Source organism: Miniopterus schreibersii, assembly GCF_964146895.1.
Source record: "Miniopterus schreibersii genome assembly, chromosome: 4".
NCBI lineage: Eukaryota > Metazoa > Chordata > Mammalia > Chiroptera > Miniopteridae > Miniopterus > Miniopterus schreibersii.
The window spans coordinates 97,479,912-97,550,494 of record NC_138105.1 but is presented as its reverse complement, the minus strand read 5'-3'; the positions used below and the strand labels follow the sequence as shown (position 1 = coordinate 97,550,494).

General features: G+C 51.3%; 2 protein-coding genes across 5 annotated transcripts in view; both read right to left on the bottom strand.

Annotated features, from left to right (window-relative positions):
- Positions 1 to 19,210: 19,210 nt before the first annotated feature.
- On the bottom strand, positions 19,211 to 57,261 carry NSG2 (neuronal vesicle trafficking associated 2). Of its 3 annotated transcripts, XR_013998558.1 has the most exons (6): positions 57,059 to 57,195; positions 56,044 to 56,193; positions 44,656 to 44,739; positions 22,819 to 22,929; positions 20,699 to 20,966; positions 19,224 to 19,403 (listed from the first exon to the last, which is right to left on the bottom strand). XR_013998558.1 is itself a non-coding variant. In XM_081133935.1 (5 exons), exons 2-5 carry the CDS (start codon positions 56,170 to 56,172, stop codon positions 20,775 to 20,777), a joined length of 516 nt encoding a protein of 171 aa, XP_080990061.1. In that variant the 5' UTR covers positions 56,173 to 56,193; positions 57,059 to 57,261; the 3' UTR covers positions 19,211 to 20,774. The 3 variants fall into 3 exon arrangements, 2 of the variants coding, with proteins under 2 accessions (XP_080990061.1, XP_080990062.1); XM_081133935.1 differs by having other exon boundaries at positions 19,211 to 20,966; positions 57,059 to 57,261; XM_081133936.1 differs by lacking the exon at positions 57,059 to 57,195 and adding an exon at positions 56,626 to 56,888 and having other exon boundaries at positions 19,211 to 20,966.
- Positions 57,262 to 62,976: 5,715 nt separating this feature from the next.
- The window catches only part of LOC308556622 (uncharacterized protein C5orf47), a 13,427-nt gene continuing 5,820 nt past the window's right edge, over positions 62,977 to 70,583 (bottom strand). Inside the window, exons 4-5 of one of the 2 annotated variants that reach the window (XM_081136040.1) lie at positions 69,781 to 69,816; positions 62,977 to 63,709 (exon numbers count right to left, since the gene is read on the bottom strand). In XM_081136040.1, the coding sequence (XP_080992166.1) occupies positions 69,797 to 69,816 (20 nt within the window). In that variant the 3' untranslated portion in view covers positions 62,977 to 63,709; positions 69,781 to 69,796. Of the gene's footprint in view, positions 63,710 to 65,913; positions 67,601 to 69,780; positions 69,817 to 70,583 lie in introns of those variants that run through there. The other variant, XM_081136039.1, reaches the window with a different exon arrangement.

The following is a 70,583-nucleotide window of genomic DNA, read 5'->3' as shown; positions in this document are numbered from 1 at the left end:
GCTGGCTCCGCAGGGGGTCAGCCCAGTGTTGGCAGGGTAGGCGCCGTTGGTTGGCAGTGCCAAGAGGCTGGCTCAGCTGTTGAGGAAACTGAGGAGCCCTCATTGCCAGCAGCCCTCACAACATCCATTGACATCTGTGCTGGGCCCCATCTGGCTCACCTGGCTGCCCATCCCCACTTCCCAGGACCCCCATGAGTACCTCTCCCAGGTGAGAGTGGGGCTGCAGAAGACGGAGGGGGGGGGTAGATTCTGAAACCTCCATGCAGGCATCGGAAGCAACAATGGCAGCCAGAAGCCCCCCCACAAACCATCACAGCCCGACTTCCTACAGCAGAGGCCCCTCCAAATCCCATCACAGCCCAGTTTCCTACAGCCAGAGGCCCCTCCACATCCCATCACAGCCCGACTTCCTAACATGTTTGGCTTGGTTGGGGCTTTTGTTTTCTCAATTTGTAGAGATTGATCTGAGACCTGCTTTCCCCAGTTCATAACCTGCCGACAGCTTCTCCTGGTCAGAACCTACAGAGGACCTTGGTCTCTCTCAGCTGCAAGATAACCCCTCCCAGGGAAACGACGGAATCTTAGCCCCTCCGTTCTCTCTCCAACATAACAATGTCCTCCTTCCCCCAGTTCAAAACCATGCTGCAGTGAACACCTGTGAGCGTGTGTGTGATAGTGTGTGTGTGCGTGAGTGTGATAGTGTCTGTGTGGGAGTGGGAGTGGGAGTGCGTGCATCTTTGTGCTTCTGGTGTGCGGAATTTTTTATCAAATTTTGATAGCTTCTGCCCTTTCACCTTATAAAAAGGCACCATTGTTATATTCCCATGTCGTAAATTTTTTGACAGAGGCTTAGAGGAAAAAGGGACTTACTTGGCCAAGGGCCCTCAAGGGCTAGAGTGGAAGAGACAGGATTTGAATCCGGGTCTGCGGCTCCCAGACCTGATAAATAGAGGCACAGCAGCCTGGATTGGAAGAAGTCCCCATTGCCATGGCAATGGGGGGCTTTGATGACTTTGGAGAAGCCAGGCATCCTCTGGGCGCAGCTGGGCTTGTCCCTGTCCCTAGAGGCTCAGCTGGGTCTCCCAGGGCCCACCACCAGCTTCCTGAGGGTACCCGCCCTCCCCCCGACTCCTGTCCCCCCATTCCTAACTCCAGGCAGGAGCTGCCAGACCAACCCACCAGCCTGGAGTCAAGGTTCCCAACAAAACAAACATGCTGACGGGCAGACGGCTGAGCTCCTCTCCCCTTCAAGCCCCATCACAGGGGACCCCACAGCTTCGCTGGGGGGGCGCCGATACCAAAGCCTCAGCTGGGCTGCGACCCAGCCCCGAGGACAGGCCATGGGTGCGGTCTCATGCGTTTACTTGGGGGCCCCGGTTAGCAGGAAGGACCTAGACGGATCTGGGGGCTCTGCTGTGTCCCCCTGAAGTTGGGGGAGGGCTCTTCTTCCTCACAACGTTGCACTTTCGCACAGCATCGCAGGGGCGTCAGCGACCAGGCCGAGCGCAGGCTAATTGGCCGCAGCCGGAGCAGCTCCCTCGCCTCCCCCCAGCGGCCAGGTGCGCCCCATGTCGCCAACGCCTGCTGAGTCCTCCCTCCGCCTGCCGCTGCCCCCGCGGTGTCGGTCCCGAGTGGGAGCGCCTGCCCACTCCTGACACGGCGCCATCCCCTCGCCAGGCCTCGCACGGGCTCAGACACGGGAGGCTTCGATGCGCTCCGGGGGAGTGGAGGCCAGGGGGCCGGAGGCCGGGGGGGCGGAGGCCGGGGGGGCGGAGGCCGGGGGGGCGGAGGCCGGGGGGGCGGAGGCCGGGGTTCACTCAGCACTCACAGATATCCTGCAGCTCCCAGCCGAGCCCTGCTCTCCACTCGCTTTGTCTGGTTCCGTGGCCAATAAATAAGCAAACTAAGGCCTTAGTGGCTCGAGGAACTCTGGAGTCAAAGTCAAAGATGCGGCTCGGTGTGGCCAGCTCGCTTTGGGGCGTCGGCCTCCCCTCTGTGAGAAGGGGCCCCGGGGCCTCCTCGCCCCTGCAGCCAGCTTGAGAAGCGTGGATAACCGTTACCGGCGGGTGTAGCCCTGCGCGGAAACAGATGTGTTGCTTGCTGAGCACAGATGTCGGAAAAGTGAGCAGTCTCGGGGAAGGGACTGTCTGTCTGTGCTGTTCCCAGACGGAAGAACAGATGTGGATGAGTGTCGACGGGGACTTCCGGAGCCATCAGCGGGCAAGCGAGAGGCGAGGCCCAGGCCCAGGCCCAGGCCCAGGCAGGGCGGCCGGGAAAGGGCTCTGGCCCTGGACTCCCATCCGGTGGGTTCCCGGCTGAGGCCGGTCTTGGGAGTTGTGAGCCCCTCCCGGCGTGTCTTAACTCACATGGCTTAACTCACGTGGCTCGTATGAGAACTGAAGGAGTCAGGCTTGAGGCTGGGTCATAGCACAACAGTTAACACCTGCGCCCTGGGTCCCCGTGGCCAGGGCTCGGGTCCAGCCTGAACCTTCCCAGGTGGGACTGCGGGCAAATCACTCACCCCCGGTTCTTCAAGTGGCCGTTACTGACACGGAGTTAGCTGGCACACAGTAAGCGTGAGCTCGAGTTCTTGGGGTTCCTTTGGATAATTGGCCTTCTCGCCATCCAAACCCTCGGGCATCCCTGACTTTCCTCCCTCCCTTACACAGAGTAACTCACCCCCAGTCCCATTCACTGGCCTTCAAGCCCACACCCTTCCCGGGCTCAGCGGAGCGAAAAGCCCCCTGCCTCATAACACTTGCTTTGGTTCCGTGTGTGTGTGAGTGTGTGAGTGTGTAAGGATCACCGAGCAGTAGCCTCCCTGCCGAGTGTGCCTGACTTCAGCCAGCTGCCCACCTCGTGACTGTTGTCCCAGATGGGGAAGGGTCTTCTGTCCCCATTATATTCATGCTCACATCGGGATGGACTTCAGGCTTCAGCCCTTCACAGCTTCTCCTCTGGGAATCACCCCCGACATTTCCTCTGGGCACAGCGGGCAGCTGTCTTCTCACCCTGGGCACTGAAAGGCCACGTGCCAGCGGGAGGGCCTCCGGGGCAGGGGCCCTGCAGGGCGAGGAGCTGGCTCTTGGAGCTGCTGCCACTCCAGCCAGGAAAGGAGAAGGGGCACGTGATCGCCATGGGATCGGGCAGGCCCGCTGCTGCCAGGGCGCAGGTGGAACGGAAAGACTCAGAAAGGGGATCTAGGTCCCCTCACAAAGGGCTTTGAATGCCGTGCCCAAGAGTTCAGCTTCATTCTGCAGGTGGTAAGTTCTCGCCCAGGAACTTTCAACGGCAGAGCTGGCTTTTCGAATCAGCAAACTGCTCAGAACCCTCCTGGGGCCCGTGGTCCTGGTGTCCTCCCTGCTGAATCCTGTCACCTCCTGCGGGCTGCATTGGCTGCCCACATCCCCAGCGCAGCACCCGCTGCATGGCGATGGCATAATTAAGTCGTGCTGGGCATGATTCCAGAGGAGACCCAGCCAAGGCCCAGGAAAACGGTGATTCTGTTAGAGTCTTGGGTTTCTTTCAGACTTGGGGATTCTCCCGTCCCTCGGTGCGGCCACAGAAATGAGCTCGGCCAGCCAGTAGCTGAGCTCTTGGTGCTGTGGGGTGTGGGGTTTTCAGGGGCTACGAGGATCTCTCTGGCAGCGCCTGCCAATGGGTCCTCCTTGTGGGGTGCGACCCAAATCTCAGAAGAGGGGTGCCCTTACCAGCCACCTCCCTCTGGACAAAGGAAGACCCTAGACAGAGGAAGAAGCAGGCAGTGGGACTGGGACCGGCAAGGATGAGAGGTCCGGCTCACCCTCGACGCAAACTGTCTCCTTAACATCCTGGCTGTGCACAGGGGCCCCGGCTGGCCCTGGCTGTGGGGGGAGGTGGGAGGCGGATACCAGCTGTGGGAGCCCCCTGGGCCCGCTGCGGGTGTCAGGGTAACCCCACAGCCTTGAGCATAATGTCTGCACACAGATGCCCGCGCTGTGCCTGGGAGACTGATGGCAAAGCCCCAGGCAGGGCAATAGCGCTTCATCGGAATCCCGGTCTCCCTGCACTGTCCGCCCTGCTCCCCAGCCCCCCCTGTCCCCCCGGCCCTCCCTGCTCCCCCAGCCCTCCCTGCTCCCCCAGGCCCCTGCCTCCCCAGCCCCCCCCCGTCCCCCCAGCCCTCCCTGCTCTCCCAGCCCTCCCTGCTCCCCCTGCCCTCCCTGCTCTCCCAGCCCTCCCTGCTCCCCCTGCCCTCCCTGCTCCTCCAGCCCTCCTTGCCCCCCCAGCCCTCCCTGCTCCCCCTGCCCTCCCTGCTCCCCCAGCCCCCTGCCCTCCCCAGCCCTCCCTGCTCCCCTAGCCCTCCCTGCCTCCCCGTCTTCCCTGCCTCCCCCAGCCCCCCCAGCCCTCTCTGCTCCCCCAGCCCTCCTTGTGCCCCCCAGCCCTCCCTGCCTCCCCCTGCCTTCCCTGCCTCCCCCAGCCCCCCCAGCCCTCTCTGCTCCCCCAGCCCTCCTTGTGCCCCCCAGCCCTCCCTGCCTCCCCCAGCCCCCTGCCCTCCCCAGCCCTCCCTGCTCCCCAGCCCCCTGCCCTCCCCAGCCCTCGCTGCTCCCCCTGCCCCCCCAGCCCTCCCTGCCTCCCCCAGCCCCCTGCCCCCCCAGCCCTCCCTGCCTCCCCCAGCCCCCTGCCTCCCCCAGCCCTCCCTGCCCCCCCAGCCCTCGCTGCTCCCCCTGCCCCCCAGCCCTCACCCACCAGCTCTCACCCACCAGCTCTCAGCATTGCTGCGCCTGCGCTGAGCCTGCCTGCGGCCCACACGCCAGCTGGATCAGTGGGGGCCAGGCAGCCTCTGAGCCTGGAAGGAAAAGACCCACAATAGCTGGGACCTGACACAGCCTGGGCTGGAGGTGAAGCCGCCGCACAGAGAGGGGGCATGCACACCTCACCTGATAAACCAGTGACCCCGTGGTTGGCTCAGCTTGCTGCTCCCTCTGCCCCAAACCTTAACCCCCCCCCCGCCCCCGTCCTGTCTTCTCCTCTTTGGTCTGATACTTGAGGGGATTTGCCTTCTGCTGAACCCCCATCACTGTGGAGGCTCTGCCTTAACCATTTACAGCCCACACCTCTAGCCCACTGTCCCCTGTGGCCCCTGTGTCTACCCTGGAGACTGAGCGATCCTTGGTGACAGACCCCACAGCTACGGTTCACCTCTGGCTCCCAAGTGCGGCCCCTGAGCCTCCACATCTACATCTGTGCAATGGGCACAGGACCTGTGCCTCCCTTTGTGGGGTTGCTGCAAAGCACTGACTAACCACCCACTGAAAAGGGCTTTGCCATCTGTGAGGAAGCCTGGGCAGGAGGGGATAACGGGAGATCCGGGAGATGTTTGCCTCTCAGACAAGCCCCTGCCAAAGTCCCTGCAGAGAGCCAGTTGCTCAGGGCGCTGGGTGTGGTGCAGGCTGCCGGGGGCTGTAGAGAGAATTCCCTCCCTCCCCCCTCCCTGCTCCTACATCTCCTGGTATGTTGGGGTTTGGATGTGGGTCAGGGGAAAGGGAACAGAGACTGCCCTGGGCCCCCAGACAAGAGCTCGGGCATCCCAGCGCCTCCTTTGCCTCCGATGGCCGTGGCAGGACCCTCCACTGCCCCCACCCCCATCTCTACAGCCAGCCCTGCTCCCTGAGCAACGGGAATAAATCTACAGCCTTCAAGGGCTAGAATTCTCAGATTCTCGCTGGCGCCGGTTGCCGTGACAACCCAAAGCTCTCCTGTGCCACCTTCCGGAATGTCATTAAGCTGCCAGGGGGAGGCGGCAAACAAAGGAAGAGTGTCGGGCTGCGCCGCTGAGGGGCAGCACCCCTTTCTGTAGCAGGTTTCCCCCCTTTCCTGTTAAATAAAATACATAAACCACTTCATTTCATCACACTAACTAAGGCTTTTCTTTTCTAAGGGAAAATCAAAGCGAATAAATGTGCCTCAGAGCCCAGCCGGGGAACTGGAAAATCTGTACTGACGTTTTAACAAGAACATAAGGACTTCACGGGGGGCATTGTGAAAATCTCCCAGCTGCCCATTTCGCAGATGAGCAAACTGAATATGAGAGAGGTGAACGGCCCATCTCAGGTCACAGAACCGAGGGGAGGGGGTGCGCCCGTCTCAGAGCCCCCCCTGCGCAGGGGCAGAAGCGCTGCCCACTCGGGCCCCTGGGAACCGGCCCTCAGGCCAGCAGCAGCTGGTCGAGGAGCCAGGTGCCTGGGGGGAACAGTAGAGAGAAGGGCGCCGGGTGCCCTCTTGGCACCCACCCCCAGCTGTGCTGGTGCAGACCTGGAAGCAGCCCAGGCCCAGGTGTCTCTGGAGCCCTTTCCTGCGCTCCCTCCCTCGGCCCCTGGCTTCCATCTCTCCACCCAACCCCACCACAGGATGAGGCCAAGTGCCTTAGGCTCTGCCTCCCGGTCCCCTCCGGGGGTTCACCACTGACCCTCCGGTATTGCCCCCTCCTCAGGAATGAGCTCGTGGCTGCAGCCAGACCGGGCTCTGCAGGGAGAGCCGATGCCCTGCCCCTGCCCCGGTTCCTGCATGTCAGTGGGCTCCTCTGCCCGGGACGCGCCTTCCCCCGGAGCCCCACAAACTCCTGGCTGAACCTCCAACCTCAGCCTGTGCCACCCCCTTGGGAGAGCCTCCCGAATTTCGGGTCCCTTTCACCTCCAGGCACACTAAGTCCATCCTTCCTCTCGGGTCTTAAAATATTTAGACTCAGAGCACTTATTTCATTTACTGAAATTGCCTATTTATATATCCACCCCCCCTTCCCGCACCCCCCCCACCGGACTGAACACTGAACACAGAGACTACGTCTGGTTCACTGCTACAGCCTGGGCAGGCGGTAGATGCTCGGGAATTTAAATGATTGACTGGCACGCACACACATGAACAGAGCATGTTAACGTGTGCAAAAGTTGTTTTAAGCTAAACCGACAAGAAATGGTGCTGGGATGAGCTGATTTCCTACTTAAAAATCTCTTTGGAGTTGTTAGAACCTGATTTGTGGGAAAGAAACAAGTCCGAGCTGACGTTGCACCGGCGACCGGCTCGCAGCACGGGTGCTCAGGCGTGCTCGCGGGCTGGCGGCGTCTTGTCTCGTCCTGCTCAGCACTGGTAACATCTCCAGCCAGTCTGTCACTTAGAGAAAAATCTATGGTCTCAAGTGCATTTATGAGAAAACCACAAAGGTTGGCAAGAAAAGGGCTTAGCATGAATCCAAACAAGGCAGAAGGAACTAAACAACTTACTCTCTAAACTGAAAGAAGCAATTAAATAACATGACAACAGAAATTAATAAAATAGAACTCACGCAAAATAAAATCAGAAAATTTGATCGATGCAACCAAAGATGGTCCTTTGAAAAGACCAATATAATAGATACTTCTCTGGCAACCCTTATCAAGAAAATCAGAGAGAAGATATTAAAAAATAACTTTGGAGATGAAAGAAGGCAAGGAACTATAAATAAGAGTGATAGTAAAAATGTAGAAATGCCAGGTACAACTTAATGTCAACGAAGTAAGCATCTAGATGAAATTAATGACTTTTTAGAAAAATATAAATTATTAAAATTGATGTAAGAAGAGGTAAACAACCTAAATAGATAAGTAAACATAGAAGAAATTGAAAAAGTAAATGAAGACCTGTCCCTTAAAAAGGAAATAAACTCTAGTGGTTTATGGCAAATGCCATCACATTTTCAAAAGATATACATTGTCTATGATCTATAAACTGTTCCAGAACATATAACAAGATGGAAATCATTTCTCCTTAGTCTGTGAGCATAACTCTGACATCAAAACTAAAAAATAAATAGTACACTATATTCACTCAGAAAACATAGCTGTAAACATGCTGAACAAAATGTTAGCAAATCAAATCCAATAGTATGTCAAAATTAGCGCCAAAGATATTTTTCTATTCAATGTCAGAAAAATATATTAATAAACTTCACGAGCCCTAGCCGGTTTGGCTCAGTGGTTAGAGCATCTGCCCAAGGGCTAAGGGCCCCGGGTTTGATTCCTGCCAAGAGCACACACCTCAGTTGCAGGGCTCGATCCCCAGCCCGGGTTGGGGTTTGTTGGGGAGGCGGCTGGTTAATGTGTCTCTCTCACATCGTTTCTCTCTCTCTTTCTCTCCCTTCCATTCTCTGTGAAAAGCAATGAAAAAAATAGCCTCAGATAAGGACCTAAGTAAATAAATAGATAAATAAGTAAGTTTTACTAGTTCAACAAATATGTGATTGTTTCAATAGGGACTTCAAAAGCACATGATAAAATCAAACATCTATTTCTGCTGAAATAAAGTCATACTCTAATAGTTGATGTTTAACACTGGTGAAATATAAAAGCATTTCCTCTTAGGACTTGAACAGGTAAGGATTATCTCTGTATCACCCTGCTACACAATATTTTACTCAATGTCCCTGCTGATGCAATAAGGCAAGAAAAAATAATAAAGGATTAAAATTACAAAGAACTTCGTCATTGTTTTTAGGCAATGCTACTGTATTATTTCCCATGAAAGCCAGCTAACAAAATAACAAAACTAATAGGAGGCATCAGTAAAAGGAAAGTAGGTAGATATCTGCACAACACTTAAAAATTAATAATTTCCTTTACTACGTAATCAACTCTAAAATGTAATTAAAATTCCCATTCATAACAAAAACAAAGACACCTCATGCCATATCTAGGAATAAGTCTACTAAGAACTGTGCAAGACCTCTCTGTAGAAAATTATTAAACTTTGAAACGAATATTAGCAACAAGGAAAAATCCTGAATAATGAAGAATCATGCCCCAATCCCGGATGGGGAGATAAATTGTAAAGATATCAATTGTCTCCCCATAACCTCAATATTCACTGCAATTCTAATCATAATTTTGGACGGCCTTCACCTTGGATTCCATTCTTCTGGTATTACTCGACTTTGTTTCTCCTGCCCACCTGGTCCTGGCTCATCCAGCCCAGGGGGGGATTCAGACCCTCCCGTCTGAGGTGTGTGCAAAGCCGACGGCAGAGCCACTGCATCCACCCACCTGTGCAACAATCTCCACTCCCCCAACACGAAGCCAGAAGCCGTGTGGCACCTCCGAGCCTCCATCTTTCACCATCGCTCCCTAGCTTTTTATGCCATAATTATTTTCATTCACAAACCATCTTTTCCCCGCGAGAATGGGGGTGAGCAGGGACTTGATTTTGTTCCCGGTGTGTCCTGTCTCCAGCACCTGGAGGCACACCTGGCCCCGCAGACACTCAAGAGTCGCTGGATGAGTTCAGGAAGTCACGTGGCCTGTCCGGGTCACCGAGCGAGGACAATTTCACACTTTCCTGGTGACGTGGACCCTGAGCAAGCAGACGAGGGCAGCTTCCTCCGCCCGGCCAGGTCCTGAGCCGCTGCGTCCCAGAGGGCCTGCCGCTCTGTGAAGATCCTCGCTGTGGACGGGTCCCTCTGATTTGTGGCGGCCCAGGGTCGGGCCCAGGTTGCCTTTCTCCTTCTTGGTTGTCAAGTCTCATTTCCTCCCCACATAAGTTTCCAACAATTCTTGAACCACCTGCCTTGTGGGCCTCGGCCATTTACCTCCCCTGGGTCTTAGTTTCTGTTTCGTGAGTGATGTAATCCCCAAATCCCACATCAAGGACAAGTCGGGACCACAGCCGGTGCCGCCGGTGACTTCTGGGACAGCGGTCCTGGAATTTGCATTTTTCCTCGAGTCTGATCTCATCAATTCTCCCCGCACACCTGGGCCGAGGATCCATCAGACTAAAGATTTCCTATATCTCCTTTCCACGCCCAGACTCAAGGAGAATTTCTAATTCTGTCAGGTCCCCGTGCTCAGCAGGTTTCTCTCCTAGGGTTTTGAAATGCCACTAAAAATACTGATTTCTTGAGGAGAGAGCCACAGTTAATGCAGCCTTTCCGAAGGCTTCAATGAGAAGAGCTTCCGCCAGCCTGGGCCACCGTGACCTGCGTCCCCACAGGGATTTAGGGCTTCGTCACAGGACACGGCCAAACTCGGGCCCCAGGCGGGACTCATGAGCGCTTGATTAATGGGCTAACTTGGCACTGAGGCCAGAGCTCTGGGCAAGGCTGCCTGCACTGTGGAAAGCAGAAGAGAAGGAAAGCAGGCCCTGTGCAACCTGTAAGACCGTGGAAGTGAGAGCTAACGCCCCGGGCCTCAGTCTCCTCATCCGTGAAATGGCCATGGGCACGCTCCCCTCTCTTGGAGTTCTGGGATGCCACTTGAGAGCAGCTGCCCACCAACGGCGTCCTTTCCCTGTGCGCTTCCATAACCCGCAACAAATCCCTCCACTCAGACAACGAGCCTGACACATGGGATTTTTGGTAACCCTGTGACACTGTCACTCAGAGGCTAGTTTTGAGCAGGACTTTGCACTGAGCCCAGGGCCAAAGCAGCCTGGGAGGGGACCCCGAAGCCTACATGCCGTCCGCTGCCTTGGGAGCATCAGTCATTTGCACAAGGACCTAAAAACGAACATCTGCGGGAGACGGGCGCCCAGTCGGCGCAGCTTCTCCTACAGGCCTGGGGACAGAGTCCAGCCGGGCTGCTGCCAGCCGTGGCCCGGGGACCACCGCTTAGCCCCGCAGGACTCGCTTCTGCGGCCGAGAGTCCCTTTAACAGCCACTTTCTGCGGCGGCGGCGGGATTCTTTAAAAGCCTAAATAAAGTGATGCGGGTAAAACACTTACCGTGGCGCCGGGCGCGCTTTCACGCCAACCCGGGGATAAGTGCCACGCAGCCGACACCCGGGGGCAGGAACGGGACGGCTGGTCTTTGAATCTTTACTCTCGGCAGCTTTACCGTCACCCTCCATCCCTTCCCAGCGGGAGGCTGGGTGCCCTGGCAGCTGCTGGGTGTGTGCTGGGCACGGCACCCACTTGGATTCCAAGTCTGGTTTCACAAGTCACCTGCTGTGTGGCCAAGGCTGGGTGCCTGAACTCCTACATCTATAGGGCGGCAATAATGACAGTCCCCTCCTCGCAGGGCGCTGTGAGGATGAAACAGTGCAGGGCGCATGGGCTGGTGGAGGGTGAGGGCAGGAGAGGCCCCAGTCCTGCTGTCTTTAGGGCTGAGGTCTCTTGGGGCTGGTGAGGGACAGGAAAGAGAGCCAGGGACCGGCGGAAGGAGAGGGATGGGAGACATGCCACGAGAAGGGGTCCGGGAGGGGCGTCGCGGTCACACCAGGGTGAGGGAGAAGAGAAACGAGGTACCATGAGCCTCAGTCCCAGGCAGGCTGGACGGCTGGGCACCCTCAAGGCAGGACTGAAACAGCAGCCCGGGGAGAAGCTGGGTGCAGCCTGGGGGACAGCGCAGGAGAAACGAGGGAGCCCTGGAGAGCCCCCGGCACAGAGAGCCCCGAGCCTCGCCCAGGGCCGAGCTCAATACAGGGCCTTTGTTTATAGGGACATCTTGTCAACCACCTCCCCGCAGGCTCGGTTGCACAGATGTTGTTTCCCAGATCGGCGAGTTTCCTGCCACAGGACTGTCACCAAGAGGAGAGATGCCCAAAGAGCCATTGGCCCTCTGGCCCAGGAGAAAACAGATGCTCAGAAGAAAGTCAGGCATCGAGAGGAACGAGCGAGCAAGGAAACGGGCATGTGCCAGCCCCAGGCGAGAGGCCCGGGTGGCGGGATCCTCGGGGAAGTCTGCGATAACGTGCCTGCGTTTAACTGCACAGTTTCAAGAGCGTGACTGTAATTTCATAAACCTTGGCAGGCCACGATCATCGTGACGAGAGCTAACATTTCTGAGCACTTTGCAGGCTAGGAACCCCCGGGTGCATCTCTTTGCCGCTCACGGCCGCCCTATCTACTGTGCAGGTGTGAGCTCTGTGCCCATACTACAGATTAGGAACCCGAGGCTCCCGGACCCCAGTTCACTTGCCCAGATCACCTGGAGCAACGAAAGAGCTCAAAAGGCCGACGGGCTAAGCCCCGGGTTCCACTCTACACGTCACAGGAAGATCTATGAGCTGAAGGAGAGGGGGAGCACATGCGGGGGGCAGCACCCAAGACCCGCAGCCCAGCGCAGGGCGGGGCGCTTGCCTCGCGCACCAGCTGCCTTCAGTGCCGTCCGACCTAAAATCAGGCCTTGCCCGAGCCTCTCTGGGTGTTGGTTAGCGAGTCATTTAAAGCGAAAACCTTCTAGATGCAAAGTCATTGGCCATACTCCCCACGCGCTCCAGCCCCCACAGGCATGTTCTCACATTTTGTGCTTTTTCTTTCCGACAATTGGTGAAGGCCTCTCCCTCGATGTAATAAACCTGTTTTTTTTCCTACCTCCGTGAGAACGAGATGTTAATTAACAGCTCTTTCAAGAGAATCAGGCTGCTCGAGCTGTTTGTGGTGTCGGACTTAGCAGGGAAAACTCTGCTCGCACAACATTGTCATCACCTTAACCAATCACCCTTCCTTCAAAGCACTAAGTGGGGACCTTTTTTTTCTGCAAGGGAAACAAAGCAAACCTCTTCTCAACAACAAACAAGTTAACACAAGGAGAAGCAGTGAGCTTAGTGGCCTGAGCCACCGGATGAGAGTTCCAATCCCAGTCCTGCCCTGACCCGCTCTGTGACCTGGGGCAAGTCCCCTAACCCTTCAGAGACTCAGTTTCCTCATCTGTAGAATGGGGGTGAAGCGTGAGGTTAGCAAAATTGTGCCTGTCAAAGCAAGTGCCAGAGTGCCCGGGACAGACACAGCCAAGACTCACTAGCGTTTCTACTTGATATCATGACATCATGCGTCGAATTAAGACGATGGACGGTGCCTGCTCTTAGTAAGTTGTCAGCCCCTCTCCGTATGTTCTCGCTCAGTGTCCGGATGACAAGTTCACCGCTTACGCCTGAGGAAGTCACCCCTTCCCCCCTTCTTCCCTGGGAGAAACCGAGATCAGAAAGCTCAAGGAGACATGAAAAGACCACCAGGCTAAGTTCCCAGGCCTCAGTTTCCCATCTGGCCCTCGCCGCCTCAGTGGTTGCTTGTGAACATTGATGAAAGCGTATGAAATGTCCTCCTCGGTGCCGGCACATAGTCGCTGCTCCGTAAATGAGCCCGCTTTCTTCCTTCCACTGCCCACTCGGTCCTTCTTGGCTCTCTGCACTCCTAAGAGGGAGGCAGAACAAGGCCCTTGTTCTTGCTGCAGCCGAGAGGTAAACTGATCTCTCTGAGGCATTCGGCTGGATAAAGCTGGACTGTCCCCTCCATCCCCGGTTCCACTCCTGCTCTCTTGTCCAGGCTCCACACTGAGCCATCTCACGCATTCAACAAACCTCCTGAGTGCTTCCCACGTGCCGGGCTGTGGGCTGGGCTACTGCACCAGTCCAGGCCCGACTGAACGGGAGCCCGACCAGGGGCAGAGGCAGCTCAGAGGGCTGAGGGGGCGGCCCTGCGCCTCCGCTCTCCGCGCCTCCGCTCTCCGAGCCTCCGCCTGCCTCTTCCCGCTTATTTTTCCTCATTTCCTCTCTCCAGGGCTTCACCACCCACACAGCCAGCCACATCCAGATGAAGTTAATAATCAGGGTGTCAGCTTTAAATACCAGTTAGCTCAAGGGAGAGAACCTGCTTGTCAAAAAAAAAAAAAAAAATCTAGCAAGAGGAAAATTCCAGTTGAGCTAACCCATTACCACAGCCCATATTCACTCGTTCGTTCTCCAAAGACGTATTTATTTACGAGCATCTATCTATTCAGTGTTGGACATTGTTCAAGGCCAGAGGTCGGCAAACTCTTTCCACAAACGGCAGGAGAGCAGATGCTTAAGGCTTTGCGGGCCGTGCGGGCTTCTGTCCCAAGCGCTCGGCAGGGCTGTGGCACCACAGACAGCGTGGAAACACCGGGGGCCTGCGCTCCGGGACAAGCTATGGACAGGCCCGGGGCGCAGGCTGGAGCTTGCCCAGCCCCGCTCTGGGGACCCGGACACAACGGGCCAGGCCAGGAGCCCCCTCAGGGAGGGCAGAGCCCGGGCCTGAAGACGGGCCGTGAGTGTGACAGGAGATGGGGAGAGGGCAGTGATCGTGAGTTAGTGGTAAACTATGGACACGGTGCTGCTCCATGCCACACACGTATCTAAATTATTTCATTTGCTTTTCCAACAACCCTGCGAAGAAAGTATTGTTGTTTGTCATTTATAGAAAATGAGGCTCAGATGGGTGAAGAGGCTTGTATGGACCACATGGTGGTGATGGGTGCAGCCAAGACTGACTGTTTACGTATCATCTATCATCTATCTATCTATCTATCTATCTATCTATCTATCTATCTATCTATCTATCTATCATCTATCTATCTATCTATCTATCTATCTATCTATCTATCATCTATCATCTATTTGAGAATTAGAATTCAGAAGCAGTACAGTTGTCTCAAGATCAAATATATTTGAACTAAGTAATGAAGTCAGATATTTTCTAGCAGTTTGATTTGACTGATGGTTTAAACAAATGTTCTTGCTGTGTAGGCGAGGGGCAGGCAGTCTTCAAAACTGAAAGAGCTTTAAGAATTATATATATAATATATAATATTATACGTAACATACAAGAAATAGTAATTTCCACCTCTTACAACCCTTTAAATGTCTGATTTAAGAGACTCTACCTACCAACCTAAAACTGTGCACGGGAAAACAAAGCTTTCTAGAATGATTGTTTCAGGGGGCTTGGAGTGGGGCTGTTTGAAGGCCCCTGCCGTAGGCTATCGCCCTTTATCACAACTCGGCTCCTGAGGGCATTTCTTCCGAACAAACAGGGCTCTTCTCAGCGGGAAATCTGGCGAATCGAATTCTCCCCATCTCGTTGCATTAAGGGCCAAACATAATAAAGCTGTCCCTTCGCTTTGGGGAAAGGAAATTTATTTGCACAGGATTCGCTCGGCCACAGTAAAGCTGTCTGCTGGGCCTGGATGAAAGAGGGACGGATGGGAGAGGGGCAGATGGCCCGGTGCCCTTTTTGGCCGTATTTTCCAGGCCTCCGTGGAAAGAGGCTCCGTTCCCAGGGCTGCAGGAGGGTCTGCAGGCCAAAGCCCCGGCGCAAAGCTCTGCTCGCTGCTTTTCAGGTCACGGTCACCATCCCTGGGAGGGCAGCGCTCTCTCCGACAAGGAGGCGCCCACCCGCAGCCACCCGTCTGCGTGGCGGGAGAATGGATGGGCTGCGGGGCTGGCCCGAGCCCAGCTCCGCCAGGTTTTCATCTGTGTTACTGAGCAAAGGGCTGAGGAACAGCTCATGAAAAGCGCCACTTCTCATGCTGGAAGAGATGGTAATGACTTGAGAAGATTTTTCTGTTTTCTTTCCAAATGCAATTAGATGCCGACTCCCTTTGCGGACCTGAAGCCCAATGGCTGAAGCTACTTTATCTAACTCACGAAGCCAAAGGCGTCCCAGGGTCAGCGGCAAACCTGCGTGGGAGAGAGTTTGTTTCCCAGCTCATCTGGTCCAAACGAAGCTCCTCTCCTATGTTTCTGCTGCCACCCAGCTCATGGCGGGGCTGTTGCGAGGGTGTCCCTGTTGCCAGGATACTGGCTGTTATTGTCTGTGGGTTGTTCTCCGTGTCACCACTCTGTGAAGCCCTGGCCGCAGAGGCCGTGGGGTACTTCCCTGCAACAGTCCCCTGGGAGCGTCTGCAACCCTGTGCCCTGTCCCCTGGGCAGCCTTAGCTCTGTGAGGAGAGGACCAGGGGTGAGGGCGGGGCCAGGTCCCCCGCCTGTACCCCCAGCAGCTGATGCAGGCGGCGTGGGTGCCGGTGGAATCCGGCCTTATTGCACAGCTTGGCCCTTCCCACGCACACCCAGGCCCAGCAGAGGCAGCCAGCAGCTGTGGATCACTTTGTAGCTACAAACAGGTTGCCAGGGCCAGTCACAGGCAGTGTCACTCCCAAGAGGCCCCAGAACCAACACATCCAGTGGCCGCTTCAGACCACATCAGAGCAGGATCCAAGTAGCTCCATGAGCGACACACCCAAAGGGAGACCTCGGCAGGCGCCAGACGCCTGCACAGCAGCCCGGACACTGTGGTCGGGGTCGATCCTCACAGTCAGCCAGCCAGAGGTCGACCCTACGCATGGACGGCCCAACGGCAATCAAGACTCACCTACAACAGGGGCACACAGGGGCACTCCTGGAGCACCTGGCTCAGGTGGTCAAGGAGACTTTGCCACTGGGTCCCACGCAACACCTACAACATAAGGCCACCCTACTGAGACTGGGAGACAGGCCTGAGGCCAGCTAAGTGCAGGGAAAGGTTATGGGCAGGTCCCAGCCCTGCCTTATTTTAAGCCCCAGTAACCCTATGGGGGCAGGTGGTACTTATAAATAATTCCAATTTACGAAACAAAACAAGCCAAGTAAGAGGCTTATTAAAGATACAGTAGCTACAGCTTGTTGAGCACCGGCTACAGGCAAGTCTTTAAAAACAATCACTGAATTCTTGCAAAAGAGGTAGTCGGTACAATTGCCATCCCCATTTTAAAGATGGTGACACTGAGGCTCAGAGAGAGGCAGGGAGTTGGCTGAGGCCGAAGGCTGGGGAGGAGCTGAGCCTGGAGGCCGGGCTCCTCTGGGGACTCCGTGCTCCCCTCTGCCCTGTGCCCCACCCCACACCAGCACAGTGCTCGCCAGGGACCTCCAGAGAGGCAGAGACAAAGGCAAGGACTGCCGGAGAGAGACTGGAGATGGAGAGACGGAGGGAGCCAGGGAGCCAGGGAGGGGTGGGCATCTTGGGGGGATGTGCTTTGGGCCTGGGTTCTCAGGAACATCATTTCTGAGAAAAGGTCAGAGGCAGAGAAACACCCCGCGGTGCCAGGCTGAGTTGATGTTGCCATGGAAACCAACCCTTTCCTAGCAACTGTTCAGGGGCTCTGTCTCCTGGTGTTTTCTTTAAGAGATGCTGTTGTGTGCTTCTTGGGAAGATTATCAGCGTTTTTTTCTTCCCCTTTTCCACACCCCCAGTTGGATGAGAGCACATTGCAGGCGTGGATGCGGGTAAACTGATCGACAGAAAAATGCCTGTCTCCCTAAATATCTCCTGACCTGATCTCAGCTGGGCTCCCCCCCCACCCGGACTCCCCCCTCCCCCCGGGGCACCATCGCGGCCTCTCCCCAGCTGTCTGGCTGTGCGTGTCCCCCCCCCTCCCGCCCAGCCTGGACTGTGAGCCCCCGGGGAGTGTGGGCAGCTTCCAGTGCCTGTTTGACCTCTGTGCCCAGCTGGGCACAGGGGAGACACCAGGAGCCCCCTCCCCCACTCCCATGATGCTGTCCCCTGTCCCAGTGGCCTGGAGGATGGCTCTGCGCTGTCTTCCCTCCACCCTCCTGAATTCCTCCACCGACCCCCGGCTGATGCCCACCGTGGCAGCCCCACCCCTCCTGAGGGCCTCTACCTCACCGGGTCCCCTGCACACCTTGGGCGAGTTTTCCAGTGTCGGCCAGCGGATTAAAACGTGAGCAAAGGCCACGAACAGCTCGCTCCGTGAGTGCAGGTGGTTTTTAGCCATGGTGTCCTGGCGCCGCGCCCCCTCCGCCAGCCAGCAGCGCTCGGTGAACCCCATCCTCCGAAACCAGAGCGGCTCCCCCCAGCCACCCCCTTGGGTTCCGCTCTCCTAGAACTCACCTCCCAGGCCTCGGTGTTCATGGGAGCAGTCAGGGGCCCCCCTTTCTTCTGATGAGAAAATTCTGACCCCGCCGGGAGTAGCGCCTGGTCCCAGGGCCCGTCCTTCCCACCGCCGCCTCCGATCCCTCCCACTCTCTCCTCTCGGGTCACACACCCACAGCCCTGGGTTATTTTTTCAGGCAGTGGAGTAGCAAATGCATTTGCGACAGAGTGTTTGAACATGTGTCCATGAAGTCTTTAGTTGACTTTGTGTAACTGAAAAATACAGTGGGTGTTTACACGTTGGCCACATGGGTCAACCTGCTCTGCGAGTGGAGAGCCCGCCCGGCCCCTGGCCGGCGTGTCCAGCTCCCCGGGCCCTGAGAGGCGCTGGAGCCGGGGCCGCGCGGTGCGGGGAGGCTGGCCTCACACCCGTGCTCGGCTGGGCAGCCCCAAAGGCAGGAGCCGTGCCCTCTCCTTCTTCCCACCAGCCACGCGTGTTCAGTCACAACCCCGGCGCAGCCACGAGCTGGGCCTCTCGGCCTCCCGGTCAGCCCGGCCAGGCCTGGCCGCTCCCTCGACGGCTGCCGCCCGAGCTGGAGAAGAGGCGTGAACTCAGGCTCTCGGCTCCCAGCCAGTGCTGATGGCACCGTGGCTCACACGCTGGTGCCAGACCGGCGGTCAGAACCACAGGGGGCTGCTCCCTGACCGCTGACTGGGAGTTCAGGAGCCGCCTGCTGCTCTGCCCCCTTCCCTCATCTCCGAATCTGGGTGCTGAGGACAGGACAGCAGTGACGTTGATGAGGCGACACCTACCTCACGGGAGGCACTTGAACCAGGACACAAAGCACCTAACCAATGGCACGGGGCACGGGGCACTGTGCTGCTATCCTGGGCGTGAACCCTGGACACTGAGTCCCGGCTGGGAAGGGGCTCGTTCGCTTTCACGATACTGCCACTTGGCTGAGGAATGTCCGCAACCTCACCGGCATTGCTCAGGGTCTCACAGACACAGTCGAGGGGGCAAAGGAGCCAGACACACCTGGGCTTGAATCCCAGCGCATCTGCTGCAGCCCCTGGCACCTCTTTATCCCTCTGAGCCTCAGTTTCTTCATCTATCAAATGGGGTCAATAACCCCCACCTTCCAAGGTGAAAAGAAGATTTAAATGCGCTACTCGTGAGTGGGACCCCACTCATTGCCCACCCTCTCCCTCTGAACGGCCAATCGTATTAGGCTGGTGGCACCCAGACTTTTCCTGCGCATGCCTGTTTCCACATTTGCCTCCGCCTCCAGGCTGCAGGGCAGGGAAACTCGTCACTCACACTGAACGCCCCGGGCCCTGCACAGCCTGGCCCTCAGCAGGTGCCCAGCAGGTGCTCAGATGGAGGACACGGGGCTGCAGGCAAGTAGCCAGGTGCCTCTCTTGGTCTTTGCTTTTGACCTCAGCATCGGTCAGACCCGTCACCTAAGGATGGAGGCCCCCCCCCCATCCAATTCCAGCCCCAGCCTCATAGGACACTGTCCCCAGAGCTCCCCCTGACCTCAGGGACCCCCGCCCCCAGCCACTTCCCTGCCTGGCCCGCTGAGCAGAAGATAAAGTCACAAAGGAAGGTCACAACTCTCAGACACATCTATCTTTATTTGTTTCCTGTCAGAAAAATTCAAGAATTACACCAAAAAATACTTCAGCCTCTGCTACCTACTGACAAAAATACACCACGAAATTATAAAGCGCTCAGCGGTTTGGCTAGGGACGGTTCATTATTTGGCTTCAGATGACCAATGAATTTACAGGTGACTCTGGGTAATGGGGCCGAGGGGTGGGGAGGGAGGAAGAGTCAGATGATGGCGTCTGGCGGGACAATGGGAGCCGTGCTAGTCTTGGGACCCAGCTGCTGCGTACAGTGATCAGCGACAAAGCAAGCCACAAAAACGCCCTTTAAATGGTTCCTCAGAGCTTTGTGGGGAAACACATCTCAAATTGTCACCTCTCCAGCCAGGCCTGGCCCTGCGGGCCTGGAGCCGACACCCAGCAGAGCGGGTCTCCCCGAAATGTTTGCGGGGAGGGCCGTGGGTGTGAGTGCCCACGTGGCCCAGGGCAGGGTTAGGCCTGACCAGGGCTGGCGCAGCCTCCTTGTCAAGAGCTTCTAGAACCAGCTCCGGGAGTTTGGACGGGTGTCCCGCCAACACCAGGGTCGCATATTGCAGCTGGTTTTAGAAACGAGCTCGCGGTGCTGCGGCCCCACCTTCGAGCCTCCCCGCTCCCCCTGAGCTTCCCGGTTACGACTTCTACTGTTTTCCTCATTGTTATTAGCACTTTGGGAAACAAACAACGCAACAAAAATTTAAAAATCGGTGCCTGTGCTTGTAGCTTATAGCGTGGCCAGAGTCACACACCCGTTCTGTCCTGCGTCCTTTCTGCAGCCTCTCCTCCTGTCCCCTCCGGCCCGGCCGTCTCAGGAGCGTGGGCAGATCCAGGCCTAGATCTAGAAACACCAAGAAGGACAAAGGAATCTGCGCGCTTCTCTGCCTGCTGACACCACCCTCACCCCGGCAGCAGGCTCGCAGCGGGTCTGTGCAGACTCCCGCTAACCCTGCAGGACGCACCCCTCTGGGCACGGTGGCCTTGCGCTGGGTTCCCTGCGCTCACTAACGTCCGAACCAGTCCTTCTGCCTGTCCCTCCCGCGTTCCGCCCAGCAGCCAGCGGCCAAGCCCTGCCTGTCTCTCCCGCTTGCGCCGCCAGGTTCCCCACCTCCCGGAGCCCGCACCCAGCCGCAGCTCATCTCAGGGCCCAGAGGGTCCTCGCTGCCCCGCCACGCCCGCCACATGCAGCCAGATCCATCTTTTTTCTGTTCGACTTCTCTGTTTCTTTCCTTTTCTGTTTTATTTTCGCTAACAAATACTAAGCAGTGGCTTTGAAAATATCTTACATGGGAACAGTCAACACGAAACATGCCTTTGTACATGAGCCTGACTCGGGGACGAAGCGACAATACCAAAGACAAAAAGAAAGAGCGATTCGGACAACCCCAGCGCACGATAGGTCAGGTGAGCCCCCACCCCGCCCGGCCCCCCCCCCACCTCCCAGGAGTACAGTGTTGTCTTGGAACTGGAGCTTGGCTTAGCCATCGGGGTCCCCCCTCCGCCCCCATTCTGGCTGCACTGGGGCTCTAGTGGCCCTGGGTCTTGGGCGGCTTGGGCTCGTGGATGACGGCGGCCGCCGACAGCCAGGGCCCGATGGCCCGGGCAGTGCTCTGCTTGGCCACGCTGTAGTGGCTGATGACCGTGTAGAAGCGGCTTCTGGAGCTGGGGTCCTGTGACGAGTAGTAGGCGTCCAGGGAGGCCGGGATGCAGCGCTTGTGCTGGGGACGAGAGAGACAGTCAGGGGCGGCTCACTACTGCTTCCCACCTGCCCTGAGACACCGCCACCCCGTCTGGGGGCCCCAGCCAGACAGCGGGTGACAGCACCTGGCCGGGCTCCCCAGCGTCGTCACCATCGTCAAAGCTGACACTTTATTGAGCCTGGAGAAATAAACCTGATGTTGATACTAACTCAAGGGCAACCTCCTCTGTTACTGGCTGTGTCACCGTCATGGACACTGTCGGTGGCACCGGGTCCTCTCCACCTGGGGCCACTGCCCACAGCCAAAGTCTATCTTATTTCCTTGAGTTTACACCTGTGTCTCCTCTCTGTCAGCAGCCTTGGCTCCTGACGACATTGACATGCTTACATATTTGCATCACCCTCCGGTAAACATATCAAATGGTCACAGACCACCCCCGGTTATGGCGCCCAGACTGATGATTTCTCTATGTCCTTAGAGTACATCCCTGAGGGAACAGTGTGCTCCACAGTCATTTGAAATATTTCATGTCTTTGTAAGTTAGTGTCCCCAACTTGACCTCACTAGGTTCTTTGTTTAGCTTGCTTTTGATTTTCAGGAACTTTTCTTATTCCCTTAATTTTCAATATGTCAAGGACAAATATTCAGTAAGACTTGCGGAGAATCCGGGCTCCCCCCCCCCCCTCGGTGCCCTGGACGCCGCTCCCTCCCCGCCACCCCGCCAAGGCACTCCCTTCATGTCCCTTTTCCTCCCTCTTGCAGCTCATTCTTACGGCCCTTCCTTCTGCAAATAGAAGCCAGCCTGCCCCCCCACCCGCCCCGCAGCACCTCGTCTTCATTTTCCTCGTGGAGGGGGTTCCACGTCCGTGTCTGGACACCTCCCGCCTTATTTTCACCGCTGCACGGAATCCACCGTGTGGCCACATCTCACTGCCCCCTATGACAGCTATCACCAATCTTCCAGAACCTCAGCTTCATACTAAGAGCCTCAGCTCCGTGTCTTTGGACGTCACATGCGTGTGTTTCCCGGGGGCCGGGCTTCCAAGGGGGACAGTCCGCACCCGACTCCCCCGCTCTGGAATGTTAGGCGATGGCCCGGGAAACGCCGCTCGCCAAACGCTCGTCTCCGTTTCCTCAGATGCAAAATGGGGGCCAGCCCCCTATGTTTCAGAACAGGGGTGGGGGGCGTGCAGCTCCGTTGAGGGAACAGGTATGAAAATGTCTAACAGGCTCTCAGCTAAAAGGGTAATTTATAAAGGTGAACGGCCTGCTTTAGATCCAAATCAGACATTGTCCCTATTGCAGCTGTTTGTTGAGAGCCCATCACCTAGAAGGCCCTCTGCTAACTGATTTTACTCAAGTTCTCTCCAGGCCTCACAAAAGCCTGTGGGTGGCATTATCTGTGCCCAATTTGCAGGTAAGAAAATGGAGGCTCAGAGGGGCGAGGAGATGCCCAGGGGTCATGCAGCTGACTCAGTTCTTCAAGGGAAGGAGTGCAGTTGGACTGGGGAGACACCCTCAGAGGCTCCCTGTCTTCCATCTCCGCGAGGCCCCTTGGGGACAACGGGTCAGCCATCAAACTGGGATGCTCCTTTCCAAGGGGGAGCTTTCCAAGGCCGGAGCGGTGTCTCCAGAAGGAGAGTGGCTCTCCTCCATCGGGAGCTTGACCACCTCTGCAGAGCGAGTGCTGCCTCAGGGAGGGGCTCTGCTGTCTCCTGGAGACCGAGTCCTTCCCGCAAAATCGAAACCCCCTGGCCAGACACACGCTACACCTTCAACAGTCTGCAGGGAGGGGGCCACACCCAGAATCTGGGCGCCGGTGAAAGGAAGACATTGGTAAATCCTCCCGTGGAAGCCGACGGTCCCTTACCTTGTAGACGAAGCCCTCTGGGCAGCTGTGGTCGTAGGTGAAGGCTTTGTAGACCACCAGGAACACGATGCAGGCGAGGAACGCGAGGGCCAGGCTGACGAGGATGGTGACCTGCAGGGGAACAGAACTGGGAGTCACCCAGCCTCGGCTTCCTGCCTCAGTCCACGCCGCAGCCTGCAAGGCCCGGGGCAGGCAGGGCTGAGGGGGGCCCAGAGAACTGGTGCTGTCTCAGCTCATCACTAGCTTGCAGTGTGACCCTCTTTGGGCCTCGGTTTCCCCCTTCTGCAGGATACTTTCTGAAGCTCCTTCTTTATCCAACGTGTGATCTCACCCCACTTACTTTCCCTGTTAACTGTCTGGGAAGGAGGGCAGATGCTCATTCCATCACCACCCCCACCCCCGACGCCAGCACCAAATTCCAACCTCAGGTATCAACTGCTTATTTCACCTCCATGTGGACATCCAGACGCACTCCCAACCCGACACCTGCTGCCCTCCCGCCCAGACCTGCTCCCCCTGCACTTTCTCATCTCAGGAAATGTCACTTCTACCTTTGCAGTCCCTCAGACCAAAATCTTGACATCATTTTTTACTCTATTTTCCTCATGTTCTACGTTCAGACTCCCAGCAGGAGCCGTCATTTCTGCCTTCAGATACATCCGTAATCCGACCACTTCTTGGCACCTTGGTCACCTCCACCCTGGCCCAAGCCATCATCACTCCTCACCTGCAGTATTCAGACAGCATTCCAACTAGCGGTCTCCTCGATCCCCGCGGCGGGTTCACACAACCGCAACCAGAGGCCCTTTCAAAGTCTAAGTCAAGGCACATCCATCCCTTCTCTGCTCAAAAGCATCTCGTGGTCTCCAAATTGCCCAGAGTGAAGGCCCAGCCCTTAATCATGAACTACAAACTGGGGGACCATGAGGACTGGCCAGAGACGAGGAGCTGGCTGATTTCAGAGGCACCTCCGCTGGCACAGCCCCTCCCAGCTCTGTACAAAGTGGCAGGGGAACTAGCCCCCAGGACATAAAACCAGTATTTTTCCTTCGTGTTATTTTTAAAAGCTGGTGGCCCTTTGAGTCAGTAGGCCTAGAATTTCTCTCGTGGAGAGAAAGGGTTTTTTGGTTCAGAAGAAAAATAAAATCGACCTTGGGGTCCCCACCTGTCTTCCCGCCCAGAGAAGGGTGCGCAGGCAGGAGGAAGCGGGCCTTCCCGCCGCTCCCCGCAGGCAGAGCTGTTTGCTGGCCCTGTGGATCCCGAACGGGAGGACTTCGCAAAGGAAACGGCGGGTTTGGGGGCATGTGCGGGAGGCAGCCAATCAATGTGTCTCTCTCACATCCATGTTCCTCTCTGTCTCTCTCTCTCCCCCCTCCCCCCTTCCATTCTCTCTAAAAACATCAAAGGAAAAAACCCTCAGGCGACGATGAACAGAACAATAAAATTAAATTAAAAACTCATTGCCCCATGGTTATAAAGACAGAATTGGAAGCCCAAGAGGAAAGTCACCCATCACCACCCTGCCACCGTCTCCAGCCCGGCTTTGCGCGCCCTGCAGGAACCCTCGCTTCTTCCGCTGCTTCTCTTCTTGCCCGTGTGTGGCCCATCCCGCCTTCTGTGGTCACACAGGACATTCTCACATACCTGCCGGGAGCCCCCTAACCGAGAGAGGCCTCAGCCCCACCATCAGCAACAGGGCTTCCCTGCAGGAGTCTTCGCAAACTGTCACAAGGGACAACCGTGACGATTACCATGCGAATGCGAAAGTGACGGGCTAGTGCTTCATGCTGCCAATGCTGTTACCCCTACAACTGAGCATCATGGAGCTGGATTTGGGTCAGGTGCTTTCTCAGCACAAAGGCCATCAGGTGTCACACTGGGCCTCCATCAGCTGTGCCCTGTCCCCCCTGAACTACTGACAGCTCCCCGGGCAAGGCTGTGCCCTCCATCATTGGGCTTCCGAGGGCCGCGGGTCCTGCTGGTTACAAGATTTGCTGGTGGTTTGTGTTGATGGGGCCGTAAAGCACCTCTGAGGAGGGCTGTCTCCTCCCTGGTCTCTTCTGCCTCCCCTTTTCGATCTGTCATCCCTGCTGGCCACCAGAAGGATCCTCCTCAATCACTCCTCTGAGCAGTTCATGAAGGGGCTAAAAGCCCCATCATCCCACTGTGGGGCTGACTTCACGGCAGGACACAACAGGCCTACGGCTCACTGAGCCTCATAGCCATCTAAGGAGCTAGATCAGACGTAGAGTCCTGGGCCCTGCACCCCAAGATCCTGGCCCCCTGTCTGCACAGCACCCAGGAACCAGCATTTCCACAAAGGTCCAGGAGGGCCATCCATGCGCAGGGCCCCGTCAGGGACATAGCGTCTCACTGCATCCCAGCCCGTGGGTTGCATGCAGCCTGCATCCCGTCTCCATGGAGACGCCAGCCTGCAGCCACATAGCGTGTTCCATTAAGCTACTTTCATTCCTCAATCCCCTTTCTTGGCACAAGAGTTGATAAAAAAAAAAAGAAAATCAGGTCAGCAAAATTGGTTTGGAAAATTAGAAATCATCTTCCAGTTCCAACGTGTGGCACTGCTACGCGTGCCAGTGGGGGCTCTGAGCCAAAGAAGCTGTTCCACGTCGTCCCATAACTCTGGCACGGGTGGGAAATCACGCCTGCCAGCCCCACGACAGTACACGGGGCAGGGTCTTCTGCACACCAGCCAGCTGGGGACGCAGCGTATCAACTCCGCTCTCAGTGTGGCACCTTTGTCCAGGAGGAGGAAGGGTCTCTGCCCAGTCTTCTGCCTTCCCACCCCTCCCACCCTATATGCAGACACACACACACAGGCATACCAACACACACCCATACACAGACACACAACACATACACATTCCCCACCTGGCAGGAGTCCTGGAGGAGTTTTCACAGAAAGAGCTAACGCAGCGGGCCTGAGGCTGCCACCTTGGAAAGGTCTGCCTGCAAGGTTGGCCACTGCTGGCTTCTGGGAGCTGAGCTATCAGGAGGCTCCCACCATTCGCAGAACGGGTGCGAGTGGCTTTCTGTACCCACACAGTGCCAACAACATGGTGTTTGCTGAGCAGGTGCCCTCCTCCTGGGAGGTTGGCACTAGCAGGGGGACCTCTGTGACCAGCCCCCAGTAAAATCCTGGGCCCTGAGTCTGCGCTGAGCTCCCTCAGTTTCTCCATCTATGAACTGGGAGCAATGCTGAAAGGCGGTGTGAGCTCACACAGATCACCGGCCGGCTTTGGTCTGCAGCAGGCAGGTCAGTAAGTGAGCAGATCAGAACAATTTTTGCCATGATGTTCTCCTTGGGTGGCAACGCCGAGCCTAATATGGCAGGACGGGTCTGGAGAGCAGGCATCTGTGCTGTTTACCCCCCTGCTCTGTTTAACTCCTCAGCTGGGCTCGGTGCCTGGACAGGGTGTTGGCTTGGCTTATGGCCCACACTCCCATATCCAAGATGACTTCATTGGAAAAGCTTAAGATGGACATGAAGAATTATTAACCACAGTGAGGTTGTTTTAACTTTCTTATTAATCCCGTTTAAAACCAGCCCTATAAATGTGGGTCTTATCACCTTTCCCATTTTATAAACAAAGACCATAAGACCCAAAGAAGCCATGTGTCTGAGGAAACAAACAGCGGAGCATGGAGCTGCAGGGTTGGGACTCAGGTGCCCGAAGGCTGTGCCCACTCTGCTCTCACTCCCCTTCCCAGGAACGGCCGCCTCCAGGGTGCTGTTAGGATGCAGGTCCCCCCCCCCCCAAACCAAAAGCCAGAGCTACCACACTGTGGGGCCAGCTCCCCGTGGAAGCCCTGCAGACCCATTAAAGAGCCCATTCTCTGGGCCCCGGTGAACCCTGCTCTGTAAATTGCCTTTTGAAAGGGAAAGGAAAAAGGACCATCTGCGGCCTCAGACTTTCTCTGAGCAGGAATTCAAGTCCCTCTCAGAGCCCAGGGGGGCCTCCCTGCACGAAGGAGGTGAAGTGAGAGCCAGGCTGGAGCCAGGAATGCATGAATATTTGTGAAACCCTTAAAAGAGAAAAAGCACACTTTAAATTGGAACATTCCAGAGCAAGAACTCATTTCCCAGTCTAATTTGTGATTGGCATAATCATTCAAAAGAAGAAATGAGGGTCCAGGGGCCCGGCTTATGCGAGAGCTCCATCTCTGGCCTCCTGAAGTGTTTTTCATTTTGAAAGTTCACACCATCGGTAAACTTGAACCAAAGGATATCAAGACCTTTTGGCAGTGAGCCTCCTGCGGGATGGAGCAGCCGAGGCCTCACTTCATGAGGTTGTATCTTTATAAGCCCATAAACCAAGGACCAATGCAAAGCGGAGATCGAACATGTCACCCAGATTCAAACAGCCTGTCAGGCAGGAAGGAGCTGAGCTTTCCTAGGCACCTACTATGTGCAAACACAGAACCACACAAGCCAGTGAGGAAGTCCAGGTGTGAGGAAATGGGGCATCCTGAGCGCCGGAGGGGACTGGAGGGCACGCGTCCCATCTGCCCCAGGTAACTACTGTCAAGGACAGGAAGAGGCCCAGATAATGGCTGATCTGCTTTTTCAAGAAAAGACAGAGACCCTAAACTATAAGCGAAACTTCCCAGCTCTTAACCTGGGGGCAGCAGATGCAACTCTGTGCTTTCATTTTAAACCTTTCAACAACCTTATAAAGTCGATGTTTTTAGCTCTATTTTATAGGAAACAAGGTTTCAAAAGTGGTTGGTTCGGGAGCAGGTGGCAGTAAAGGCCGAGACCGGGAGACTTGCCCCCGACCTGTTCTAGAAGGAGGCGATGAAGTCCCAGGCGAGCCAGGGTGCAGCACCATGAGCACCTGCGGCCAGTTCCCGTCCAGGGCAGGGTGGGGATTAAAGGGGTCAGATCGTGTGTCCACGAAACAGCTCCAAAGCAGCGGAGCGCTGACTCCTGCAGGGAAGGAATTGCTGGTTGGAGAATAGGAACCTAACATTTATTGAGCATCTACTACAAGCCAGGCACCAGATGTCCACGCACAGCGTTATTGAGCCCATGCAATGACTGATGAAGACATGCTTATCCCTGCCTATTGAGGGGACTCCCCAGGGTCACAGCCAGGCCACGTTGAGCCTCTTGTTTCTACCTTTTGCTCAACACACCTGGGCCTTCCTCCTGCCCAGGCTGCTGGGCAAGGGGAGGCCTTGGAGCTTCCACTGCAACCTCGTCAATCACCCACATTCTGTAAAAAGTGGTCCAGACAAGAAGGCCCTCACCCATCTTACTGAGGTGATTGTCACAAAGCGACACTCGGTAAACTGAGATGTCACACGGCCTTGCCATCTCCGTGGGGAGCGATTGTGGCTGCAAACCCATCCAGACAGGCAGGCAGAAGGGCTTCAAGCACCCAGGCCACGAAGCTCTTTTTCTGCTCCCTTGATCATGGTTGGACTTTATTACTGAGAAAATGAAGGGCTTCCAGAGATTCAGGGTATGAGCGGTGCAGCAGTTCACTCTGGGCTATTCAGAAACTGGGGCGCGGAGGTTTAAAAAGGAATCATTGGTGGGACAGTGGGAGGAGCCAGGGTCTAGTACCAGACTGGCTGTGTGACCTAAGCAAGTGGTACCACTTCTCTGAGCCACAGTCTTCTTATTTACAAATGTGGGATTAATCAGAGTGCCCATGGACCAGGCCCAAGGACCAGGCCCACGGGATGACTCCCACCGATGCCGGATGTGAAGCTCCCAGCAGTGCTGGGCGTTGTTATTGTCACTATCGAAATACATTCTTTAAGCAGCTGCCTGGAGAGCCAATTACTTGGCTTCCTGTCACTAAAATAGCAGGCTGCCGGCTGGACCTCCTGATTTCATCAGAATGGTCTGTGAGTCACAGCCTTAATTAACTTTCCCCTGGTTTTCCTGGGGCAGGAATCTGGCCCCAGCCCCTCACCCACTCTCCCTGGCTTCTCATAATGGAAGTGCCCTTCCCTTATGAACCATCTGACCCTCAAAGATGAGCGACTCACCCCGCAGGCACGAGAGGCTGCACACAGAACCCACCTGCAGGCCGCAGAGACCTCTGCCTGGAGCACTGGGGTGAGGGCCTAGGACCTGGTGGAATGACCTTCCCTCCTCCCAGTGCCCACAGCGGCCGCGCTCGGGTCTGGGCCTTGGGTCCAGCCCTTCTCTCCAGCGCCACCCAGCAGGCGGGATGCCCTGAGCATCATGACCCAGAGGGAGCGTCAGCGCCCCTTCCTGCAGGAGAAGCTGCTCTTTGCAGAGTTGAAGGGTGAAGGGTGAAGGGTGAGGTTCGGTCAGGGCCTCTTCCTGAACACAGAAAATAAAACAGGGGGTGTAGAAGGTCCTTAGCTCTAGGCTTGGAGGAGGGAAACCACGACAAGCTGGCAGAGGAAGTGCTTTGACACCTGCCTGGGCGAAACCTGAGTTCGGTTTGGACCTGGCTGTTTGCTCCTTGAGGGCCCCGCCTGGCCCTGGTAGGTGCTCAATCAATCGGTGCTAAGCCAGTAAGCACCACCTAACTAGTTTCATTCATCACCCGCTCTCTTGTTTCAGAAATGACCGAGGGCAGCATAAAGGCCCCAGGATTTAGTAACCCTGACACTCCCAGAGAGCTCACAGTGTGCCCAGTGCTGCCTCGAGCGCCTCAGGGTCTCTCCATTGTGTCTTCACAACTATCCTGTGTGGGAGGCATTCTGGTTATGTCCCCACTTTACAGATGAGGAAAACAGTAATAAATAAAGGGAAGGACTGGGGATGGCCATAAACTGGAGGCGGGTCTTATAACAGTGCCCACACTTGCAGCAGGAGGGCAATAAGCTGGCTCCAGGTCTTCTAGAAGCCTGACCAAAGACAGGAACTGGATCCGTTAAAACATCCAGAGTCCAGAAGATAAGAACAAACCGAGCGCTCAGAAGATGCACGAATGGCTCCTCTATAACTCGAGTGGCCTCGGGCGAGTCGCTGTCTCAAGCTCTGACTTGTCCTCTGTGCAGAGAAAGGATGACATAATGTCCCCATCATCGGGCAGCTACGAAGGTCAGAGGAGAGGCTAAATGCCGCCAGCACAGTGCCTGGATGCTGGGGGTGCCCATCAATACCCACCTGCCATCTGACTCTGGCCTGTTTTCCCTCCACTGTGGACGGAAGCACCTCGGCGCGTGGGTGTTTAACTGCAACACCATTGGCGAGGCTGCGCGGCCAGCTCGTGGTTACTCACAAAGAAGGAAGGGGCCATGCAAGGCGGCTGGGGCCCTTCAAGTGTGTGCCCTGAGTTTCACAGGCTGGTGGCTGAATGGTTTGGTGGCTCCCGGCCTGGGCTCGGCTGGAAATCCACGTTAAATGAAAGGTGCCTCTGCTCCCCATTATGTTGCAGAGCCCAGGGAGGCGTGGGGAAATCACGCTCACGGACAGCCGAGAAGCGCAATTGATGTTCCTGGCCTCATTTTCGTGTTTTAAAGAACTATTTTCCCAGGGCTCCTCTGAGAACTGAAACGGAGAAAATCTCATTCATATTTTACCATGAAACCTAAAGGCTAATTGTGTCCCCGACAACAGATATTGGCAGAATACCTTGTCCACGGCAGGCCCAGGGCCAGGCACACGGGGCAGGGCTGACGGATGCGCAGCCTCTGCCCTCAGGAGGGACCTATAGGGGTCAAGGTGAGCAGCACAGCTGCAGGAAGGGCTCTTAGGCCAGGAAGGGGCGGGGGAGAAGGCCACCCGGGCAGAGCTGACAGTCTGTGCAAGGGCCTGGAGGTGTGGCTGGTACACGATGGGGAAAGGGAAAGCTTGATAGGGAAACAGAGGCAAGCTCAAGAAGGAGCATGGATGGCAGACTTACAAATGCACTGGAGTACCAGAGAGCTAACGGGTGTTTTTAATATCTGTGTTAACTGACGTGGCACCATTTGAGGTTGAAAAATGACTTTGGCCATTTGGCTAGAAATGGAATGGGAGGGGGTGAAACTGAGAGATAGGAAGAGCAGCCAAGGGCTCTGAAAGTAACCCATGATCGTCTCCTTCCTAGTCTGGTACCGAGCTAGGTATGCGGGGAGATGCCAAAACAAGGAGATCAACTCAGGCCTACTGGGTGCCAACGGTGTTCCGGTGCTTTCTATCCGATGTCTCATCTAAGTCTCACAGAACAAAATTAGAATCTTCATCTAGATCCTCATAGGTTAAAAACCTAAAGCCCAGGGAGGTAAAGAGAAGAGGGTCACACAGGGCGCTGGTGAGTAAGGCAGGCCTGACGGGCTCCACCGTCCGAAGACCACTGTGGCCTGACTGAAGCCCAGCATCGGAGACGGCAGCAGCTCCAGCGCAGGAGGCGGCGGCTGCAGCGGTGTGTGCGCCCGCCCCGAGATGCTGGCTGTAGGTCCAGTAACGACTCGTGCAAGCCCGAAGGTGACTATAAATACAGGGCCCTGAGCTCCGTTAATTTCCATGATGAACGATGTGGCTTTAAAATCAAATTCACGTGAATGGAGACTTTGGCTACAGCCAGCCTTCCAGGAGCATTAGATGTGGATGTGTCTGGCATTCCATGAATCACCCACACCACCTACCCCAGGGCCTGGGAAACCGGCAGCTGCTCTGTAAATACTTATTGACTGAATGGGACCGCTTCAGAAAAGTCTCTGAAGGGAGTTACAAGTCAGAGAATGACACTGGGTTCATTTCAAAAATGTCATCTTTCAAAGCTTTAGAGGAGTAGCTAGGTACAAATGGAATTTGTTTATTAATTCTTCACATATTTACTGAAAACTACCCACACCCTTTCATATATTATTAAGCCAGATGATTATATGGGTTAATTCTCTTTTGTTTTGTCTTTCAAAAAAACTTGGAGAAACAGATTATTTCTCTACTCTTTCAAATTTCTAGAGCTTGGAGAAAGAAAAAGGTATGTATGTTCTCTTTACAAAGGCAGATAACACTGATACCATACCCGACGAAGAGAGCACAAAAAAGACCTCAATACCACCTCACAATATTAATAAAGCAAAAATTTTAAATAATATATTAATAAGCAGAATTCAGTGCTACACCATGACCAAAGGAGGACATGTAAGAATAGCTTAATATTTAAAAATCTATCCACATTAATTTACCATAATATTAGGTCAAAGAAGCCAAACCATATGACCATCAACTTAAATGCAGAAAAAAATTCCATCAAAATGTACATGGTCAAACACTAGAAACACTAGACCTGAGAGTACTGACCAATGCAATTGGACAAGAAAATGTTAGGAGTATAAAAATTGAAAAGAAGAAATAACGTAAGAAAACTAAATACCAAAAAAGGGAAGCAATATTAACATTATGGACAGATGATACAATTATCTCTGTAGAAAACCCAGAGAATCAAATTTTTAAACAAATTATTAGAAACAATAAGAAAAGTTTGTAACTGCCTGGTGGCAAATGTACAAGATTCAGAGGCATTTTTATTAAGTATAAATAACAAGTTTAAAAATATAAACAGAAAAAAAGGTCCATCCCCTTTATAATATCAACAAAAAACAGGTAAAATTCTTTGAAATAAAGTTAATAAGAACTATAAAGATGATTTTAAAGCTCAGCTGAGAACCCTTAATGAAGACTTCAACAGATGCGAAGTTAAGTCTTGTTTCTCAATAGACTCAAAATTTTAAAGATGTAGCTTCTCCTCAAATTATTCTATAAATTTATGGAACCCCAATTAAAAAGTAGCATGGTTTTTAGAACCTAAATGATATATTAATATTTATATGGAGAATCAAACATGTAAGAATGGGTAAGGAGTTTCTGAAAAGTAAAAGGATTGGAGGAAGACCAGTTTACATAGATCTTAAGATGTAGTATAAAACTATGTAATTTGGTATTGAGAAAATTCGGTATTGTCTCAATTTTCAATACCAAAGAATTGTCTCATTTTCAATACCAAAGAATTATCAGAGCAATGGAAGAAAAGAGAGCACAGAAGTTAACTCAAATACATATGGGAATGCAGTATCTTTAAAAATTGGCACATCAGGTCAGAGAGAGGATTAGCTACTGATCGTAGACCAACTGGCAACTGGCCATTCACAAAGAAATAAAGTTGGATTCCCAGCTTACTCTTCACAAATTCCAGATGGATCCACATTTGAACATAAGAAATAAAATCATAAAAGTACCAGAAGAAAACATGAGTTTAGGGGTCCAACCAAATAGAATGTTTTCCAGGCGAGAAGCTAAGGTCAAGAGTCAATGAGCACACGGACAGAGGCTCAATCTCACCAATAATGAAAGACGGACACATTTAGACAAAGCTGAGGCGCCATTTTCTATCCATCAGGTGGGTGAAACTTTTAAAGGTTGTTGAAACTAACAATGTAGAGAACACATACATAGGCATGAGGGAGGAAGGATCGGCGGGACAGTTTTGGAAGATGTGGAAAAATCTATTAAAATTGAAGACTCACATACTCTCTGCAAGGCTTTTAAGATGAAGATGCTTATACCCTCCAAATATACTTGCAAAATATATGAAAGAGGCGCATGTGTGTGTGACACACACTAGGAAGCTAGGAAGTTCACCACAGCGGAAGACTGACAACTAGAACAATAGGTGACTGATTGAGAAAGATTAGGAACATCTCAGTCACCGACAAGGACAGAAGAGGGTCTCCATGTGCTGATGCAGAAGGAGCTCTGAGATTTATTATTAAAAGGGAAAAGCAAGGTACAGAGGACTGTTTATAAAATGGTTCCATTTGAGAAAATGAACAAGGCTATCAAATGTCTACGTTCGTACATAAATATACACGTGCTGATGTGTAGAGGATGCCTCTGGGTGGGAGCGTAGGAAGGTCTTTCTGAACCTGAAGTGTCCCGTAGATCTGAGCTGCCCAACGTGGCGGCCACTAGGCTCATGTGGCCACTGAGCACCTGAGATGTAGCTTGTGGGACTGAGGAATTAAATTGTGAATTTTGTTTCATTTTCACTAATTTAAGTGTATGTGGCCACATGTGGACAGCACAGACATAGACAATGGATATTTGGGGTGAGAAGGATTATTAAGAGAAATAAAAGGAGACTTATTTCGAGTTCATGCCTTTCTATACTGTTGGAAGCTGGAGATGAGGGTCCAGTTGAAATATACACAAGACTCATCTCTGTCCTCTATAGAAAAATCACAATAAAGCTATTTATGGACCTAAAATTGCATTCTGTGCATTTTACTTTGTTTGCCCATAAATCAGGGCATTTGGTCTTTGAGAGTTATGCAGCACCAAGAGAAAAGAAAATCCAAAGGAACGTATCACCCCGCCTTCCACAGCCATCTCATTTTTTATTAAGCCCCCTAGGCCCTTGAGAAGTCTTCTGTCTTTACCTTTACTAGCTTTTCTAGGGCTTCAAATATCCAGGGGATGGGTAGGAAATAAACTGAACACCCGCCTAATCTGACGCATCTCGGTGGGTTGACAGCGGCATGATTTCTGTTTTTAGACCAATAACCATGGTGGTAAATCTCAGACCAAGATTTCTCAGCCTCGACACTATTGACATTTGGGACAGGATGATTCTTTGTTATGGGGGCCGTCCTGTCCCTTAGGATGCTTAGCAGCATTTCTGGCCTCTACCCATTAAAGCCATTAAATGCCACACACACACGCCGGTTCTGACAACCATTAATGTCTCCAGACACTGCTCAATGTCCTCTGGGGAGCAAAACCATCCCTGGTTGAGAACCACTGTTGTCAAACATCAAAGACAGAAGAGCCCTTGGGGACCAGCCCACCGGACTCCCTCATCTTACAAATAGGAAAACGGAGGCGCAGGGACTGAGACGAGAAACCAGGTTTTCTTACTCTGTTTAGAGATTTTTTTTTTTTTTAGAGATTATAGATCCTTTCCTTAGTGTTGGAGAAATGCGATACAAGAAAAAAAAAATTGGAAGGATTCTAATTCAAGTCAGCTCATCTAACTGAATATTCATTTTCTCTCTCTCTCTCTCCCTCTCTCCCTCCCTCCCTCTCCATGATGTGCGTGATTCATGCTAGAATTTCTATTTACTAATTTGGTTATCTAGCCACAAAGGCTATCCAAATTAATAATAATAATAAAGATTATAAAGGCATCCCACCTAATTCAGTATTCTTTTATTTTTATTTGTTCACAGTGAAGAGGTTAATGGGAGCTGCCTGATATATATACAGGCCCTCTGCAAGGCACATACAAACATAATCAATACCACAACCTCCAAAGGGGGCACTGGTACCCCTTTTTACAAAAGAGGAAATAGGGTCCTGGAGGTGAGGTGACTGGTCTAAGGGTCACACAGCCAGTGAGATCTGGAGCCAGCATTTGCACCCCGGTCTATCAGATTGCACAGTACAACCAAGTCCAGGTTGTGGAGACTTAGAATGAGTTTGTGATCATCTCCCAAGTGAGAGCTGAATCCCTCAGAGAACCAAATTCTCTCCATAGTGCTCAGATCACAGAACTGGGAGCTTGTCAGCATCTCTAGGAGGAGCTGGGTCTATATGGCAGTTGCTATGACAACTAGTTTTCTTATAATTATAGAACATGGTGGTGACACCACAAGCTGCACATGCAGTCACTTTATTAGGACCTGTCTTCCTCTGATAGTTCCAGGAGCTTAAACACCACATTTAAAAAAAAAAAAAAATCACATTTAATATACTTATGCATTGTAGCCGTGGAAATCAGAGAAAGTCAGGAGATCAAACCTCCCACAGCGTGATGGGACCACGAGGCAGGCCACACGACAAGCCATGGGGAAAACGGTATTTCTCCCTTAGGAAATGTTTTGCTTCTGTGTTTTCTTTTGGCTCAATGCGTTTCAGGACTTGGCCAAAAGTATATACAAAGAGAAGAGAGAAAGAAAGAAAGCCAAAGGAAAATTAGCCCAGTGTTTTTCAAATAGCAAGGATAGGCGGCAAGGTTCTAGCATTCTAGCAAACACTTCTCAGTTTAGTTTAATTTTTTTCTTTTTCTTTTATCTATTAAATTTATTGGTGCAGCATTGGTTAATAGGATAGTTCAATTTAGCCAATTCCCCAAATGAGTGGGCTTTCCTGATTTGGGAGATGGTCTAGAAACAAGAACACACCAACATACTCATAGACACACAGCGCTGTGGGTCAGAGAAGCCTGACCGGCCCCTATTGGCTCTGTGATCTTGGGTCCCTTAACTAACCTATCTGATCCTCAGTTTTCTCATCTGTCCATCAAAAGCGATGCCTTCTTCATGAGTTCCAGCAGATATAAAATGGAAAGTGACCAGCTGACTACCTGTCACATAATAGGGGCTCAATAAAATGGAAGCAATTGTTACTAATTACAAATAATAATTTTTAAAATGTTGTTTTCCTTGCCACGGACCTCTTCCTTTCACAACCGCCATGTGGGATTTGAGAAGACTTTACGAAGCCCTGCCTTCAGTGCTGCCTTCAGCAGCCCTGCCAGGGAGCAGGAGAACTCCAGGGAAGCCTGAGTGCCATCGCAGAGCAGTGGCAGGTGCAGGAGCCGAGAGAGACGCTGGGACTGTGGGACTCCAGATGAGGACCTGACTTGGGAAATAGAGGGCAGGTTTCTGGAGGAGCTGAGACCTGGGGTCACGAGGCAGAAAATGTGGGATGGCAACAGAGGCCGAGGACACTGCCTAGGCAAAGACCTGAGGTGTGGAGAGGCGGGATGGTTTGGCGAAACCCTGAGCACCACGGGCAGCACGAGAGCAGGGAGTCAGCAGAGGCACTGGCACCAGCAGTGAGAACCACCTGTGGAACAGCCCGCGATGCCACACGAAGGTCCTCACGCTGCTGCCTGGAGGAGGTAGGGAGCCATCAAAGATCTGGCAAGATCTGGTGATCAGATCTGATTCTGCTCCTAATGGATGGAGGGGGTGGGTCAAAAGCTGGCACAGAGGGCAGGGTGAGTGAGGCGGAACGGCTGGGCCAGGGCGATGTCAGGAGGGCAGAGCCAGGCATGGCTGCCCACAGGAGACCCAACCCAGGTGGAAGCGTTCCATCCAGTCAGATGATCAGCTCAGAAGAAATGAAACTGTCATGTAATGACAAGAGGAAGCTCATACTTGGAAGCTACCATGGAACAGTGCTGACTTACATTATCTCACTTGGCCGTCACATCAGGCCTATAATGTGCACACTGTTACCCCATTTTACAGATGGGGGACACAGATTCAGAGGGGCAAGGTGACTTGCTTTAGTTCACACAAACCCACGGGGTCAAACCCCAACCCATGTTTTCCCTTCTTCCACACTGCCTTTCTCACAGTAGAGTGCTGGGAGACGGGCTCTTGGGGGCAGGGGGAGTGGAGGAGGCATGACTTGTAGGGTTTGCCCATTTCCATGGTGTAAATACTCCCACTATCATTGGTTACAAGCTTCAAACAGTTGAACAAGTGGTGTGCAAACTTATAACAACTGGCCCTGGGGAGCGGGTGTGGACCAGGTCTAGCCCTTCCCTGCAGGAGCCCCCTGGGGAGTGAGGATACTCACTAAACTCCAGGTCTCCTTCTACTCTGCATTTCTTAACATGCGACTCTCTTTATTACGGCATTCATCTGCCCGTGTTTGAATCCAGGAGAAGGGAAGCAGCCGGTCACTGGCTGTGGAGCGGCCACTGAACCATCCAGCCCCTCCTCCAGACCCTGAGCACGTTCCTCCTGACACAGACCATAAATGGTTTTGTTTAAAAAACACAAATTAAGCCACACTTGCTTTTCAATTATCAACAAAAATGTAGATTTTTGAAGGTCACTCTAATTGCACAGTTGCATCGGGCCAGGAGAGAGCACCCGGCCACTGCCACAAACACGGGCAGCACCTTCATTCTGATTTTCAATAAAACCCTGGCCAGAGGGGCGGCCTTTCTCCATGTGCACTCACATGCAAATGTGCCTCCCCCACCCCCGAAAATGGCTCTGCTCCTAACCCAGAGGGCAGTGTTTTTAATAACTTACTTAAAATGCTCCTCAAAGTAAATTTTTTAAAAATAGGAGAGCAATAAAAACCAAGACCACAGATAATAAAGTAACATTGCTTATCTCCATTTGCTGCTGTCAGCAAATATTAGAATCCTACCCACGGAAGGTAGTTCCTGGCGCTTTGATGAAAAATTGGTAGAAGCAAATGGCAAAGCTGAAAGTGGGGTGTCACCTCCCTAGGACGGTGGCATGAGGAGATGACCTGGATGAAAACGGGCCGGACAAGAAGCAAAGCCAGGCCCTGATTTTAAATACAGATACTGAAAGGAGGCAGCCGGGCTGTGCTATCAGCCACGGAGAGAGTCAGCCACGGGGAGATTTCTGTGTGCTCATCCACCTGTTTACTCAGTTATTAAAGATGGTTTTTGGTGCCGAGGGTGGCCAGAGACTGGCGAGGCTCTTGGGGTGCAAAGACGACACCTACAGCCTCAAGTCAGTGGGAGGCACAGCAGGTAACTCAATGGGGCCAACACTGTAACTGGTGCTGGAAGGGAGGGTCCGAGGGCAGGTGTGGGAGCCCCAAGGAGGAAGGACGGACTGGGCATGGCGGGCGAGACCACACAGGCCAGGGGCCTTGACTTGGGTGTTGAGGGATGAATAGGGGTTTGCCCGGTGCTGAAGGTGACAAAGGTATTCTTGGTGGAAGAGTCAGATGGGCAGGACAGGGAGGCCTACAGTGCACGATGTGGTGAGGGCCAGGCCGGCGCTTTGGGCAGCTCAGAGCACCTGGAAGGCAGCAGGTGAGCAACGGCAGCTGCAGAAGGGTGCAGAGGATGGCGATGCCATTGTGGGGCATGGGCTTCCGGAAGCTTCCTCCCTCGGCGGGGAGAGTGGATGTGAGGGGGCTGAGAAAGGAGGCAGAGGGCCCTGGAGGAGCCTGCGGCAGGAGATGAGAGAGAACAGAAAACAGACTTTCAGGAGAGAGAGTGGCCTGGACTCTGCCCGCTGAGCCATGGCACCAACCCTGGGGGGCTGCTTCTGCCTTTTGCTGGGTCGCCTCCCATGCTGGCACTGGGGGGAATGTGTGCAGAGTGCCAAGGCCCATCCCTTGGCCAGATAGATGAGAAAGAGAAGAAGGAAAGAAAGGACTGGCAGGTAGGCTAACTCAGCAGCATCCCTGGGGAGCTATACACAGGCAGCTGGCTTCCCTTCCACTCCTGTGAGCAGCCCCCCTAAAACCTGCTTACAGTCTGGGAGCATATCTGGTTCACAGCCTCCTGGGAGTGTCTGTCTCCCTCACTTGCGAGTGGGGTGACAGTGCCCAGCCTGATCCCCAGGACCTTGCAGAGGGATGACATAAGTGAAGTGCCCATCACATGTGGGAACAGAACAGGAGCCCAGAGCTGACCGGACCAGCGGACGGATGAAACAGTGAAAAATCACCCCTTATCATGTCAGACCTGGTGCTCCAACTGGGCTTTTATTTTATTTCTGTTCTGATTGCTGTTGTCGTTTGCTTTTAATAATAGCCCACAGACAGCAGCTCTTTGGATGGCAAGTTCTAGCCTTCGCATTTCCACTTCTCCCTGCCCATCTGTCCATTTGCCTGGCAGGAATGGGGAGTCCCGGGCCCTTTGCACTAATGCGTCCCTCCCATTCTGCCTGCTCCCCACTGACTGTGCTCTGGGTCTGGCTGCAGGCATCCCCTGATCCTTCCCCCCCTGTCTGGACACCCTCCCATCTGGCTGGCCTAGGCCACAGCTGCCAGTGTGTTACTGCCCCTGACCCAGGGTGTGTACTCAGGGATGGATACTGAAGCTATCCCAAAAGACCAAGGCTCAAGTTCCAACCCACCTGACACCCGCTCTATGCCAGCATCACACTGGAAACTGGGAACAAACAATGGGCCGAATGTGAGCCTGCCCTCCGGGGACCAGAGGCTGGGACACGGGTGGGTGGCTGCAAATGCAGGAGCAGCCATCAGGCCCCGTGTGACCCAGAGCCCTGAGGAGGCATCTAACCAGCTGAGAGGACCAGGGGAGGTGTCCCAGAGAAGGGGACTCTAGAGGGACAGTACAGCCGAGAAGGTGGCCAGAACATTCTCATCTAATCCACACATTTGCGAGCTCAAGAGCAAGGATTTTGTCTTGTGCATCTTTGTTTCTCCCAGCAACAGGCCTGAGCCTGGCCTGGAACAAACATTAATGGAGACAAGGAAGGAAGGGAAGCAAAACCGGAAGGTCGGGAAGAAGGCGGAGGCTACGGCTTGGCACGGACAGGGCAGGGCTGCACGGGGGTGTGGCAGAGAAAGTGGGAAACAGGCACAGAGCTGGGTTGTTTTGTTCTCACAGGTCCTGGCTCAGTGGCTTTGTGGTCACTTTACCTCTCTGAGCATCAGTTTTCTCATCTGTACAGTGGGGTAGTAATGCCAGGACCAACTTCACAGGCTGTTGTTAGGCTGAAAAGCGTATGTAAAAGCATTTTTAGCAGATATTAGGATTATTCATGTTATAGCTGATGTGCTGAGAAATAGCCTACTGAAAACTATTGCCTACTACTCCCCAGTAGGCAAAGAAATGGCTCCAGGGGCCACTGTTGAAAGCCTGGGACCACCCGTGAGCTCTGACACTAAACTGGCGACCCTTTGAACAATTCCTCTAGGTTTTCCAGCCACATTCCCAGGGGAAAGCCAGAGAAGGGAGGCCCAGGTCTGTCTCAGCCAATAGACAAACTCTAGCTAATTAGGCAGAAAGCTAAGAACCCAGGAGGGAAAAAGGGATCTGAACAGGAAGGCAATAAAACGATTACTCCATTAGACCTAGAGTGCCAAGGACTTAGACTGCTTATGTGAAGACAGTGTCCTGGTTTCCTGATGAGGAATCAGGAGCTCAGAGAGATAATGGGACTTTCTCAAGATTATAAAGCTCAGAGGACATAATCTGAGCTGCCCAGGTGAGTCTAGCCGCAAAGCCCAGGAGTTCCCCAGAACATCTCTCATCAGCTTAATACAGGCGGCCTCCAAATGCAACACTCAGCTCCTTGTGACACCTGCCCAGGGACAACCGGGCTGAGAGCATGGCCAGATGCATCAGCACCCTCCATGACACCAGCACCTTCCAAGCTCCACCACCTTCCATAACACTAGCCCCTCCCATAGCACCAGCCCCTCCCACAGCACCAGCCCCTCCTACAGCACTAGCCCCTCCCACAGCACCAGCTCCCCACAGCACCAGCGCCTCCTACAGCACCAGCCCCTCCCACAGCTCCAGCCCCCCCACAGCACCAGCCCCCCACAGCACCAGCCCCTCCTACAGCATCAGCCCCCCACAGCACCAGCCCCCCTACAGCACCACCCCTCCCACAGCACCAGCTCCCCACAGCACCAGCCCCCCTACAGCACCACCCCTCCCACAGCATCAGCCCCCCATAGCACCAGCCCCTTTACAGCACCACCCCTCCCACAGCATCAGCCCTTCCCACAGCATCAGCCCCCCACAGCACCAGCCCCTCTACAGCACCACCCCTCCCACAGCATCAGCCCTTCCCACAGCACCAGCCCCCCACAGCACCAGCCCCCCTACAGCACCACCCCTCCCACAGCACCAGCCCTTCCCACAGCACCAGCATCTTCCATAGCACCTTGCATAGCAAAATCAGCTTTAGAAGGAGGTCTTCTCTCTGCACGCCCACCCTCTTCTCAAGTAAACCCTGGCAATGACTGCAAGAGCCTTCTTGCTTTAGAAAAGACAACAATTCCAGCAATTCTTTCAGCCCACCTTCCTCAGCTGCGTCTGCCACCCTGCTTTCCTCTCTCTCACAGCATAATTGCCACGAGCTGCTCTCTCAGGTCAGTGTTGAGTGTGCAGTCATAAGCCGCTTCCCCTCTGCGAAGGTATTGAAACAGGGGACGGATGCGTCTTTGCTGTCCCCATGGTTACCTCTGCCATGAGCAATATGCTGGAGGGCGGCCCAACCTCATACTCTCTGAGACTAACGGAGTATCTGACTTCCAGCCCTGGATTCCAGCCCCAGTCTCCATCCTGTGCTCCAGACCAGTTACTCCCAAGGGTGGTCAGACCACCAATCCCACTCCCCCCCCCAAGGGCCCCAGCCTCCCACTTCAGTGGATGGCAGCCCCCTGTTCCAGTCAGGCAAGCCAACTCCGAGGAGCCCCCAGGCCCTCCCTCTCCAACCACCTGCACCCCGAGCGGCGCTGCAGCTGCCAGCTCAGACCCCACACTTTTGTAACTGCCGCCCCAGCCTCCTTCCCGATGCCCCGTCTAATCTCCCAGCAGTCCCCTGCGCCCCCAGGCCTGGGGGGCTCTCTTAGGAAGGCAAATGGCCTAATGACTGCGCACAGCCTCTCATAAGCGACGGACTTCGCTCCATTCCTCCCACTTTGTCCCAAGGGGCAGGGCCGCCCCTGACAGCGCAGACAGAGGGCTGCCCCCGACCCAGCGCTTTCCCTCCTGACCCCCAGGCCTAATGTAGCCGAGCCGCATGGGGCTGGTCCCAGCCCCCCTTTCCCCTCAGTTGACAGGCTTCTGTGCCAACCTGCGCTCACCAGCTGCAGGCAGTGGGACCGAGCAGAAGGCCCGCGGCTTCGAGCACCAGCTCTGCCGCTGGCTAGTGGGGTAAGCAAGTCATGCCACCGCTCCGGCCACCGTCCCCCGTAAGGATCGGGCAATCACACCCGTTTCTCAGAGGCCCGTGGGCGCCAGACGCGATAAAATAACCACATCGCCAAAAGCGGCCAAAGAGAAAAGGCGCCGACAAAACCACGGCCCAGCGCGGCCGCCACAGCACAAGGGCAGTTGGACACGTGCCTCGCACTGTCCTTGTGCCCTGCATGCTTGTGTTTTTCATAGTTCCCATCCCAGAGAACATACGATCGTAACCCCGGCTTTTCCCACATGATCTTCTCGAAGCATTTGCCTGAATTATTACTTGCCTTCATAACCATCATTTTATATGACTGCAAAATCAGGAACAATTTCATCAAAAGCTTGTAACACTCTGTTTGGTAAAAAGAGCAAATTTTAAAAATAACTTTACTTTTATTTGTTATTGAAATAGTACATGCTCGTATAAACTGTGGAAAGCACAGGGAAGTAAAAAAAAGAAGTTTCTCAGGAGCCCATAATTCAGCATAAACTACTCTGGAAAAAAAAGCGACTCTAGGAAACTGTTAAAATAGCCCACCCTATGGGTGTGGTCCTGCTTACAGACTCAGGAGAGAGTTGTCGGCAATCTAGCACCCTTTCTAATGCGTTGGTTTTATAAATAACAGTGTAGTAAACAGTCTTCTCCATGAATCTGGGCATATTCTGAAGCCCCCGGCCACCAGGAGACAGGTCACCTTTACTCCCGGGCCCCATGCACATGTACGACACCCCAATACCCCGCCCTCCCCACACAGCTACCTGCTGGCTCTTGTGTGCGCCTGCAGTTAGCTCAGGCCAAGTCCACGTTTCCTGGCCCCAGGCTGTGTGCCAGACACTGAAGCCACAGCCAAAAATAAGAACCACTCCTGCTCTCAAAGAGCGGTCAGCATCCTGGAAGTCCCCGTTCTGGGAAGATGCCACACTCCCTCCGGCTGCTGGAACACAGATTCCGCACGAGGAAGACAGGGACAGAGCCGGACCTGTGTGCTTACCCATGTCCACAGGCCAATTCCCATGTAACCTACCCAGCGCTGCTTTCACTTTCAAAGCCCCCACGTACAGTGGACACAAAACAGTTACTATTAGCTGTGCGCTTACCGTGTACAGAGCCAAGTGCTTTGCATGTATTCTGTATGTCGCCTCACAGCAATCCTCCTTTTATCTCCATTTGATAAATGAGGTTCACTGCCCTGCTTGTGGCCACATGGCTAAAGTCCAGCCAGACTGCTCCAACTTCCACCCACAGGACCACCTGTTCTGCTGCCTCCACGGCTGACTTTGCCTCCTAAACATCTTTTAGGTCTCCCCATGTCTCTATCCACTCACCATCCTTGTCTGAGCCACTGTTGACTCTTACTTGGACCACTGAAGTAGCCTAATAGTCTCCCCACAGTTCCTCTTACCCACTACAGTCCATCAGACACATAAAAGCCAGTGCTTTGGTCAAAACCCAAACTCAATCATGTCTCTCCCCTTTTTATAGCCTTTCAGAGGCTCCTAGCATAAAACCCAAACTCCTCCATACAGTCTACTAGGCCTTGGATTGTCTGCCCTCTGCCCACTTCTCCTGCCTCATCTCTACCTGTTCCCCACACCCCTCCTAGAGCCCAGCCTCAGTGTTGGGACCAGACTCCCTCCAGCCTCAGGGCCTTTGCACAATCCTTGCTCTCCTAAGTGACTTCCCCAGGAAACTTCCCAGAGGCTCCTCCTTCCAAGCCCAGAGAGCACGCTTCATGGCTCCTTCATGCAACTTGTCCCAGTGACACAGGTTCCTCCACCGAGAAACAGAAAGGCAACCACTTGGTTTTTCCGCTGAGAAGTCAGCTTTTCTTTCCCTTTGTCTTTATTGCATTTTGTTGCAACCATCTCCTGAGTAATATCTGAGTTTCTTTATACATCTTTGCCACATTTCCTGGAGACTGAGATGGTCAGGCAGAGAGATGGGGACAGGAAGAGAAAGGAGAAATGAAATGCATTTGTCAATACCAAGTTACCCAAACATTGCAGAGCAGAAGAGAGCGTGAGTCATCCTCAAGAGGCGGAGCTTTTTATTCGATTAGACTCAGGGACCCAGACAGTGTGGCCCCGAGATATGGTCCAGAAATAGCCCATGTGATTTTCCAGTCTCCAGTAGGACCAGCTCCACTAGTGTGGGGTGTCTGAGCCGGCCCAAGCCAGCCTTACCTTTATCTTTCGGTTACACCATCAAGACACTGACCGTAAATTCGGCGATTTTCGGCACCCGGAACTTCCCTTTGTTCTTCTGCTCGGGCTGATACTCTGTTCTTGTCTTCACGATCACCTGGAATGTTCAAGCAGAGTCAGCGCACGTGGAGACTTCAAACACTTCACTAGAATTTATTGCATGTTGTATAAAGAGCAGAAAACAAAGAACCTCCCTCTCAAAGCACACAGAAGAAAACAGAAAATTCAAATTACCCACAACCCTTCCCGTTCTAACAGAGACCACCATGGGCAGCAATTTGGGTCACACCTCTCCAGATGTTTTTATATGCATAGATGCAGATATTATGTATACTTGCTATTTGTGCAAACACATAGATCCTTTTATGATGGCTTTATACTCTATGAATTATAACCCGCTTTTATCACACAACACTATACTAACATTTTTTCCCATGTAGAAAAGTATGTATTTTGCCTTTTGATGTAGCATAATATTCAGTGTGTGCATATACTACAATTAATCTAATTAACCTCTATTGTTGAACACTTAGACTGCTTCCACATTTTGGGTTATGCAAACAGGCCGTGATAAACATCCTGTAGCTACACCTTTGCACATATACTTAATTCGAAATTGATTTAGGGACTTCCACAAAGAGAAACATAAAGGGCTATTGGATCTATGCTATTTTTCTAAAGTCTGAATGTTTTGCAGAAGTGGTTAATATCTTATCAAGATACATTGTCAGCCTGCCAAGACTTGCATGGAACTCTGTCCCACTATGCAGGCAAAGTGGAAGGAGAAAGGAGCCTGACAGATCACCCATGACTATTGCTGAGTTTCACAGCGCTACAGGGACACAGAAGCTGCCTGAGCCTCAGGGCCTCACCTGTGAAATACGGACAATAATCATAACATAACCCTTATTTAACAAGTCACTGTGCCCTGTGATCCAAAGCCTTGGGCTGATGATAGCCTTGGCCATTTGTGGTCAGCAGCATTTTAAGATGGCCCTCCAGGTCCCCACCCCTACCCCCTGCCCCCACCCGGTATGCATGTCCTCCCTCAAAAGTGTGGGTGGGACCTGTGAATGGGATAGTCACTCATATGTGGCATGACGTAGTTATAAAACTCCATCATAGCAGACTGGCCTTGAAGAAGGAAGCTGGTGTGTTGTGAGCAGGCCATGCAGCTAGTACCTAAGGGCAGCTTCTAGAAATTGAAAGTGAGCTCAGCCAACTACGGGTCACTCAAGAAAACAGGACTTCAGTCCTACAGCCACAAGTATCTGAATTCTGCCAACAACCTGAATAGCCTTGGAGAGGACCCCAGGTGCCATGTGAGGAAGCAGCCCAGCGGACACGTTGATTTTAGACCTGTGAGACCCTGAGCAGAGAACCCAGCATCTGTGCCTGGACTCCTGACCAACAAAAACTGTAAGATAATACATTTGTGTTGTTTCTGGCCACTTAATTTTCTGTAACTTGTTACACAGCAGTAGAAAACAAATACAGCTTCCCGCATTGCCAAGTCCATCTCCATGGCCACTTGGCTTGATCCCTTCCTTCCTAGACCCTTCGCCAGCAGACTGGTCTCAAGCGTCTACACATCACACATCAAATGTTACCAAGCATCTGCTTCCTAGTCCTTCCCTCTGCCTCTTTGTTTTTATAAACATCTTTCCCAAAGCTTCTCAAAAAGCTCAAAACCAGCTTCATCATTCCGACTATATTTGAAAGACCCTATTGCGGTGGCCGACATGTTGAAACAGGAGACAGAACTGAAAATACATTATTGTCGGGATGAGACAGTGAGCAATCATTACAGGCAATATCCTTCTAGTTGTCACAATAAACATTCTGTGGCTGCTTCTCTGGCATCCATTTCCACCTTCATTCTAAAGCTCCTCCCACGTTCTTTTTGGGAGCTCACCCCTGCCTCACTCTGTGGCAGCCCACACTTGTGGTTGGGTGGGATTGATCCCCCCCTTGATGACAGGGATGACCCCTAATTAGGTTAAGCCAATCAGAGCATACTAGCCTATTAGCCACAAAACTTGATTGGCTCAGAGGTGGGCCAGGTGCCCAGTTTGGCCCAATGAGATCTGAGGCAGTGCTGACTAGGGGCGTGGGGAAGGAAGCCCCTTGCTCTGCATGGGGGTCCCCAGGCAGCAGCTCTGCCTGGCCTGTTGTGGTGAGGGCCTGAGCTCTGGAGCTGCAGAGGTAAAACCGTTGCCTCTATGGGGAGCCAGATGAAGACCCAGGCAGCACCCAAAGCAGGACGGAGCCAAGAGGAACCCAGAGTAACGGAGGTGGGCCCTATGACACCTGCCCTTTGAGTCACACTTGTCTGAAGCTAGACTCTGGGGTAAATATATATATACAGTTTGGGCCTCCATCCAATTTGTGTCAGGTTTTCTCTCGCTGGAGGTGAGAGCTTTCTATCTGATGCAATGTGCTCCAAGAAAAATGAACTGAAAAGCTCTTAGAATTTAGTACGACAGCCAAATACTAAATAAGCATAACAAAATCAATAGATTTTCTTGGCACCAGGAAATAAAAAAACACCAAACCAAAAAACACCTCAAAATATAATGGGTCCACCAAAAGGTACACGCAGAAATCTCCACACCCGCATGTCTCATAATACCCCCGGGTGAGAACAACCCTGGTGCCCGCTAACAGGGGGATGGATAAACTGGTTTATTCATAAAACAGAAATACGATGGAAAGCCATGCAGCAGCGCTACGCACACCCGGGTGACTCTCACAGGCAGAGATATAGAACCCCAAAAGCGTTTCTATGTGTTGTGTGACTTCATCTAGATCAAGTTATATGTATATACTTTATATATTACTTGTGTGTATAATTTCTATGTTTATAATACGTAATTTGTGATACGTATAATATATAAAACATTTCTTTTTGGGGTATCCCATTTGCCATTTGCAGTAACAGGTGTGGGTGCAGGGTTTAGGCAGAGTTGGGGTCAGAGCCCTCCAAATCCACGTCCTCTTGACCCCGCACCCAGAGATGTCCTGAGCGACTTTCTAGTGAAAACTGTTCTTTTGGCTTCAGAGCCCCCAGTTCCAACACAGGCCAAGGGCCAGGTGAGCACCCGGCTCCCTGTCAGGCCCCAGTCCTCTGCTCCCCTCTCTAGCTAAGCCCCATTTTCTCCAAAGCACCCCAGGTTGGGACATCGTATTTTACCTTCCCCTCCAAGAAAGTGTTCTCTCGTCTCCACGCCAGAGCAGGCCTTGGCCCACTTGCCTGGGACAGACTGATGGGCTGTCCGCCGGCCTCACCTTTGACCTCAGTCTTGCTCGCTGGGCTCATTCGCTCGCTGCTCCTTGAACCGCCCTCCTCCCTGGGCTCCGCGGGGGTCTCTCCTTGGGCTCTCTACCCACTACTGACGGGCCCCCCTTTGGCGTGACTCTCAATGTTAGATTTCTTGGGGCATCTTCCCTCCTCTACCCGCCCCCCCACCCTCCTAACTCTCACCTTTTCATCTGTAGCTGGACCTCACCCAGCACCCAGATCACCCCACTACACACCTGCCCTCGGACTGGCGCACCTCAATGCGTGATGTCCACTGCAGTGCTCTTGGGGTCCCTGGCCCACCTTGCCCCTCAACATTTTCTTCCCCATGTAATCTGAGCTCAGGAAGTAGTAGCATTATCCACACCATCATTTATGTCAAATCATATCCAGGAATCTCCCATGACTCTCCCTCTCCCCTCCTTCCCAAATCCATTCCATCACCAGCTCCTGCTTCCTCCTGGGTCAACCCATTTGTCCAGTGACACTCTGCCCCCCTAGTCCAGAGCATTCTTGTCTGCTCCAGGCAGCTTCCCGGTTTCCATTCCTGCTCCCCAAACCAACACCGAGTGGGCAGCATATTCTAGCAAACACTCGGAGGACACCCGGAGGCCAGCCCCTGGGGAAACCACGCAGGGGTGGTTTTGAGTGGCCAGAGCAGCGGGCAGGTGATGCGAGGGGCAGACAGGGGCTCTGACCCACACGCCAGGCACCCTGGAGGCGAGCTGGAGGGCGGCGAGGAGCTGAGGGAGGGTTACAAGCAGAGGGGGGCTTCCCGGGTGTGCTTCGCAGGGAGAGCAGCCTCTGCCGCCGCGGCCACCCCTGGAGAGGTGACGGCACAAACGCCCAGCCCGCAAAGCTACTGGCATCCACCGGCTCCTGGGCATCACGGAGCTCGCTGTCCTGTCCTCGCAAAGACCAACCAGAGACACCCCCCTTCCGTGGAAGGAGATACAGTAACACTCACTTTTTTTAGTGCTGCGAAGGGGGGAAGCACAGAAATATAAGCCTATCGCTATTAATTGGGCCCTGGGGGATCAGCTTGCATAAGCAAAGAAGGGGGAGAGGAAATAAAAGTGCAGAGAACCGCTGTAAGCTCATCGCTGAAAATAAATGGGGCCAAACAGAGCCCCAGCTCCCGGAACAGGGACAGAAGCGGGGCAAGCGTGGGGAGAGGGCAGGGAAAAACTCCCCCTGCTCTCTGTCATTCAGAGGGTGGTTTAGAGATACTTGGAAAAATGAACCTCCAGATTTTTCAAATGTCGTTGTGGATTTGGGCAGGGAAACAAATGTGTTGTCTTCTCATATTTCTATATCCGTTCCCACTGTCCTGCCGGCGACCGATACGGAGGACATCGTTTAACGTAATTGGGAAGTGAGCACGCCGTGAAAAAGGGATGAATTATTCATCCTGGGGGGACCCCTCGTCTGGGCACATCCCCTCCCTGGCAAGGCCAGATGATACATGGTGGTTCAGATGGCGCAAACTACAGACCATAAAAATTTAAAATACTACTTCCCGGGATTATCAATAATGCAGAGGGTCCCACAAGCGAGGCCCCAGGACTGGCAGGAACAATAAATAAAGGCGCAGAAGTGCTGACAAGGAGCGAGATTGTATTTTTATGAGCTGGACTTGCACAGGCCAAAAATAGATGGGAGCTGCACCCCTCGGCTCATCCCTGCGGCAGAGAAGGGATTCCAGAGCAGGGTAGAGGGTGGCTAGTGGCTGAGCACCTACTATGTGCCGGGCACCGTGCTGGGGGCCCAGTGCCTTCTGACTCACCCCACAACGTTCTCTCCAACCCTCGAGTCTCGCCTTGAAAACCATTGTCCCCCGTTTTCAGGCTAGGAATTTAGCCCCGGAGCCTTCAGTCACTTGCCTGTGATTGGAGGACTGGTGAGTGGCTGAGCTGACATCCAAAGATTGTCCTGTCAGGATTTTAGAAAGGGGGTGCCGCTCTGTTCCTGTCACTGTGCCCCACGCTTTATTCCTATGTCACAGCCAGTCCTCACAGCCACTTGGGGAGGAGTGATTATCTCCATTATACAGATGAGGGGCAGGAATGGAGAGTGGAAAGGACTCCACGACCTCACACGGCCACAAACAGGCAGAGCCAGGCCTTGGACCTGGGCTTCTGGCTCAGAACCAAGTGCCACCCTCTAGAAAAGTCATCATTCAAGGATCCTTATGCTCCAGCTCTGATCCTATGGCAACTGGCACACAGTAGGGGCTCCATAAATGCTGCTGAACAAATGAAGGAATGAGCCCTATCTCTAAAGAGACATGGCCAAGTGGCCCAGATGGGGCCTGAATACTTAGTTGGGACCCCTCTCCCCGGTGCCCCTTTCACTCCTTGTCCCACACTCCATGGCTCTGGGTTTGAGTCTCTCCTTGGACCCTTGAAGCTTGGTATTGGGGGCAGGAGACAGGGTAAAATGTCAGTGCCCCAAGGACATCCGTGGGGGTATTGTCCAATCCCATCAGCTCACAGATGGGAAGATGGGAGCCCAGAGAGGGAAAGGGATTTGCTATAGTCACACAGCGAGGGAGACTTTGTCAGAAGCAGGATTCTAGAATGGACCGACTGGTGGATCCCGAGTCCGGGGCTCTTTCTATCCTGCTCTCTCCTATCAGGTGGGATCAGTCTCTTCTCCTTGCTGGGCCCCTGCTCCCTCAGAGGCAGAGGGGAGGGCTGTCCAGCGTGGCCTCGGTGGACCAGTTAGCCCAATAAGCCTCTGCCTCTCCAACTCTGCGGCAACGTGAGTAAGGGGCAAGGTGCGGGAGTCTCCCTAGGCTCCTCTACCAGGGGCTCCCAGCTCCTGCTCCGAGCAGAGGCCTGCTCCCTGAGCGGAATCCTGTCCCCAGCTCCGCCACTGGGCTGCCCTCTACGGTCCAGAGCTCAGCCCACTTCCTGCTCAGCTCTCCTTGCAGCCCGGGGCCAGCTCTACTCTCCAGGAACAAAGATCCAGGACTGAGTTGATGATAATAACAATAACAACAGCAGCAGAGATTAGGTAGCAAGAACCCTGCATTAAGCATTTGCTCTGTGCCAGAAGCTGTGATAAACACTTGACAAGTACTTTCTCAGAGGAAGATTTCACTGTTCCCATTTTAACAGTGAGAAGTCGGAGGGTCAGAGTGGCTAATACACTTGCCCAGGATCACACAGCAAGCAGGCGGTGGAGTCAGGGCTCAAATTCACACAGCACTGCTTACAGCCTCCCTCTGACCGTGGGGACCCTGCCTCCCTCCACGCGTCTCTCTGTGTGGGAACGTGAGCAAGTCCCTTATGCGCTCCCAGACTATTTACCATCTGTGGAATTGGGCTGATTTTTTTTAAATAAAAAATTTGATACATGCTCATGGTAAAAAGTATTAAAAATATAGAATAAAATCTTCAGACTGCCCCACCCACCCCCATCCCTACACCTTAAACATTTACTGGTTTTCTTGTGTGACTTTCCAAACTGTTTTATAAATTATGAGAGTAAAACACATGCATTCCCACGAATGGGCTCACCCCATGCCATGCTTGTTAAAGCCGCTTTAACTGAGCTCCGTGTCTGCGCGTTAGCCAGGCAAATCTGCCTCATTTTAGAGCTTATTTAACCCATTCCCTCTCGTGGAATATTCCAATTGTTCCCAGTATTTTCAATATATACAGGCCTTTGCATACTTGCAAAACTATACCCATAGGATAACCTTCTACCAGTTGGACGCATACCACTAAAATGGTGTATGCAGTTTAAATTTTATAAACAACGTCAAACACCCTCTGAAAAGCTGTGCACCCAGTTATATAACCAACAAGAGGACACTGGGAAGACCTGCTTACTGCCAGTGCTAGCAACACCAGGCATCATCAATTTTTTTACCATCTGATACATAAGAGTGCTGTATTTTGTTAAAAATTGAGTTTTTAAATTATAAGGGATTTTAAAAATGCTTAGTGGTCATTTTATATCTGATTGTTGGAACTGCCTAGTCAGAGCCTTCCCCCCAATTCGGGGTGATTTATGATTAACCCATCTCTTACGAGTCTTTGAAAAGCAGAGCAGGGGGCTCTGTGAGCTGGAACCTGCAGAGATGGGCATTTCTGCTGCTCCCTAGGGGAGGGCCGATGGTTCTCTAATCCCATGTCTGAGAGAGAAAAAATCCACTCTGGTGAAGCCACAAGAGCCTCAAGGAAGGACACAGGACTCAGGAACAAGAGTGGCATCTCCTTTGCCCCACTTTCCCGGTCCACACGCCCGGCCCCTATACCCCCATCCTTGAAACTCCATCCTTCTCAGCACGTTTCCTTTTTACAATCAGCTTCCAAAAACGTCCACTTTAGGAGATATATTCTTGATTCCATGGAGGAAAGGAAACTGAATCAATGAGCGCCATCTGTGTGCCTTCAAACAATGTTCACACACACACACACACACACACACACACACCCTCCAGTAACCCCATTAGGTAGGTATCATGCTCACTTTACAGGTGGAAAAAACCCATAGCCCAGAGATGCTAAGCGACTCTCTTAAAGCCACATGGCAAGTAAATAGCTCAGCTGGGGTTTGAACCCAGGTCTCTAGGACTACAAAGCCCACGTGGTCTACCATGCAAACTACGAAGCGGGCCAAGCATCAGTAGTCTCCAGCTGTATGCACTCCTTCCCTCCCGCAGCAGGTGGGCCAGGGTGTGTAACGACCAGGTGACCAGTGGAAAGGAAGGAGCGCTGGCTCGGAGCCCGGCAGCTGGCTCGCCAAGCGCACGATTCACTTGGGGCTCGGCCGAGGCGGGGCCCCGCCTGTCTGGGGCTCACTCCCAGCACACCTGTGTGCAGATCATGGCTGCACTCTTTTCTCTCAGTCTGTTTCTGCATCTGTAAAGTGGGGATAACGGTAGTAACCTCAAAGAGGGTTTGTGGGCACATCTTGGTTATTGTGGTCACGTACATAAACCAAAGGCATGTCCTGAAATTTGATGATCCATCTCTCAGGAACTTGCTCCTGCGGCCTGCAGAAAGCCATCAACTGCTTAGATTCCCGTCTATCCCTCACCTGCCCAGTGGAGGAGTAGTTATGCCAGCTTTAGGCTAGGCAAGGGGCAGGGGCCTCACTCAGCCGTCGTTACCCACTGCCCACTGCGTGCCAGGACTGATGCTACAGAGATCAGGAGAGCCAGGGCCCTCCTGCTCGGTGGGCAAATCTCAGTGCCAACCCAGGACCAAGTCTACACAAGTCCACCTGCCTCCCCAACCCCGCTGCTCCTGCCCAGTGCCCACTACCACCCAATATTGTCATCCCACTTTACCCACAAGGAGGCTGGGCAATTTAAGAAGCCTGCTCACGTCCTCAGCCAAGGCAGCTGGTAAAGGGGCGCAGAATCTGACGACCATGAAGCAATTGGGGGGCCCATTTGGCTTCTGGAGTGGAATCCACTTTTGACACGTGTCTTAATGTCAGGGGAAAGCATGTTTGCTCCCGTAAAGATTATAAAACCTAAATACCAGCACAGAAGACTGCTAATTCAGTTTCCCACTCAGGGAAGAGAAGACAGAGGCCTGAATGAGGGGAAGCAACTGCCACAAGTTGCACTGTGGGTCAGCGGCTGAGCTCGAGCTCGAGCCCAAGTCTGTGGATGCCCAGGCCAGCCGGCTCCTTGGTCCTGCCAAGGTGGAAGCTTCTGGAATGACGCTCCCTGGGTTCTGGGTTCCCCAGACATTGCCAGGTGTTTCCCAGCTATGTGCCTTAGGAAGTTACTTTACCGCTCAGTGCCCAAGTTCCACCATCTTTAAAAACTGGATTAAAGTAGCAACTTCCTTCTTGGGTCCTATTAACTATTAAAAAGGTGAAAGTGTGTGTGTGTGTGTGTGTGTGTGTGTGTGTGTGTGTGTGTGGCTTAGAGCAGCACCCAGCATTTAGGAAGCACTTGCAAATGGTCATTCCTACTCTCTTACTGTTTTGTGCTGGGCACTTTATATATGAGGCTACTTCTCATTGTGTCCTGACCACTGTGAGGCAGGTATGATTGTCCCCACTTCACAGAGGAGGACACTGAGGTCCACCTGGGAGAAAGACTTCGTCATGAACATCAGGAGGAGCCTGTGATGTGCCCCCGTAGGGATGTGTCCCTTTAGGGATTGTCTCTTTTGGGACGCACTGGTTTCCCTTTCCGTGCAGGTCCGCAGTGTATTTATCCATCAGGCTTCGGGACAGGTGTTTGGTCCGTCTGGACTAGGTGTTCAGTGGTGAGTGGGCCTGTGTCCTCTCTCAAGAAGAAAAGAAAGCCCTTGGAGGCAGGGGGGTGGGGTGAGGTGGAGGAATTACAGGGACAGAGGCCACAGTATCTCTGGATGGCTTGCAGGTGTGCGTAGGAGTTGGCGGAGAGGTGATAGCACCACAATCCCTTTTCCTTGCACACCTCTCAGGGACATGCAGACCTCTGAGGCTGCAGCTGTTGGCTGCAGGGTAAAGATTTTTCCTGAAGCCTCATAAAGCATCCAGAGAATATCTCCCTTTCTCCCAACTTTCACTATATCTGGGCTCCAATTCCAGCATCACCACGTACCCCTTCTCCGAGCTTGATAACTAATCAAACTTCTCTGACCCTTCACCTTTTCACCTGTATGAGCACATAACCCCAACTCCCAGCTCAGTGGTTCTCAACTTTGGCTGCACACAGGAGTCACCTGGAGAGATTTAATTAACTGACGCCCTGGCCTAACCTCCAGAGATTCTCACTCAATTGTTCTGGGGTGTGGCCTAGATTCTGGGATTTGCAAAAGCTCCCCAGGTGATCCTAATGTGCAGGCAAAGCCTGGAGACCGCTGCCGCCCCTGCACCAGACACCCACTTAGCACTGTCCCTCCGCACCACCGCAGCGTCCACTGCCGGTGCGAATTTCATTTTCAAAGACCTTGTCTGTTTCTCAGGAGGACTCGAGGCTTCTCTATTCCTGCCACCCCCTGCCCATTCCCATATTGACAACCTCTGCACTTTCAAAACAGGTGACTCCACCCACAGCCAATCAGCCAGGCGCTTTATCTAGCTCGGCTCCCCTTCTGTTCACTGGATACAGCCAATTGGTTAAGACACACAATGCCCTCCCGGGACGCCAATGAGGAAATCAAACAGACGGAATGAGCCATTGTCTGCTCTTCAGCCAGGGGACACCACGGTCTGCCTCCAAACCTCCCTCATCCCGTGTGCAAAAGCGCACAGGATAAACCCCAGGTGCTCGGGGATGGCTCCTCAGTGGTGGCGCTTCTCGCACCTGTGTCCACGGGCCAGCCCCCTCCCCCACGCACCTGTGCATAAATGCTCACCTCCCTTCCTCATGGACTATACCCTTGCCAGGAGATGTGCCTCCACCAGGCACTCATTTCCAGCCACGCCTCCCAAAGACACTCTACACTTGCCACGCTATGTCCCCAAGCTCCCCACGCTCTGCACCTGCGTTCCCTTAGTCTTAAATGCCTTTTCCTCCCATGGTCTACCTGGAAGGTTTGTACTCACCTCCAAAAGCCAAATTCAAGTGTCCTCTGCAGCCCACCTCACCTGTCCTCCCAGTCTCCCCACCCACACACACACCGGAATTGCGTTGTTTCCACCCTGTGCTCACAGTCTGCAGTGCTCAGGAAGAGCCTTCACCACGAGGCTCGCATTGTGTTATACTGGGTAGGGATGCTGTAATCTTTCTTTTTATAACCAACTTCCAGCACTGGGACAGGCCCTTAGCAGGTGCTAACTAAATGCTGTTGGCCTGCATCCAAGTCTCTGTCCTCAAGCCTACACCAGTCAATTTCTGAAACACCTCCCCAAAATACTCAAGACCATTTTCTCTGAAGCCATTTAGAAGCTTATTAGGATTCATCTGCTTTGGTAAACCTTGAAAAAGGAAGTGTGAACCAAAAACATGAAGAAACACTTACCACAGATCTGAAATCACACGAGTGACGTCATGTCTCTGGAAGGAATGACTACATTTGACAAGAAAGGGAACGCATTTGGCTGGCGCGGGAATGAAAGGCTCTGGGGGTGGGATGTTTTGCTGCTTTATTTCTGAGAAGGGGGAGGGTGGGCTGACAGGAGGGAGACCTGCGTTACCTTTTCTGGAGCTGGCAGCTGCAAGTGATTCACCTCCAGGGGCGTGATGAGAGGGACGGTCTGGAAGCCATCCTCCACCGAAGGTGGCTTGGTGCCCTTCTCGCTGGGGGTACCGTTCAGCTTCACCATCCTTGCGCCTTTCTTCCTGACCTGGGCAAGCAGTGGGGGTCTAGTTACTGGGGGCAGCCAGGTGGGGAGGAAAAACACCTTCCTCACAGCTCGCTCGGGCGGCTTCTCATGTGAGATGGGGCATCGGTCTTCTGCTAGATTTCCTGACACGGTTCCCATTATCCAGTACAACTTCTTCAACCATCAAAATACGCCATCTGCCCACAGGGCTCAACAGCCCTCAAATTTGGGAACATCCCAGACTCAGGCACACAAAAATATACAAGCTTAACAGAATAAGCAAGGCACGAGAGCTCGTGTGGGGACAGGGTCTCGGGGAGAAGCTTATTCTCAGCACAGCTGAATCCTGTTATTCTGGTCGCCCTGCAGTATGGTAAATCTCACCCACCACCCTGGGTGCTGTTTCATTCTATTGGGTTCTCTTCAGCACCCTCCCCAAAGCACAACAAATACCTTCGCTGTCTCTGTGGGTAGCGTGCCCTTTTACATAATACGCAGCTTGCACAGGAGATACAATTTCCTAAGACAAAAACCAAACAAGCAGGGACCGGCTTGAACGGACCCTGTCATTCCGCGAGGAATGCCTCCATTTCCTCAATAGCGAAGGGCCTTTTTTTTTTTTTTTGCTTCCATGGAAAGTTAGCAAGCCCTGTACTGCAAGATTGCCAACTAAATAAACAAATCGCATTTACTCGTCTCCAGCTCCCTTGGAAGGCGAATGGCGCTCCCACCCCACCCCCAGAAGCCCAGCGCAACTGAACGTCTCTTGCCAGTCCCGCTGATGGCACATCATTAGACAAAATCGGGTTGTTGCGGGGGTGAAAGGAATGGTGGAGGGTTGGGGGATACTGGGGAGTGGTTATGGCGAAAGCAAATGCCTACTTACTGCGCTGCGCTCTCGGGGGTCAGAGCAGATTCCAGGCAACTCCAAGGGGAGGTCGGCCGAGCGCCCTCCGCGGCCGGGCTCGTGGTGCTGAAAGGACAGCGCCCCGCGTGCGTCTGGACCCGGAGTGCGGAGCGCGCGGCGCCGCGAGAGCAGGACGAGCTCCCGGCAGCCGCCCGCCCGCCCCGCGCTCGCTCGCGCCCCCTCCCCCCGGGCCCGGCTCCCGCACCATCTGTCATCTGGCACCACCTGCTGTTTCTCATGCATGGCCACAATCAGCACGGGACAAAATGGTTTCAAGAAAGTGGGAGGGATTCTGGTCACACACACGTAACATACCATATAACGAGCAATCTTTGGGCCTTTAGGAAAACCGGAGACGCACATTTATTGGGAAATAAATGAATAAATCTGAAGATCCCCCAGAACAATCTATGAAACTCAGAGAGGTGCAGGCCCCGGGCCACTCTCCGCCTGTGGAAAGGGAGAGAGGGGACTGATATTTATTATCTCCGTGCAGTGGGTGGGCAGTTTTCCAGGCTCTTCCCTCGTTGGCACAATGGGACTCCTAACAGTACCTGCTGGTGGGGTTGGTGGGAGGTGTGAATGTGACAATGTGGGAACAGCATTTAGCTCAGAGCGAGCGGGGTCCGAAAGTGAACTGCAGTCCTTACAATGCCACTGTGATCACACAGGTCACCTAAGGCCACAGAGCTGCTGGAGCACCAGGGACTGGGACTTGAACCCTGATCCGTGGCCACATGTTGAAGTGGACAGAAGCATTTCTTGGAAGAAAGGGAGTGTTTTCAAAAGGTGGACAGGAGTGTTAGTCCTCCAGATGACAGACACCTATCCGTACCCCGCAGTAGCACTCGGGGCAGTAGAGGGCTTACCAGCTTCACTCTTGACCTGAAAACACCCCCCTTAGGGTAGCGTGTGGCTCTTACCGCATGAAACAAAGAAATACTTGTTCTTTTGAGCATCAGCTGGTAGTTCTAGATGGCTTTCACCATAAATCACTTAGAAAGAGTATTTTCAAATAATGTGTGTGTTTAGCATATAATTTATATGCATTTTTTCACTTAAAAAATTTTAATTGCTACTTATTGTTCCTATGAGTTTGTAACCATTTTCCTTAATAATTTCGAGTGTAGTGTGGGCGTTAAAGACAGTCTTTGGAGCCACAGTGTCTGGGGTCAGTTCCCACTTCAGCCATTTGCTAAATTTATGACCTTGGGTACTTACTTAACCTCTCTGTGCCCCAATTTCCTCATTGTAAACTGAGGATACTATTGGGTTGTTAGAAGGATTAATGAGTTAATACGTGTAAAGGGCTTAAGACAATGTCTACAAGTACAAAACAAATACCTCCTCTTCTTCAGTTATTAGATAAGCGTTTTAAAAATCATCTCTTATATTAATCATTTTTGAAGTTACACTTTAAGAAAATTATTTTCACCCTGGCCAGTTTGGCTCAGTGGTTAGAGTGTCGGCCCGAGGACTGCAGGGCCCAGGTTCGGTTCCAGCCAAGGGCACGTACCTCGGTTGTAGGCTCGATCCCGGCCCCAGCCGGGGCCCGTGAGGGAGAAAAGCCATGGAAAAAAACATCCTCAGGTGATGACTGAAAATACATCTCTTTTCTTCTTCCTCCTTTCCTGAAGTTTCTCTCATTTTTCTCTTTTGAATTTCCTGGGACAAATATCTAGTTTATCCATTCACCTTCTTCCTGTTTGATAATTAAAGAAATTAATGCTATTACTTTAATTAACCTCTGACATAGAGCTGAGTTTTCATTATCACTCCTCAACTATTTTATAACTGAAAATTTGCTCCTCTGGCTCGAGTCATTCAGTAAAGTAAGTTTGTTGGTTTTTTTTTATTTTAATTTGTAAACTCTTGGTTTTCATTGTTGCTAATTTATATCTTTGGAGACTAGTTTCTAGTTTTATTGTATGTAGTCCAAGAGTGTTTTCTGTGTATTTCCTGCTTTTAGGAGTATATTACATTTTCTTTGTGGTCTAAGATATGAATTATTTATAAAAGAAAAAAATTATATTCTATATATAGATTTTTATACATAAGTATTAAATCAAGTTTGGTATGTTATTTAAATCTTCTGTTCTGTCACTGATTTTTTTACCTGCTCGATCTGTCAAGAAATTAGAGGGGGCGCTGTTATTTTGTACTACTGTTTGTGGAGTTTCTCCTTGCATTAAAGCTGTTATTTGGCACATAGTTTCACCATGTGGCATCTTCTTGTGAACTTTGCTTTAATGAATATAAAATAATCTTTGTCCATTTAGTGTTTTGTGATTTGAATTCCTATCTAAAATACAGTTGCAAACCCTTCCTTCCATGGTTTCTATTTGTTCTTCCAAGCCTTTTAAAATTGCACTTTATTTCTTGACTGGGTCATTTTAAGTAATCTTTTTATATGGTATTCAACTCCTTATAGTTAAGTCTGACAATGACATGTATTGTCTTACACTTGTCATAATTTTTATGACTTACGATTTTCCTTCATTGTTTTCTACATAAACATTTTTTCTCCAGTTATTTGGAAGGGACATGTATGTTTTAAAATTATGTCTTTGGTCATTTTTTAATATGCCAGAAACATGTTTGAATTGACTTTCACCTCTGAGCCTCGAGAATAAAATCACCTCCTTTGCTCTCCTCCCGCGGAAATGAGATAATTAGCGCACGTTTGTGTGTGCTTTCCCTGCTTCCCATTTTCCCCGCGCTCATCAGAGGTTACACCTGAGTCTTTATTTTCACTGATGCATATTTGCTGATTTTACTCCCATTTCCTGAGACACTCTTCTCAGAATTGGAAGTGAGAGAAAAATGAATACAATGTGGGCCTTTTTCCAAAGGGCTCAAATGATGCTCCATGTGAAAATAATTATTTGACATGCCTAAGTTTCAATGAATCTGGGATGCTTCTACGATCGGTTTCAGAGCATCTTGGCATTAAGTGTTTTGTTTTGTTTCCATGTACAGATAGATCTCCAGTGAAGGAGATGATAAAAGCACTTTAAATGTCTCATCACAGATCTTGTTTTCAGTTTAAGAATGTTATTCCAAATTTGATGGTGTGATAGAAATATAAGCCTTTCAGAAATCTGTTCTAAGAATCTCCCAGAGGCAAGCATAAAAGGGTGCTGTGCTCAGGCTCTCGCTAGGAGCTCTATATTTAAATTTCAAATAACAGCAGCCAGAAAGCTCTGAGAAGCATGAGGTTCTCCTACCTCTTAAAAAGGAAGTGGGTCATTGCCTACTTTTGACTTAAAGGGGAAAAAAAGACAATGGAGAGGCAGAGGCAAAGGCAGAAAGGCAGCTGAAACTCCCCCCATTGGCTAGAGACAGGAGGGGACTCTCTAAATTAGGGAAGCCAGCCCTGTGGGTGCAAACGGACATCAGCTCAATAGCAGGAGGTGATAAGGAGAACCCTTCCAATGGCAGCTGCGGCAGGCACTCAGAAAGCAGTGACTTGATGAGGATAGGGGGCTTTTTGAGGAAGTTTTTGTATTTTGCCTCGAACTTCACCTTGCAAAGGCTTTCCGAGGGGCTCTTCTGCTAAGTGACCCCCTCACCTGCGTCTCCTAGTGGAAGGCTGTCCGCAATTGGGCGGGAAGGCTGACTGCAGAACAGGCTCCTCCAAAGCCAAGTCCGAGAGCTTTGGATGCAGGACGTTCAGGAGGGAGGGCTCTCAGCATGAGGGAGGGAAGGAAAGGAGCAGACTCGGTCGGACAGACAACCTGGACTGTAATATATTCGTGACAAACCCTTCAGTCAGTCCCACGAGCACCTCTGCGGCTAGGGTGGCCCTTTTAGCTGCGCTTAGTTGAGATGCAGTTGGGTGCCCTCCCCCAGCAGGTTAAGACCTTGGGCAAGGTGGCTGCCTTCGGCTCAGGCCAATTCCTGGACAGGGCGAATAGCTAAGGCTGTCGGCCAACAGCTAGGGACAAGGACTTTCAGGCCTGAAGGGCGATCCACCTAGGCAGCGCAGCAGCTGTCCCCGGCTCTCTCCATGTCACACTTGGCAATCACACCCTGCGCCTTCAGGTGCCGTTCATATGCCTGTAACTCCTAAATTTGATCTCCAGCAGAGATTTCTTCTGGACTCAGGTCCCAAAATACAGCTGCTCCCTTGACATCTTCATCTGAACGGTTCAGAATCTCAACATGCCCAACAAGGCACTCAGCTCTCCCCCGCCCCGCTCCTCCGCGTGGCCCAGTCGGCGGGCTGCAGCCGGGAACGAAGGCCTTCCTGACCTCTGTCTCACTCCCACACCCGGCCACCGGGCCTGACGACTGTCCTCCCAAACCTCTCCCGCATCAGCCCACCCTGTCTACCTCCACGACTCCCCTAGCCCCCCGTGGCTTCCCAGCTCCCACGCCTCCTGACAACCGTGCCTCCTCCCCACCCATCTGCTTTTCACGCCACAGTCCAAGCAGCCTCTGTACAAGGGAATTCTGGTGACGTGCGTTCCTCACCTAGAACTCTTCAGAGGCTTAAAAAAAAAGATAAACACCAAAATCTCAAACTTAGCCTCTAAGGTTCTTTATGATTTGTCCCTGCCTACCCAACAAGCGTCGCCGCCTGCCACCCTCCCCCTTCCTGGCCTCACACACACTCCTCCCCAACCCGGAGACTTACCACATGATGTTTCCTCTGCGGTTTCCACTCCTTTAATTAATTTCTTAGGATTCTTCAGAGCGGTTTCAGTATGACTTCCTCAGAAAGGTCTCCTGAGACCCCAGACTATTTTCGACTCTTCTTGTACATGCTCCCTTCGCACTCTGTTCTTCTGTGTTGAAATATCCACTATTCCTTAAAATTACGTGATTATTTGTGATTATTTGAGTAAGAACCGGGACTGAGTTCTTCCAACCTAAATATTAATGACCAGGGGGTGGATGTGTAAATTTTGGTTCATTCCATATGATGAAATATTATTCAGTCATTAAAAATGTCATAGAATATTGCATTAACATGGGAAATGTTTATAATGTTAAGTAAAAAGAGGAATCAAATTGTTTAAACATCTCAACTAGGTGAAAATATAAAGATTTAAAGATACTAAAATGTTTATAGGGTTTTTTCCCTGGATGATCTTACGGGTGATTTTCATCTTTTCTTAATACTTTTCCCTTATCTCCCCAAAATATGTTATTTTCAATTAATGGAACAAACATGAATGATCTTCTGCTAGAGAAAAAAAAATCTATTGAGTTCTAGAAAACAAACTTTAAAAACCCCGACAGTGGATCTATAAGAGATGAGTAAGCCACGTGGTAAAATCAAAGAGTTGAATGTGGGCATCGTGGGAGACCTTGCGGGAAATTCCTGTATGGCCCTGAGACCCTCTAATCCACCAGAGAGAACAGACTACAAACATGTTATTTTTTCCCCTCCCAGTTTCATTAAAGTATAATCACCAAATAAACACTGTATTTATTTAAGGGGTGAAATGCCATGTTTTGATATAGGTGTACATTGTGAAGTGATCCCACAACCAATCTAATGAACATATCCGTCGCGTCAGTTACCGTGTGTGGGGGACACTTAAGATCAACTCTCTCGGCAAGTTTCAAGCACCAACACATTCCCAGACCAGCGGACGCCTGAAACAGGGGCTAGTGCTGAAGCCTCCCTATACTGTTTGTTCCTACACATCTTATCTTTTCACTTAAAGTACTTTACGGCTTCTCTTCAACATATTCGAACCACTAGGATCACTACTCTTGAGCTTCCGGGCCATTATTAAGTAAAATGAGGGTTACTCGAACCCGAGCACCATTACACTGCAACAGCAGATCTGATAACCAAGTGGGATGATTCATGTCCCAGGCGGGAGGGAGCAGGACAGCAGGAGATTTCATCACACTACTCACAATGGCACACAATTTAAAGCTTGGGAACTGTTTATTTCAGGAATTTTCCATTTAATATTTTTGGACCACGGTTGACTCTGAGTAACTGAAACCACAGAAACCCAAACTGTGCATAAGGGAGACTACCATACACAATAGAGCATTGGTCACTGTAGTGACTGCGGGCACGCTGGCCTCCGGAACCACTCACCCGCACAACTGAAGCTGCACCCTGTCAACACCGCCCCCACTCCCGGCCCCCACCCCCGCAACCACCATCCCACTGCTTTGAGTTCGACTGTTGTTGGGTCTGCATGAGTGAAACTATGCAGGACGTGTCCTCCTGGGCCTGGCTGATTTCACTTAGCATGTCCTCTGGCTTCATCCAAGTTGACACAAATGACAGAATCTCCTTCTTTTTAAAGCCTAAGTAATATTCCGTTTTGTGTATGTCTGCGTGCTTCACATCTTTACACTCTCCATGACGAGCACAGGCTGGCTCCGTATCTCGGCTCCTGGGGTTACTGCTGCAGTGAACTTGGGGCTCAGGCACCCCAAGGAGGCACTGTTTTCATTTCCTCTGGATCTATACCCAGAAGCGGACAGCTGGGTTATATGGTAGTTGTACTTTCAAGTTTTTGAGGCGCCCCCATGCCGTCTCCTGCAGTGGCTGTGCTGACTTACATTCCCACCTAGCGTGCACACGGGTTCCACTGCTCCACAGCCTCGCCAACACGGATCTTTTCCATCTTTTGATAACAGCCATTCTAACAGCTGTGAGGAGAGATTTCATTGTGGTTTTGATTTGCATTTTCCTGGTTATTAGCGATGTTTTCAATATTTTTTAATATTCCTGTGGTTCTTAAACAAAGTGCACCCAGGATGTGAGTGTCCCCTCCCAGGGGATGAACTGTATCTCCACCAAGGAAAGAGAACTTTATTTAGTATTCCCCATGAAAAGTCTCTCTTCGTAGCTAAGTCTTACTTGCTTGGGATTTTTGTTTGTTTTTAATCCTCACTGCAGGGTATTTTTCCCATTGCTTTTCAAAGAGTGGGAGAGACAGAAACACTGATGTGAATGGATGTGAGACACACACACAGATTAGCTGCCTTGAGTGCTGACCAGGGCTGGGGATCGAGCCTGCAACCCAGGTACATGCCCTTGGCCAGAATTGAACCTGGGACCCTTCAGTCTGTGGGCTGATGCTCTAACCACTGAGCAAAACCAGCCAGGGCTCTTGCTTGGTTTTTGATGCTTTATTAGAAGAGAGAGGACCACCCCTGACTGACTCATATCACATAAGAAGGCCCCTGCCTCCTTTCAGTCCATTCGCAGAACAGCTGCAAAAGTAATTCTGTTCAATGGGAGCCGGCTCGTGTCAGTCCTCTGCCCAACACCCTCCCACAGTTTCCCACCTAACTCTGAGACAAGGAAAATCCTCACAGTGTCACATAAGCTGGTACCTGCTACCTTCTTGCCTCCTCTGGATACTCTCTCTCTCAGCCACTCCACTGGGCCTCTTCTTTCCCCTTCTCCTCCAGCCTCAGGATCCTGGCCCCTACTCACAATGTCCCTGTGCTCTTTCCTCCCACGTCTGCACGTCTGGCTGCCTTAGTTCAGGTTTTTATCTGAATGCCACCTGCATGGAGCCTTCCCTCCACCTTCCTGCATCCCCTTTAATTTTCTCCATAGCACATGTTCTTTAAACATACTGAATGTCTTAGTTTTATTATCTGTCTTGCCCTGAAGACAGACATTTAATATGTTTTGTTCACTTCTGTTCCCCCAGTGCCTAGAACAGAATCTGGAACATAATATGTACTCAGTAAATATTACACAAATAAATAAATGAGTGAATTAATGAACATCCCGCTTGCACCTGGCTCACAAAAGGCAGGAGCTTGTGACTCCATGGCCCTCTCCTCCAGTCTCCGCCCTGGATCACTGTGTAACCCAAGGCTACCACCTTCAGGAAGGAGCGGGTAGTACATGTTTGGTGACTCTGTACCTGGCATTACCTTTCGCTGGGATAATTTCAGCTTTCAGTCAATCTCTGTCTCTTGATGTCCAGAAGATTCCATTTCATGGTGATTTTAAAAAATAAAATAAAAGGTCTGGCTTCTGGTATATACTCAATTAATAATGCAAGTACTAAAACGACATGCTAAGCACCGGAACCAATGGGTTCATCCACAGTCAACTAGGCTATTTCCAGTTGTGTGAAAGACTTATCTACACTTCCCAAGATCCCAGACATTAAGTCCACATTAGGACCACAGGAAGACCATCTTGACAAGTGACAATTAAATGGAGCCTTTTGATATCATACTGGAACACTTACAGAAATAGGAGACATTGCCCTCCATGCTCAGAACCTTAGAAAGGATAGAACAGGGTAAATGAAGGTATTTCGCAAAGCCATGAGACAAGCCCTTCACTCAGGATTCATTTGATTTCCCACTGTAACTCCTCTAGGAGTGTATAATACACACGGTCAGAGCCCTAAAGGCACAGGGATCAGAGGATTCATTCAGGATGATCATTTATTAGCAATAAAATTAAACAGATTAAGCCAGTGGTGAGTAGGCTTATCCTGGGGAAAAGTGGGATAATCTGGGCTCAACCTGCATCAGTCCCAGGAATGCGGACACTTCCTCACACTTTACCTGACTGGTAGAAAGTGCAGAGTAAAACCCGTGAACCCCGGTGACAGTCAACAACATGCATGAATATAAGCAACGTAGTATTAAGAAGTAGTATGAAAAGTCCAAAAAGAGTACATCCGACACAATGTCATTAGAAAATCAAACACCTAGATCTAAGTTTTAGGAAGACATATAATTGCAATAAAACTATATGAAAAGTAAAGAAATCACATGCACCAATTCAGTGGGAAGGTTATCTTAGGTGGGAGAGGCAGGGAGCTGGGGTGGAAGGTATTGGGCCATATGATTAGATATAAGTCACTTTCACGATATTGTCAGTAAAGAAATGTTGTATTATGTTTATTATATTCCATTTAACAAAACAGAGATTCAATACATTTTCACCAGGAATTTTTAAATAAAAATGAAAAGATTCAGAGCACCTATCTAGAACATTTATTTCCATAGGAGTCTTCATTACTCCAAAGTTCTAGAGCGTAAGACAAACTGAGTCTATACCCAGCATTAGACTCCATTTTAAATCTAATAAATACTGACACATTTGATAGATAAAAACAGACTACATGACTAGGTCAAGTAGTGTAAGTCACATAAATATAAACCTACATTGAAATGAACATCCTCATTTGCATTCGCCATGAAACTTTATGCAACACAAATCACAGCATAAACAAGTAAATGTCTCATTTTACAATGAATTAAATTTTATAAGCTGAAATTGGAAGCTTTACTCAAGAATTCAGCAGCCTGGAAATTTACCCAGCACATTCCTAGGGTGCCTGCCCTTGCTGCCGGGGGCTTTGGACTTTGCGAGGCAGGCAAGGTCTAAGTCACCTGCCCGGGCCACGAGTCCCTCAACGTGAAACAGGCAGATCTGCTAAACATTTGCAAAAGAACTTGCTGCAGCAAATCCTAGGTGCTTCTAGTCTTGTAGTAATTAAACTGTAACTAGGGGAAGGAACGAAACTATGGCTTATTTTACAACCCTTACTTCTTGTGCTATTTCACGAGAAATCTGTTATTGCCACTTTGTGGTGCCACTGCAAGAGAAACGAGGAAGCCACCGTCTCAGTGCCCCACAGAATCACTGTTCGCATCCTAGACAGAAGGGACCTGTCTCCTCCGGGGGGGGGGGGGGGGGAGCAGTGAGGCGTGTACACGGAGCCTGACTACAGGCAAACCTCTTTGTCTTTTCCTCCGAATTTTTCAGTTCCACCTAGGACTTGGATACGATTTAGGGAGAGAGACGGTATCACCAAGAAGCAGGAAAACTGGTGCAGGTAAGAGGTGACTATTACTAATAATGAGTAGAAATAAAACGGCTTCACTGAAAACACTTCTGTGTTATTTTCAGAGTCCTAACTCTCCTGTCACTGACTTAGAAGTCATGTATCTATTAATCAGAGACCTGAAAAGGAATGTCCTCCCTCATCTTTGCACAAAATTTTCCAAAAATATTCCATGTTATAATATAGAATTCATATAAATGTACTACCTTTCCTTAGGATGAAAAGATGGCTTACATAACCATTTGTTTTAACCCCCAAAATATTTTTGCTGCGTAAAATGTAGGTTTTTATTTTAGAATAATTGAGAAATTTAGAAAATGTGAGGAAGTCAAAAATATTTTAAGTTAATACAAGTTTCATTTAAAAAGTACATCTCAGTGAAGGACTGAAGAAAGCCGCAGTGCAGCCTCAGTCATAAAAGGTAAAGCTGCCAATTCTAAATGTATGCAATTGTATTAATATGCTAACTTCATGTGTAAGTTTAACTTAAAAGAATATGCATAAGTATTAATTCTGAAAATACTTGTGTACATATAACATTTAATAAATAATGTTAGCTTGCAAAGAAATACTATTAATTTATAAAGATAGTCTTTCTATTCAACTGTGTAAGTCCCAATTCCAATAAAAAACACCAAAATTAACAAATACTTATGATTCAATTTAAAGTTCTATCTTTAAACTCTTCATAATCTTCTTGGTAAACCTCCTAAATAAAAGATGACAAAATTGAATCTTGTTAAAACAAAAATGTCATAATCAGCAGTCACTGAAAAATTTTCATGTGTCTAAGACTTAAAGCAACAGTTAGCCACTCCCTCTCTTTCCTGTTCTCCAGAGCCCCTCGATAGGGCCTAAACTCAGCACGCTGAGAGAACGCAGCAGCTGCACAAAACCGGCTTTCTCTGCACTTCCCTACTTCTGTCCACCCATTCTCAGAATTCAGCAGCATCTTTCCCATCCCCTCATCTAACGCCACTCTTGTTTAGGTGTGCCTCACTCTGCACTTGGACCACCAACACAACGCCAGGTTTCCTTTTTCACTTCCTGTCTTACCTCTATTCCAAACTTTTCCATAAAATGACATCAGGTTATTTCTAAAATGCAGTGGATCTGATCAACCCACTGCTTTAAAATGTTCTATCCTGATGATATACCAGACACACGCATAGTCTCTAATTATCTTCCCATAAAACACATACCAATCACAAAAGGAAAAATAGCAACGGCATATATAGCGAAGAAATGGACAACTTAACAAATAGAAAAATTACATACTCAGTGGGGGAGAAATGAAGATCACACGACTCCGAATGTGATACTCGAGAAGGAAGCGCATACAATGTTTTCAGCCAAGAATGCAAACTCTGAATCAAACTATGAGAAGATATCAGAAAGTCCAAGGGATAGTCCACAAAATAACTGGCCTGTCCCCTTCAAAAACATTAATATCATAAAAGACCAAAAAAAGGCTGAAGAACTATTATAGATTAAAGAAAACTAAAGAGATGTGACAACTAAATGCAATATGTGATCCTGGACTAGACCTGGTACCAGGAAAAAAACGTTAAAGACATTAGGATGACTGAAAAAAATGAGAATATTGATAGTAGATTATATAAAAGGTTTCTCTCCATGCTAAGTGTCCTGAGCTTGGTCACTGCAGTGCGGTTTACCAGATACCCTCGTCCTCGGGCTGCCCACACTGAAGCATTAGGGTGACGCTCTCGCACGCACAGAGAAAGAGGCATAAGAGAATAAGAACATGTGGCCAGGCGTCAGGAATGGTCAAGCAGGGAGAGTTACTCTGGAGTTCTCTGTATTATTTTTGCAACTTTTCTGTACACTTGAAACAATTTAGAATAAAAGGCTAAGACAATGTCCCAGGTTTGTTCATTGCTAACCGAACGGAATACAAATCCTCGGCGCAGTACTCATGAGACCCTCTGAACAGGCTCAGCGGGCCGGACACCGCTCTCCACTGAGACCTCCCTACACAAGCACAATCAGCTGCATGTTCTACGTAGTTCCTGGGATGGCATGTACTTGCCCATGTCTGTGCCTAACATATACTCCCCTCCCCATGTTCCCATTTATAAGAGTCTGTTTTCTCTTTTCCAAGGCCCATCTTCCTTACCTTTTCTATTACTTGCCAAACCCCACTAAACTGGATATACAGCTGATCTCTCCCTAAGAACTTAATGAGCCCACATGATTAGTAAACTAGGGCATAATTCAAAAGAAAGGGGAAAGATGACACACGCAGTATTAACCAGGTGAAATGTAAAAGTGTAGACTAGCCTACGGAAATTTGGAGGCGCGTGACCAGAGTCAGAGTGGAATGAGACTGAAGGGTCCACACCCAGAAAGGGTAGTGAAGCTGTACAGACGGGCGAGTTACCTCGGAATGGATACGTAAGGATGGGTTAAGTCCAATAACCACTCCGCAGGCAGCATCGTCATTAGATGGCAGCAAAAGGGACATATGAAAAATACACAGAAAATACGGTCGGAAAGGCAGGAAGAGAACCATGACAGCCTCCGGGACATTGAGAAAGAAGAAAAACCTGAAGGAGTACTAGTGAGATGACACTAAGTGTGACAGCATCAAAGAGCAAAGAGAACTAAGCAGATACATGAACAAAAAGAAAAAAACATGGCCCACAGACAGAGTAGTTTCAATAGTGTTGCAAAGATGCAGCCCAAATGAAGTTTACTAAATTTCAACCAATATTTAATGAGTACCTACTATATGCCAAACAGTGGGTGTGAGGAAGGAAATTGGCTGGAATTAGCAATGGGTATGCACTAAAGGTTGAAGAAGTTAGGATATAAGGGGGAATTTTTAAAAGTCTATACTTTATAATTGTTATGAAAATAGATTCTTACCAGAAGATAAGAAGATTCATCTTGTGTAATCTGAGTCTAGAAACAATATGAAATATAAGAAAAATTCAAGTTAGCCTCTAAGGATGGTTTTCCCATTAATAAATCCATATTAAAAAGTTACAATACATTTTAAAAACATGATTAGTTTTTGTAATCTGGTTTAAAACTGTAATACAAAATAATGAATTACAAGGATATCTTTTGTTTATGAGGTTATTTTGGAAAAACACAGCATATTATTTTAGGTTGTTAAACAATCCTTATGAGATTGTTCGATGGTTAGTAGAAGGACTCTTGCTGCGGCACAAGAGAACCCAACAAGCTCAAGGTTGCGGCCAGAGCAAAATTAGATATGATCCAGTGTGTTTATTAAAATCACCGGGTCTGGCTTAACACGTGAATGAGTCCCAGGTTTTCTGCATGCTGCTCTGCTCATTCACACAGCCTTTTCTCCTACAAGGCCACTGACTACTTTTTTCTCCTAATCCCCTTTCCTGCCTCGTTCATTCTCCTTAATCAGATAGGAAAAGTAGAGCATCACTACTGAACACTGGCTGTACGCCGTCGCGGCACACAACTCCTGCCACTACTGCCATGGTTACACAAACAGGAGTTTCTAGTGTCACATTGCTTACAAAATGGCATTCAGTTCCAGGTACTATTGTTTGAAAATATTCTTCACAAATTAAATTCCACAGATACACCAACTGTCAAATAGAGGTTGTAATCGAGTGGCTACTAGGGACCCCCAGGCGCACTTGGCAGTAACGAGTGTGTTAGGGCTGCATGTGAAGGAGAGGAAA

Excerpts from the sequence above, each read along its gene's own strand:
- NSG2 (XM_081133935.1), bottom strand. The coding sequence starts at position 56,172 with ATGGTGAAGCTGAACGGTACCCCCAGCGAGAAGGGCACCAAGCCACCT. Across the intron at positions 22,930-44,655 it reads CGAAAATCGCCGAATTTACG|GTCACCATCCTCGTCAGCCT; the intron begins GTCAGTGTCTTG and ends GTTCCCCTGCAG. Across the intron at positions 20,967-22,818 it reads CAGAGGGCTTCGTCTACAAG|CACAAGCGCTGCATCCCGGC; the intron begins GTAAGGGACCGT and ends TCTCGTCCCCAG.